Source organism: Medicago truncatula, chromosome 7, assembly GCF_003473485.1.
Source record: "Medicago truncatula cultivar Jemalong A17 chromosome 7, MtrunA17r5.0-ANR, whole genome shotgun sequence".
In the NCBI taxonomy this organism is placed as follows: Eukaryota; Viridiplantae; Streptophyta; class Magnoliopsida; order Fabales; family Fabaceae; genus Medicago; species Medicago truncatula.
Window position 1 is genome coordinate 25,184,471 of NC_053048.1, and position 72,089 is coordinate 25,256,559.

General features: G+C 32.9%; 4 protein-coding genes across 4 annotated transcripts; all 4 read right to left on the reverse strand.

Annotated features, from left to right (window-relative positions):
- Positions 1-9,146: 9,146 nt before the first annotated feature.
- On the reverse strand, positions 9,147-16,743 carry LOC25498181 (enoyl-[acyl-carrier-protein] reductase [NADH], chloroplastic). The gene is made up of 13 exons (XM_039828181.1): positions 16,535-16,743; positions 15,317-15,630; positions 14,503-14,612; positions 14,120-14,175; positions 13,942-14,026; positions 13,806-13,853; positions 11,992-12,066; positions 11,799-11,910; positions 11,663-11,714; positions 11,526-11,577; positions 11,345-11,402; positions 9,685-9,783; positions 9,147-9,587 (listed from the first exon to the last, which is right to left on the reverse strand). The coding sequence occupies exons 2-13, from the start codon at positions 15,591-15,593 to the stop codon at positions 9,433-9,435; spliced, it is 1,179 nt and encodes a 392-aa protein (XP_039684115.1). The 5' UTR covers positions 15,594-15,630; positions 16,535-16,743; the 3' UTR covers positions 9,147-9,432.
- Positions 16,744-22,655: 5,912 nt separating this feature from the next.
- Positions 22,656-23,525, reverse strand: LOC25498182 (uncharacterized). Its single transcript, XM_013593061.2, has one exon. It carries the CDS (start codon positions 23,523-23,525, stop codon positions 22,656-22,658), a length of 870 nt encoding a protein of 289 aa, XP_013448515.1.
- A 1,817-nt stretch (positions 23,526-25,342) lies between these two features.
- On the reverse strand, positions 25,343-31,426 carry LOC25498184 (probable mitochondrial-processing peptidase subunit beta, mitochondrial). Its single transcript, XM_013593063.3, has 9 exons — positions 30,628-31,426; positions 29,113-29,277; positions 28,815-28,952; positions 28,570-28,721; positions 28,373-28,481; positions 27,380-27,478; positions 26,150-26,215; positions 25,780-25,887; positions 25,343-25,690 (listed from the first exon to the last, which is right to left on the reverse strand). Exons 1-9 carry the CDS (start codon positions 31,300-31,302, stop codon positions 25,604-25,606), a joined length of 1,599 nt encoding a protein of 532 aa, XP_013448517.1. The 5' UTR covers positions 31,303-31,426; the 3' UTR covers positions 25,343-25,603.
- Positions 31,427-45,831: 14,405 nt separating this feature from the next.
- On the reverse strand, positions 45,832-51,432 carry LOC25498185 (pectinesterase). The gene is made up of 3 exons (XM_039828261.1): positions 50,869-51,432; positions 50,227-50,559; positions 45,832-46,526 (listed from the first exon to the last, which is right to left on the reverse strand). Exons 1-3 carry the CDS (start codon positions 51,404-51,406, stop codon positions 45,832-45,834), a joined length of 1,566 nt encoding a protein of 521 aa, XP_039684195.1. The 5' UTR covers positions 51,407-51,432.
- Between the last annotated feature and the right edge of the window lie 20,657 nt (positions 51,433-72,089).

Consider the following 72,089-nt stretch of genomic DNA (forward strand, 5'->3'; position numbering starts at 1 on the left):
ATGGAAAAGGAGCTTCGGGTGGAAGGAAATTGGAAGATATTGTGAAGTTTAAAACGAGTAAAAGTTTTTCTCCGACGAGCGGCGTAGGGTTGTCTCTTAACTAGAGACCAACTGCAAACTAGAGGAATTCAATGTCGAACATGTGCGTTCGTTGTGACAACTCTTATGAAAATGATTGACATTTTTATTCGAGTGTCCTAAAGTAGAAGAAGCTTGGCTCGAAGTGGGTTTATTGGAAGTAATAGATAATAATTTGAAAATAGTAGATGGTTTTGTGGCTTTGTGTTTTCAGCTGCTTGATTTTTTTGGGTAGAAAGATATTTGATTCTTTGTCACACCATAATCTCTGTTTGTTTGCGATGACGTTGTGGGGTATTTGGAAGCGTATGAATGCTAAATTGTGAAATGATGTCAAAACTCCATCACGTGAGGTTGTCTGTTTATAGGGCCCAATACGTTACTGAGATGGTAACATATAAGGCGAAGGTGTGAGCGATCAAAAGCAAGTAGGGATAAGCCAAGGCAAGGTCACGCGTGAATACCACCATGAGGCCGCGTTGGCATAAATAAAAAAAATATGATCTTTAAAAACCAATGTTGAGGCAACAATTTTTACGAAGAAAGAAAAATATGATATTGGGATGTGCTTGCGAGATGATGAGCGGAAATTTATAGTAGCGAAAACGTCTTAGTTTCAAGGAATACCACAATCTCGTAAGGCGGAAGCGCGAGGCTTTAAGGAGGCAATAAACATGTGTGGTAGCATGAGTTTGATAAGGATGTTAGTAGAACTTGATTATAAGCAAGTGGTTCACGACATCTCCAAATCAGATTTTGGTACCGTTCTAAATGCTTGTAGAGTTTCTCATCTAAATTTTAAAATAAATTTTATTAGGAAACAAACAAATAATATCGTTTATTTGTTAGCAAGGACGTCATTGTTATATGTTAGTTCACATATTTATGATCATAAGCTCATAAAGACACGACCTTCAAGCTTATATTCTGAATAGAGAATTGATATTTAAATAACAATTTTTAGACAACTTTTATTACAAATCTCTCTTATATTCTCGTTGTGCTTTTATTATTTTTTTTTCTCTCTCTTTTTTGTTATTGTCCAATAAAAAAGAGGAAAAGAGTTGTCACTAAAAATTGTTTAAAATTATTTATCAAAATATCATTTCTCATTTGAATATACTGATCTTTACTCTAATCCAAAAAAAAAAAAAAACTAACCATTAATTTTATTATTTTGTTTATTTGTCTGCATTGCCTGGGTCATGGTTCCCTACATCAGCTTCTATGATTAGCTTCTGATCTGCTGTCACACCTGGCAACATTATTTGATTTTGACACGTAGGCATACTAGTCTACGACACGTGGATTGTTCGTGTCATTCTCTGACAACATGATTCCTGAGAACAATAAACTTACGGGTCCCACTAAGAATTCAATGAATATTCAATGTAACGGAAAACTGGTCAAAGAAAAAAGGTAACGGAGAACGGTGGTTTATTTTATGCAGAACTGAACCGGACCGGTTCGACTTTGTTCAGTAGATGCCGCCGCAAATTGTAATCGGTTGCTTGCATTGCATGGGTATGTATGAATCCGTAATTTCCTCTTTTCTTCTTTTCCTTTATATTTTTTTAAATCTTTTTATTTTGTTTTTTCTGATTCAAATTTCTTTTGATAAAATTGTTAAATTATGCATGAGTCCGTATAATACGTGACTCGCGAGATTCTAGGGTTCATTCACAAATCAAAGTGTTTTGATATATTTATTCTATGAAAATAAATTAAAGATAATTTTTATGAATAGTGTAAAATTAAAAAATAATTAAATTTTATTTCGCTAATTTTTTTGATAAATAATATTTAATTATATCAATGATTGGAAAACAAACTTTGATAAAAAAGGTAGGAAATAATGATAGGAAATGTTTTTATTTTTATTTTTAAAAAAGGCTTAAATATTTTTTTTGTCATTTATCTTTTACCAAATTGTAATTCGATTTGGTCCTTTATGTTTTCTCAAAATCGTTATTATCCTTTATTATTTTTAAAAGGTAATGTTTTAATCCTTTATACACATCAAAATAGGACAAAAATATCATCTTTTAAAACGATAAAAGACTCGTGTAAAAAAAGAAAATAATAATTTAAAGATTAACAATAAAAGATAAAAATCAAAACGAATTTTAAACAAAAGATATAGGACAAAAAGTATATTAAAGCTCAAAAACACTTATTCAATTAATAATTTAAAGATTAAATTTACTGGTACATATCGAATTGATTCATGTACCTTAGGATTTCTCGTATAATATATACTTCATGTCTTGAATAAATGATCATATTTCATAATTTTTTCATCAAAACTTCTTTTTATTATTCCAATTTAAATCTTTATTATAATTTATATTAATGTATATTTATGTGAGAAACACGTTAGAGTGTCTAATACAAGACTACTGCCCAACCAATAACAAGGGTTAGGCCTAGCCAAAAAAAAAAAAAAAAAAAAAAAAATATATATATATATATATATATTCTTTTTTTGCACAAATTTAACACAACTCAATATAGTCCAACATTCTTTAAAAAAAAACATAATTTGATATTAATAAAAGTTTTCATCATCGTTTAACGGTGAATAATCTCCATCAAAGAAGATTTAGGGCATACGAAATGGATTCTATCATTTCAACTGTTTTTTTTTTCCGTACTTGAGTTAGAAATCGAATCTTTGATCACATGTTTAAGGAATCTAAATTCCTTACAACTTGAACCAATTCATTGTTGATAACATAATTCCAACTTAAAACACTAAATCACCACATTTACTTTTAAAAAAAAAATGTTTTAAATTACTAAAATAACCCTAATAAATGTTAGGATTATCTTAGTAATTTCAAAGGAAAATGCTTCTTATCGCGAGCACAATTGACGCGAATTATTCCGAACAGTTATATACACATGCACTGTTTATTGTAGTAGGTCCCTCTTTTGCATCCCACCATCTGTTTTTTGAGCCTTGGACTAATCTAACGGGAGAAACTCTTCTTGATAAATTCGCTTGGTTTAACTCTTGGGACATATAGCACTACTGAATTTCAAAACATAATAAGGTCATGAGTCACTAATTCAAACTTAGTTGCGTTAAATAACTCTTTATTTTAAGTGTTATCAAATGCGACAATAATTTTGTCTTTAATAAATATTATTATTTATTTTGAAAATGCATATCACTTCATTTTCAAAGCATATAACTCCGTTGATATGTATAATTACATAATGCTGGGGTAGACATTTAAATCTTAGATTTTCAACTTATTCACCTATAAAATTTCTCGTTAACATACTACTTGACTAAAAAACATGCATTTCACTTTCAAATTTTTCTTTAAATTTGAAAATATGTTGGGTAGTGTTGATGCATGCATGTTAACACCAACAAAATAGTTGGTCGAAATCATGTATTGGCCACTCAGCTGATGACAAAGTATTTGTCAATCGATTTGATCAGAATAGTTGGTCGAAATCTATATGGCCTTAAGTTTGTTGTTGAGTATTATTAACATATTCATGGAAATGTTGAATAAAAGCTTTATAAACAGTAATATAGAGCTAACCACATCAAAAATGCCCTGCTACAACTTTCCTAGACCCAGACATTTGCAAAGTAGTTTTTTTTAACAACAAATTTTTTTAAAAATCAGAAGTTGAAGGTGATTTTGGAGAAAATATAGAAATGGAAGTTGTGCAACTTAAATTAAGGGCAATTTGTGAGTTGACTAAATAAAAACTTGAACAAACATTTCCTGCTACATTAATTGGAATAGTAAATTTTAGCTCACAACTCAACTAATTAGGCAAGATACGTGTTGATCAAGTTAAGAACGTAGGGGAAGAATTTTTTTTTTTCCTTAAAAAAAATTAGGTTATAGTCAATTAATATGAAATTGCTACAAGAAATTTTACATATGGAAAATTTTAGTGACGGCAACTAAAACCTACCCACAATCAACAAGTTGATAAAGGGTATAGGTCTTGTGTACTCTGGATATACATTTATGTTCGTGGGTGTGCTTCTCTAAAAAATAGTTTGTGGGTGTGCTATTGTTAAAGATTCTTAGATATTATTGATAGATTTTATTTTGTGTATAATTAGATTATTGTTAAAAATTCTTAGATATTGTTCACAATTTTTTTTATATATTGTGTATAGCTGACTATTAGTAATTAATAAATTACTTCGTAATAAAAAGATTGAGTTCAAGTTCTCATATTAGGATGAATTGTTTGGAAGAATCTGAATTTGATTTTTGGATAAATAATATTTAATCTGAAATTACTTATTATTGGCGGAACTCTGGATCACCATAACCTCATTCATTTTTTTTTTTTGAGGGAATAACCTCATTCATCTTATAATCAAAGAATTAACACAAAAAGTACTATTAATTTACATATTTAACAACAAATTCGTAGAATTTCCCTCAAGAAGCTTTTGGTAGTTGCATAGTGGCGAATCTAACTTGTTGTAACAAAAAAAATAAAAAATACTCTAACTTGTCAAACTTTAATGCAAATGGTATTCACAACATGCAAGTTTTATAACTAGTTTCTACTGAGGCCCAACATGCTAAGGAACTTGTGAATGAATCCCGGGCGAACATGACTCAGAATGTAGAGACTGTTGATTTAGTTGAAAACACAAATCAGTAATTTCAGTTGGTGGTTCTAAGAAAAAAGAAGAACAATTTAAACCAACAACATGTTAAGGCTAGCAAAGGGTTTAAAGTAAGTGTTTCCAATCACTCGTCTTGTTAATACTTTGGTGTGTACTGTGTAGTTGTCCCTCGTGCATTCAGACATTTCTTTTTGTTTTCGTATTTCTTTTTCACATTTTGTTTTTCTAGAGGGTTTTGACTTTAGTCTTCCTCTTTCTTTGTTCTTTCTTTTAATATATGATCAGAGTGTTACAACAAACGACTCATTTGCATCTTATCTTTCGCTTAAAAAGAAGTTGAACTTCTCCTAAAAAAAATAGTAGAATACTTAGGATTATGTTTGAACAACATAATAATAAACATATCTAATAGTTTGAAAGAGAACTATATTTATTATTTACTTACTATTTAGAGTCATATTTTTATCTTTAAAGATAAAAACGGATTTCATGAGTATTATACTTAATTGGGAAGACGGTGAGTAGGGCCGGCAATGAACCGAACCAACTCGAAAATAGTTCGAGATTCGATTTGATAATTGACTCATTAAACTTGGTTCATGAACCAAATGAGTCGAACTTGAGTTGAAAATTAAGCTCGTTAAATAAATGAGTCGAACTTGAGTTGAGTATGGTTCGACTCGTTTAGTTCATGAACCAGCTCGATATATATAAAATATTATTTTGCATATTGTTATATAATATGTAATTTATTACAAGCTTCTTCTAATAATTATGTACTTTTTTCATAGGAATTATTACTAATTTGATTAATAATCAACAATAATTGTTATGATAGAGGAAAAAAGTTAATATCTTTTGAAGGCTTTTAAACAAACATTTGTACACAAAAAGTCCCACATCGGGTGTTTTGAAAATATTAGAGAGTAAGATTGTATATATAAGAGAGGTGGATGATAATGAGTACAATATAAAACATGGTATGGGCTACAGTAGTAAGTGCTACTACCTTTCTACCTTCATAGTTTTATTTAATTTATATTTTTGTTTTATTTTTAAGTCAAAGACATGTATTTTTGACAAAAAAAAATTTTGAAGAAAAAAAGCTACAAAGTATACAATTCGAGTAGACGAATTGAACCTAACGAGCCGAACCGAGTTGTTCGTGAACTTTAAACGAGTCGAACTCGAGTTTAAAAAAAGATTTGTTTCAAACTCGAGTCGAGTTATGAACCGAATCAATTCTTATCGAGTCGAGCTTAGAGAGGTTCGACTCGACTCGACTCATTTCCAGCCTTAAGGGTGAGTAAAGTTTCTGAGTTGGTATCCCAAACAAAGGACCACTGAATTGGACAGTTTTGAATTTAATATCCTACATAGAAGAAAGGGACCTGCCCAAGACCTTGGAGGGTGGGGTATATTGAAAGAGACAATCTGTCTCTCACCTATTTCTCTCAAAGTTGTATTAAATTTTGACAGAGAATTCAATATAGTCATGAAAAATATGTTGAAAGCCTTTGTTTTTGGCATGCAAAATATTCAAAAATAGACTTATCCTAGTGTTTAATTGATGTCAGTATTCCACCCACTTACATTTTTTTTAAGAAGCAAAAACAATTGTATTAGAAAGTTATTCAAGCAAGAGATGTGTCTAAACTCTAAAATGAAACTAACAAAATGCCATAGAAAGGACCAAACGAACAAAACAACAAAATCAATAACATTATTGTAAAAAAAAAAAAAAAAAACTCATTAATTAAGATGTGAAATAACAAAGACAAACAAACCAAGAAATCAACTCAAAAGACAAACAAACAAAGACTTTTACTTTAACAATTACATCAAAGGCAATTTCTTATGACAAAAAATGCGAGGGCTTAAATAGGCATAAATAGATAGATAACTCTCAAATTATTATACTTCATTATGCATTAAAGACATAAATAATCTATATAAATAAGCAAGGCTGGTCCAAAAACAAGTCGATCAAGGTATCAATCATCATAGACCTCCAAAATATTAGAAATTTACTTCTTAAAAAGTCCTTATATTCTACAATTTCCAAAACAAAAATTAATAAAACATATATAAAACCAATATTGTATATATCAACAAATATTAAATCAATTGAAAACGTCACATCGAACGAAATCGATTATACAATTTCATGAATGGTTTTGTTTATCAAAACGTATACAAACTAAAATTTTAACCAAAATTTTGTAAATTTACAAAAGGACATTGTTAATGGCTTAAAAATGGATCATATTAAAATTTGTCGTAATCCTTCATATATATGTATGATGCATGGACTTTCTTAAAAAAAAATATATATATGGACTGACCCTAAAAATAGTTCTAACATATACATTAGAAGAATGTAATTATCTCTATCAGCTCGTAGACCCAGTTCAGCTATTTTTTTCATTAAAAAAGTTATAATAATCTAACTAAAGTGACAAAATTATTTAGGGATAAAAGTGACAAAATTATTTAGGGATAAAAGTGACAGGGACATATTGATAGAATGTATAATTTTTGTTAATTTGTATAAAAATCTAAAGTAACACTGGCACGTAAGATTTCGTCTTTATATGATAATAATCACAAATCTAAGAAAGATTCCTAAACAAATTGTGCCCTTTTTGTTCTGTCGGCAGGGTTTATTACTAGTGAGTGATTAACAATTTTAGTTTAATTTATATGTATTATCAGTCTATTAAAAAAAATAAAAATATTACCTCTACAATAATTATTCATACTTTACATGTGTTTTTCTCTGTGGTGCCCTACCCAAACCCCAAATTTCTTCTTATACATCATATTCAAACTTTTTGGATTCGTCGTTCCAAGTTTTATTTTTTAGAATGAGTTTTGTTTCACCATGGCCCTTGGTGATAATGCTCTCCATTTATTTATAACAAGTGGGTTCAACAATATTGTGTAGCTTTATATGTACCTCTCTTCTTTGTAGAGTAGTGGTTGAGTTGAGTGAAAATTGGGAGCTAAACTCATAATATTATTTTTAACAGGTTACAAACATTGTTAACTTAAAAGGGAGGTATTCATCACATGGGAAATTAAATGGGAAGGTCAATGTCAAGTTAAAAAATAGAGGGGTGTGATGGAGAAGGTGAATGTAGAGTTTTTTGATAAAAAATAATACAAGTTACAAAATTTTATGTAGTAACTAAAAAAATCAATAGTTATTTCATCGAGTAAAAAGGATAATATTAAAGATAAATCTCCAAATTCACCCGTCGTCTTAGTTTTCATAAAGTGAACTGATTCAACGACAATTACTTAACCAACACCAAGAACCTTCGAAAGCACCTAATAAGTGGTGTGGGATTAGAAAATCACAATGGAGCCACCGTGATTTTGTGAAGCTATAAGGCATAGTTTTTGTCAAAAGTTATGGTGGTTTGCGGTGATTTTATCATCAATCTCGCTTCTCATCCAAACATACACTAATTAATATTACATGGAGAGATAAGACACCAATATTTCATAGGCTATGAATTATCACATTTGTCTGTAAGGGCAATATTTGTATTGTATAGTTTAGGGAGTCTAAAAAAACACATGTCTCCAGCCAAAGACAAAACCTCTAAGAAATATCTTATCCACAAAGGTACCCAAAACCTCTATCAGAAACCTAGACTTAGCCCATTTAGGACCTAGACATTAGGTCCCCTCCCTAAACCTGTTGAAAGCTATTTCATTGAGTTTTAAATGTGGTTATGTTCTTTCCACATCTCTAAAAGCTATATCTTGGGATTGTATGTCCTGATTTGTGTGAAAATCAAAGACAAAGAAGGGAATATCCAGGATTCTATCACTGTGAGTTGAAGTATGTTGAATTGCATGGTTGTGTTAGTCAAATGATTGAAATTGAGCTTGCTATTCATTATTTAAAGAATGTGATTTCACTAGAGCATATCACTTTCGATCATAATGAAAGCAGCTTAAAGCTAAGCCTATCATGAGCAGCGTCGCTGCTTGATCGGCAGTTCGATAACCTATTTAGGAGATGGAAGATGGTTAGATGTTTTTCACCATCTTTCCCATTGGACTGAGCCTGGGCGCAATTTGATTCGTGAAGAACTTCAAAATTACGTCAATGGAATTACCATACTCATAGATTCCTCAAGCACACTGCAAGTCATTTTAGGATTTTACTACTTTTACTTACAAAGGCAAAAATATAATTCTGCACAATATTTTGCTTTCTTCGCATACGATAGTTGAAAGTTTTCTCTTTTCATAATACATCACTTAAAATATTAAAACATAAATATTGCAGAATTTCTTAGAGCAATTTCTCTATTTGGTTCGTTCACTTGAATTCTATGGTTCTCATTATCCATTTTTTCCTATTATTTTGTAGACTAAATGTCTAAATTGGTATTAAGAAAAAACATAGACCTGTATGGTCCTTGAAAAATGACATCAAAAATCTTAAATGCTGATCAAATTAGTCTATAGGTGGCAGCGATACCATTCACACACCCATTCAAAAATTAGGACTCTCCAAATTATTTGATACATTATGTAGATGACAATTCAAAGTGGATCACACTTGATGAAAATCGATGATTATAAAGCTAAAACAACCACTTACTAATGTAAATACTAACTCTTACAGTTTGTTCGTCATCATAGACCGCATGTCTTAGTTGAATAGAATAATCCGGATTTGGTATTGAAAAAAAAACAGTTTAATTTCAATTTCAATGTTGGTCCCTTGGAATGTCGAGGTCTTTAAATACTGGACTGTCAACTCCAACTCCCATGGCGTTTAGTCCGTTATCCACGTATATGACAGCACCAGTGATAGCTGATGCTAAGGGTGATGCCAAGAAAGCAGCAGCGTTGCCTACCTCCTCTGTTACAAATACTCCAAAGTATAAGTAATTTGCATACTAAAAAGTAGAGAAATGTTCATTTCAGAAAAGGAAGAATCTCAAGGGTAATAATATTACCTGCATGTAGTTCTTTCTGTAGTGGTGCATTCGTAAATGAATAATCAATCATCATATCAATGAAACCAATGGCTTTCGCAGCACGGCTTCCAAGTGGACCTAGGCATTGAAAACATTTTGAATCAATATGCGACACAGAGACATTCACATTGCTATTTGCTCATTAATACATAAAATATATTAGTCAATATATGATTACAATTTAGAAAGAAAAAAAATTTGTAATCATGATAAGCATGCATAGCTACACACTTTTACCCCCACCTATATCAGTATAAGTTCTTATACTAACAGTCTGTCGCAAAACACATTTTTTTTGTCTTTAAGTAAGACATACCGAACATGTATCATATCCAGATGATAGTTGTGTGTGTCTTTAGTTGACAAATGTATATGAGAAGTATCGGTGAAAGTATTTTTTAAATTTAAATCCTTATCGAATACTTTTTGGGTACGTCTCAGGAATTATAAGACAGATATCTGTGTCAAATACGTTTTGGACACCGATACTCTTCCATTTTTTAAGTATCTAGGATTCATAGTTTGTCAACATCCACGGAGTTTACTGACAAGCAAAAATCCAACTTGGAGGAAAAAGTTAATAACAACATTAGGTGGGATTAGCGGAATTATTTGACGTTGTAAAGTCGTATCATATATCTGGTCTAAAAATGCTTTTAAATCCCTCTTAATAGTTTGTTCTACGGTTTTTTCAGTCTTACTTTAGCTCTAATTATTGGACTATCCCTCTGGGTCAAATCTCCCTACCAATGCTTCTACAAGTCTTCTCAATACATGCTCAAACCATATACGACAATATTCTAATTCAACCCGTTTCTGTATTTTGGAAGCTATCCTAATTTTCTCTATATGATTGTATTTCTATTCCTATCTTGTCCTGTGTAAACCACTCATACGTAGTAACTTTTCTCATATCTTGATACTAAGTTTACGATGATGAACCCTAAGTAGGTAAAATATGAGACTTGTCGTATCGTAATTTTCGCTTCTGCCTTAAAAATTGTTTGTTCATTGCTAAACTTGTGTAAGTTGCGTTCGATATAACCCAATTTACTTACTTACACTTAGGCAGAAACCTTGTATTTCTAAAACTTGCAACCAAATCTCTAACTTCTCATTTATCTCTCTCTTCTAGTCAATTCTCTCGTTCTCACGCAAATACATTTTTAAGCTCCATCACTCCACGGCTTAATTTTAATAATTTTGTCAATTATAGAGTTCTGATGATTAGCATAGCATTTTCTTTTTTATCAGTCATCACCACTTTTCAGGGAGTTAGAAAGCAAAAATGCTAGATGGTAACAAAATACAGCCAGAATATAAAAGATTTTACAAAAGTTCCTCTTTAACAGAAAACATTGGCATCAGTCAAATGCTCATATGGATGTATTGCAGGTGAAAAGGAAAACAGGCAAAATCTTAGACCTATAACCACCTCTAATACCACTAATGTAACACCACTTTTTATTTAACTTAAAATAATAAAAAGAACATAATTTTTGAAAAATTTCGAAGTTACTTTCCTTTTTTTAAAAAAAAAAATTGCATAATCTGTATATCGAATTGATTGCACTAGTGAGAAGCTTTATTTAGTCTTTGATTTTAAAATATAAAGCCAGTTGTGACAAGCCATCAATACCTGCAGATATAGTATTAACTCTGATTCTTTTCTTTCTACCAGCTTCAAAAGCAAGCACCTGATAAATGCAATTTCAAAAATGCAAAGGGGAAGAGGCGGAAGTTAGGAACACAAAAGTACCGAAACACACGTATTTATGCGTGTAATATCACAATTTTTATAAAGAAAACGGTAGACTCACTCTTGTATCACTTTCCAAAGCAGCTTTAGCAGAACTCATACCCCCACCATACCTGCATATCATTCAGTTCAAAACTTTGTCAATGATTTTTTTTAATTAAAATACAGAACTATGAGTCGTTAGCATATCAAACATACCCAGGAATAATCCTCTCTGAAGCAATATATGTTAGAGATAGCGAAGATCCACCTATAACCAAAACAGACCAGTGAGAACAAATATATTGAAGGATGAAGAATCAAAATGTCATCTCTTATAGGTAAATGAACTTGCCTTGGTTCATGATTGGAAGAAAGTGTTTTAGTAAAGAAATATAAGAGTAACTAGATGCGGACAAGGCAGCTAGATATCCTTTCCGAGACGTCTCGGACAATAGTTTACTGACCTACAATAGAGTTGATTTCTTTGTTAAAGCTCAAGGCATAAGTTAGAAGGAACCATCATCTCGTTATTGTAATAATAATACCTCTGGTCCATTAGCAAGTGAGTGCACAAGTATGTCAATAGTGCCGAAATCCTTCTTAACAGATTCAACAACTTCCTGCAAGGAAATATAAACGCAAAGCAGACTTATGAGAACCAGCGTTATTTAAACACAAGATGAAACATGAATAATAGAGTAATAAAAGAACAATAACAAGCAAGCCTTTAGCAATAGGTGGAGTAGGCTACAGAGATCGATCATCGTCAAAAGGCCTTATTGTGTATTAGGTCCGAAGATAGGCCATTTACCTCTAATCCCGCTTAATGATTTGATCAACAGTCTTCTTTGATTCCCTCTACCTCTAGGCTCTAACTATTGGAGTAACATTTGTACAAATTTTTTTTATAGGTCTTCTTCCAACATGCATGAACCATTTCTTTACCACGGAAACTACACCAATTTGATCTCTATGATTAAATTTTCCTTTCATGTGGAATCTGATAGGTTTGTTATTGTTAGTTAATGGGTGTGTTGAGAGTTAGATAGGCCAAATAAGGCATGCTGCCTACAAATGGAGCGGAGGATTAGAAAGAGAATCATCTTGTCATCTTGTCACGTGACTGAAAGGTCACGGGATCAAGTCTTGGAAACAGCCTTTTGTGTAAAAAAGCAGGGTAAGGCTGCGTATAATACACCAATTGGTGGGACCCCTTCCTGAACCCTGCGTATGCGGGAGCTTTAGTGCACCGGGCTGCCCTTGGGGCCTTTCGGCATTGGGAGACTCTAGAGTCTCTCGAATACTCTAGGAGTTCTACTGTAATTTGGGATCTTCACTATTACTTTTAGTAATACCAGTTGGTCTCTATCCGAATCACTCGTCCATCATAACCTTTTACCACGCGACATTAAATTACTTACAATATTTTTGGTCTTATAGTTTGTGTGATAAAATATTCCTTCAAAGCTTGAGGAATACATTTCAATTGCATATCAAACCAAAATCGTAGAGTAAATGCTTCTAATTAAATGATGTTCAGTGTGCTTAGGTTTTGCCTGCTAGCAGAAAAGAAGTACCTTATGTTTCAAAAAGCATTATCTAGGATTCATTTCACTTAGGAAAAAATACCAAATAAAAAACTTGAAGAAAATCAAGTAAGCTTATGAAATAATAGATGAATCAAAACTTTCATATTCAAGCTTGGTCAGAGAAAAGTGGAAGATGGATAAGTAATCCCTCTAGCTTGTGACTAAGGAAGTTATGTGATGAAGGGTCAACCTATTAATGTCTGATACTGATGAAATCAAGATTTTTATCCATTTCTTTAAAAGGAATTAATCATGATTTTTATCTCCAAATTAATGCTGATCACTTTAGTTCCAACAGTGCTGCCGTTTTAAAAATGTCTTTCAACATTCTTTTGACACCAATGTTGTCCATGAGGAACAGAACAATCTTTGAGAGATAAAATCACATGTAGAGCATGAATGTATTCTAAAGTGTACAAGAAAAGTGGAACATACTCCAATTGAACATTAATCTCATGTTAAAAGCCTTATTTTATTGGATTTTGAAGAAAAAAAATTGGTGACTTACAATGTAAATTTGGAATAACTTTTCTAGCTTATTTAGCAAGATGATATCCAGCAAGATGCTCTCCTCTATGAACAACTTATGTTCTTAACACATGAATGATTTCTTAATAATAGTTTCAGAAAAGACTAATGATATATATTCAAAATATATTATAAATTAGTTTAAAAATCTATTGGAACAAAATTGAAACTAACTTCGCAGCAGAGATCGAAAGAGTATTATAACTGTAGCGAAGTATAGATAACAGAACGATAATATATACCTGGACAGTCCAATTTGAAGCTCCAGCATAGCGCTTATTAGCTTTTACCTATACAATTTTCACAGAAAATAAATGATGATATATTTTGTGCATGGTTTTTGTATCTTTTAATAAAATATATGAACATCTCACTTACATCTTCTGGGACATCTTCGGGAGTGTCATAGACTGCATCCAAGGGATACACTTTAGTAATCTCCATCAATGATCCATCTTGAAGCCTGAAAAGTGGAGAGTTGCCTGTTAGCAACATACTTGAAATTTTACATTTATTGACAAAGGAACATCATTATAGCAAAGTTTAAACGTCCTACTTGCGTGATTCGTCAAATTTTCCACGTCGTAGACTAGACTCAAATATATTTAGAGCCTGCATGAAAATGTTAACAGTTAGTACCTGACAGACTGACTCTATAAACTATAAATCATCGCACTAATATAACTAGACTTCAGGCAGTGTTGTCAAACGCGAACCACAAAAAATAGCAGTTTGTTCAAATTATGTTACACAACAGTGCTATAGCGTGCTGCTATAGCCGCTGTTTGACAACATTCTGTACTAAATATCGTATAGCGGAACAATAGCATTTTGTCCAAATTCTGCTACACTATAACCACTATTTAACAACATTGCTTCAGGAACAAAATAAAATTTCAAACAGACAACATTAGAATTCTGTAATATTTATTTACTTACAGGTACCCATGTGCCAACAAGAATTTCAGCTCCTGCTTCTGCAAGAGATTTTGCTATTGCCCAGCCATATCCATTGTCATCAGCCACACCAGCAATAAATGCCCTTTTACCTGCACATAAAATTACTTTCAGTGAAGTGCTACGTTTTCTTATAATATGGTTACTATATATATGCCGTACCAATACAATTGTATAATGTCAAATCAAACATAACAATAGACACCGTTAAAAAGAAGAAAAGCATCAGAAATAACTGATTTATGAGGGGAAAACGTAAAAGTGAAGATATTATCTTGGCTTATATTATAACCAGCCTCAAATGCAAAAGACTCCTTTCAACAGCCTATGTACTGACATAAGCACTAATGAGATTTTCTGGAATATCTTATAGAAACAGCTTACGACATGTTCATAAGCAGTTTTCAGCTTATTTCCATAAGTTTTCCGTGATAGCTTATGAAAACAGCTTATATAAAAATAGTTTGACTTTACTTTATCTTTTGTTATAGAAATGGGTTTTACACAAGTACTTATATGATAAGAGCTTATGCTATAAGCATAATTACGCTGTGTATCCAAATTTTGATTGGTAAACTAACTTTAAGTAGATTTTGGAGTGAGTAAACTGTTAATAGGGATGTGGCCACAAAAAAGATACTTCCTTCTAACATTACTTCAGATGAGTATAGGAAGAGTGATAAAGGGAAGAAGTTTTTTAAATCACAAAGTAAAACACAGACACACATGACAAGTATAAAAACAAAAGCAAAATAGACACTATGATACGAAGGATTCACGGAAAAAGAAGTGAAACCTCTCAAATCAATTGGCAATCCTGTAGCTTGCTTGTTTGAACTGGACTCGGCCATTGCCTTTGTTACAATTTTGTCGAATTTTAAGGTATGTGATGTTGAGGACAGCTGGAAGGGTTTTGCCAAGGCAACATGACAAACACTTCCTAGTTTAGCACACGAGCCAACTTTAACCCTGCTTCCAACAATTGCCGGACCTAAATTTGAAAACTTTTGTGATGGGGTAATCCTAGGTCTTGACATTGCAATCGACATATTAGAAACTGTTGTTGTTGCCATTTCGAATTAATGTAATTTGAGGGTGGAATGCGTTAATCTGCACAGAAAACTAACATTAAAAACCAAAAATTATAATACAACAAAAATGAGCAGTTCTATTTTCACTAGTCCAAACTTAATATAAATTCCAAATAATAAATTAGGACTCCTTGATAAAATGTTTGAAATGGTCACCATTTGAAAATTTCCTTGCTTATCCCAAAAAAATTGATTACAGACTTTGACTCCAACATTACATCAAGCATTCTTGTAACTATAATTATCACAAAATAAACCTTGAATTTATAACTTACTCGTAAATTTATATCCTATGAAACACCGACACAAACACGAACACCAGGCACAACGACACTACGACACTGACACATCGACAACGGTAATAATTTAAGAAAATGACATAATTGAATGTAATCACATGTCTAGTGTTGTGCTGGCAGACACTGGGACACACCTTCGATCAGAAGTGTCGGTGTTGTCGTTGGTGCTACTGAGCTTATATCTAATATGAATTTCCAAAGGAGCAAAATGCATTTTTTTTAAAGGCATAAACCAAACCATATGCTATGATTACGCAAAAAGCACAATGAATTGACTGAAAAGGTAAAAATACAAAAGCCCTTTACTGCATTAGAGCCAGATTCCAACAAAAGCTTATTATTTTCATACTAACCTTCCAAATTATGAAAAACATGAAAACCCTCTTAGTTTTAATTATTAGATCCAAATAAATTTCCACCTTTGATCCAAAAACTTGTTAAAAAAATCCACTGGCAAATCATAATAAAACTGTTCGAATTTAAATCAACATAAACACAGAAACATTCTTCATACACAGAGATTTAAGCCATGTTTCACGATAGATTCAACATTTACATAATTGCACTATAGAAACCAAACAAATAAGAACAAGAAAAGGATCATAGGAAGTGAAGTGTTGTTACCTTTTTGATAAGAAAATGGATCAATGTGGAGAGAGAAATGCGAGAGTTTGAAGTGGTAATGTGTATGAATGAGATTAAGGGTAGAAAATGGAGAGAAAAAAAACTTAGCAATGTGTGTGTCGATGGAAACGATGTAGTTGTGTTTTTATGTGAAGTTGTTCGAAGTAGTTGAGCTTTGGAAGTGTCGAATGTTAAACAGTCCCTCGTACTTGTTTTTTGTTTGGAACTTGTTTTTGTTTTCTTTTTCGTCCATCGTAAATAAAATAAAATAAAAATAATATTATCTCCGTCACCAGTGTATAAGACTCTTTTGCTAAAATCACGTAAATTAAGAAAGTAGATATTTGTATTAAAGTTGTATTTAATCACTATTATTTTTACAATTTTATTCTTAAGAGATAGTTGGTTTATGTTTTCCATATGCTATTTATTGTTAATTGAAGAAAAAGATGTATAATAAATATGGGCATGTATGTAAAAAATAATTAATGTAGTTGAAAATAGCAGAGTGGTCTTATAAAAATGGACAAAAAATTCTCAAAAGAGTCTTATAATTAGGGACGGAGGTAGTACTAAAAGAATACTTATGTTTTTATTCTAGAATAAAATACAAATAAAAGTTTGTACAAAAAAAAATACAAATAAAAGTTTTTTTTAATGGAAATACAAAAATAAATATAAACAAAAGTGATAGTTGAAATGGTGTATATGGTTAAAAATTTAATTCAAACACAACAATTTTTTAACTATCAATTTTACAAGGAGAATATATTTTTTGTGTTGATTATTTCAATTGGATTCTATTATTTGACCAACTTTTGATTGGACTAAAAAAAATTGAATGACTTAGTGGTGGGTGATTGATTTGTAAGTACTTTCGTAAACGAATTTCTTTGAACTAGACTCTTGACCCCTATCGGCCAAATATTTTTAAGGCTATTATTTAATACAGTTAAAGGAGGTTGACCTAGTAGAACTAGGGACTTGATCTTGTATCTCTATCGAAATTGTGTTCCTTGAAGATGATCGAAGGCGCGTGTCTCCGTTCGATGGGTGAAAGGATTTCGAAAACGGTTATCTTCTGGATAAGGTCAAGTGCCAACGGATATGTTCGATATACGTTTGAAATTCAAATCGTATGGCTAAGATTAGTTAGTTTTCTGCAGTTATAGTTTTTCAAATCTAGACAGTTATTTCTATTTGTATAAATAGTAATTTTTTTTAGGAAAAAAGGGTCACAATTCAATCATACAAAACTTACGCTCAAATTATCCGTATGGAATCGAGAAATGAGTCACAAGTTGCAATGTATGAATCTGTGTACCAACTTACATTCAATCAATGCAATTTAAGTTCATTTCTTTAAATGTCTTTGCAATTTACTTGTTTCTTTTGAGTAATTCATTTACTTTTATTTGCATCATATTTCGATTGGATTCAACTGGGTTGAATTCGATTGCCTTTTACTTAATTTTATTTTCATCAAGTTCTTCAAGAACGAATATCACAATTTTCGAAAGATAAATAAGCACAAGCTCTTAAGATTTACTAGTTGATCTTGCAAGTAAATAATTTTTAAACCACCGATTGTTTACCAAATTTCGGTGTAAACAACCCCACGCTATCGCACGTGTCTCGCATAAATCAATCTATTTTGAACCTCAGATACCAATCCTCTATCTGTCTTGGGCATTTCTTTGTAATTATCAAGACTTTTGCCATGACATTGCAGCAAAGCCTCGATATCTGACAATGCATAACTCTTCAGCTAATCAGATGTCTGGACCAAATCTGCATTATAGATAACGCGTCAAATACAGATGAAAATATACAAAAATAAGTGGAATGAATTTAGCAACAACAACAATTAATATGGGTAAAATGTGTACTTTGACTTTTTAAAATATATTTCTTCATTAGTGATGCTCTTAACGTGTTTTTAGCATCACTTAATTGCTAGCTTAACCGAACAGAAAAGTCAAATCCCACCAAAACAAACTCAATAAAAAAAAACTTAGGGCTATAAAAACCAAACATAGTGTTTCATATAAAGTGAACATGCCTTTTCTTGATGACCATATTATTAACAGAAAAAAGTTTCAGTAAATCTGCACAGTTAGTTCCATTCCAATTAATTGATATCATGTATATGTATTCTTTATATTAAGTTCCAATTTGAACTAAACCAAATTGACATGATTTTAAAAAGCATCAGCATCGATTGCAAGTTGTTTCAAATCAATTACTTAGGAGAGTTGCTCATAATACATAAAAAATGCTGAAACGGTCAGGAGTAGTCCATAAGTTAATGACTCTTGCCTGGATCCCGAATTCAATCTTTCCGCCAACAATGTCTGCGAGTTTTGTGATCTTCGGTGCCTTTCCTATTTCGCAAAAGGACATAAAAAATTTAGAATAAATCAGAATGATGGGAAAAAACAACTTAAGGAAACTTCAAAGATTCAGCATCTATAAACTTTGTCAATCTCACAAACTAACTTGATGGTACGACCAAACAAACATTGGATATGTATTTAAATATAGTCATATGTGTAGACATTTGTACTTTGTCGTTTTATGCTATTAACATGAATGTTGTGAGTCTGTTCAATGATTCATCCTTTTTGTTTTTAGCGAATTTGCATTATATCGATGTACTCTTTCAATTTGAATGAATGAATATCTTTTATTTTGTCAAAAAAAAAAGGGGAGTGGCTTGCCTCTTAAGAATTTTTTGTGTAAAAGACAAACTGCAGACATTAAAAAACTTTGTAATAAATGATGTTTCATAGCTTATAGTCTTTTCTCTATATATTTAATTCGCATGCCTGTACCATCCTAGTACACTACCACATCGAGCAATTTTGGCCCCCTATTAAAAAAAATAGCAATTTTGACCCCTTTCATCCCAAAATTGATCAGAAGATACCACGTGTCCCAGAAAATGTGTCATAATCGCAACATTTTGTAAAGATAAGGGGTCAAAAAACATATTTCCCTTATGTTAGGGGGTCAAAAGAGCATATTTCCCTAAACATAGAGGATCACTTTTGCCATTTTTTTTAATAGGGGACCAAAATCGCAACATTTTGAAACTTAGGGGGCGAAAAGTGGAGTTTAACCTATTTTTAATGGAAAATTTATATTGTGATCTATTCGGCCTTAAAAAAATTTTAAATTATCAAAAAAAAATTATTTTATTTTTTGGTACAAAGAGAGGGTAAAGCCCAAAAGAGAAAAAGAAAAATTACGAAATTAAACGAATATTTCTAAACATGCAAACCCTAAAAATATCCACAAACATGATACTTTGTAGCTCCCTTGGAGGAGCGTCTAAAATAATAGATGAAAAAGAAACTTGTCTTAGACTAAACGTAGTTAACCAATATGCACTTCTGTTGCCTTCACACCAGGTGTGGTTGACAAGAACTTGTCAAGGAAGATCAACGAGATCACAGATATGACGAATCAAGACAGGGGTAGCTCCACTAAGCTTGCAGTTGCCTGTGACCATATCCACAAGTTGTTTGGAGTCACTTTCAACGATGAGTTGTAGAAATCCTTGTCTTCTAGCTACCTTTAACCCCTCATACATGCCCCACATCTCAGCATGAAAATCATCACAAGTACCAATCTTTCTAGCATAACCAGTTAGCCACTGACCATTGGAGTCTCGAATAAGGCCCCCACAACCTGCAAGGTCTAACGTCTCCTTATAAGCTCCATCACAATTCAGTTTGACCCAATCTTCATTTGGTTTCTTTAAGCCAATGTAGATAGTGTCAAGATGTCTCAACTCTCCTGCTAGGTGAGGACGCTCGCCCCTCTCAATGGCTCGAACCAACTCAAGAATCAAATGAATATGATTAATAGGTCGATGAAAATTCTCCTCAAAGATACTTTTATTTCTCCACCTCCAAATGTTCCAACATGTCGCCATGAAGGTAGTTCGTCAGTTCTCTGTGTGAACTCTGTAACCTTGATGAGCGAGGTTTTTGAAGATCCAATCCTTGCAATTCAAAGAAAAGAAATTAGTAACATGAATAGAAGCCACTAACCTAATCCAAACCTGGGTAGCATAAACACAATCTCTTAAGGCATGGATGAACGTCTCATCGCCATTCCTACACACATGACAAATGGGGGATATCCCAACTCTCCATCTATTGCAACGATAGTTAGTTAAGAGACGCTCATGAGCTGCAGTCCACATAAAGGTTTGGATTCTGTGAGGACCTTTCTAGTCCCATATCATATGCCAATCCCCTTCACTGTGGTGAGAGTTTCCATGTTGAAAGATCATAAGCACTTTTAATCGTGAAGTGGCGAGTACTAGTGCCTCCCCACCCAAAACATTAGGACCATCATGATTCATATGCACCGGAGGAGCCAATACCTGATTAGCCTTATTGGATGGAATTTTTTTATCATTAATTAATCAACCGAATAAAATTTTATAAGTGAATGATCAATTTTTGTTTGTCTTTTTGTCACCCACGTATTGTAATGCTTGATAATGGGCGTATTGTTACGCTTTTTTAGATTTTGTTTTTGCTTTCATAAATCTATTATATGTACCAAATAGTTATGAAAAAACTCATAAAAGATCATTTGCCCGAAAACAAGAGACTATAATAAACTTACGAAAGAAGAATGTTAGGTTCGACTTATAAGTTTTTCCTTGGGCATATAAAATAGAGATTCCCATGGCCTAATGTATTATAAAATAATCAATTAATACACCTTCCTTTTTGATATAAGAATCATATCTCGAATGAAAAAGTGATCGAGTCTTGTTTGTTCTTACTTCTTATGCTAATAAGTCACTAGCACTTCCAAAAAGAAGCCACTAGTTAAGAAATTGCACCTAGCTTTGCAAATACTTTTTCAAAAAGAAAGGTAAAGCTATATTTGTAGCCTAAGTGGATATCATTAGCTTGATTCCAAATAATTGAAAAAGTTCAACTTGTGTTGCATTCAGCTCAACTTAAGGATGATGGACCTAGAATGATGTCAAAGTCTATATCAAAAACAAAGAACAAATGATTCAAAACAATGCATGTGGACATCATGTTAAAAAAAAGTTCCAGTTGAGTGTTTGGGATTCACCCGAGTTAGTCGGACCTCATGGCACACTGAACGCCTAAAATATACTCCATCCGTTCCGTAATAGATGACCCATTTGAAAATATGCAATTTTGACCTATCTTACTTTGACTATATTTTTCTACTAATATATAAAGATAAATAAGATGTCGTTAGATTCGTCTTGATGAGTATTTTCAAAATATCAAATTTTCATAATTTTTTCTAATATATTATTCAAAATAGTTAAACTCAAAATTATGCATTGATATGCGTAATAGGTCAACTGTGTCATGTATTATGGGACGGAGGGAGTTATCTAATTAGAAGAATGTTAACCAATGTCCTAAACATCCAAAATAAGTAAGTTTTTAAGAAAATTACTTGATCAAAAGTAACACATTTTATTTGCAAGACAAAATTTCTATTTGTAGATTCCTTAATCAATGCCATGAGGGCACTGGTTAGCAAGACTCGTCTAATTATTTATATATCACTCTTCAATGAACCACCTACCAACATAGTTTTTATGCTAGTAGATGGAGTTGATCACCACAACTCTTATGGAATATGAGGCAACTTCTTATGTCTTACTCCTAAAACCAAGATGCATTTAGTTTCTTCAAAAAGGATTTATAGATAGAAGATAGTGTATTAAGAATTTTCCTTTGGAATATCTCCGGATTGTATTTCCGTCCGTGAGCATCTATATCAATAAACACTTTCTCAGACCCTGCAATCACTATAGAGAATTCAGTCTCGGATAAAAAATTGTTAAAAAGTCAATTAATATGACTGGAGAAAGTAATTTTTTTTTTTATGTTACACAATTAACCGATTGAAACTGGAAGGTGTTAATATAAACTCAAAAATCATATCCAAAAGGATTTAGCAAAATTCTACTAATTGATACAAAATTTTATTTTATTATTTTATGAAGTCAAAACAAAATCATAATCTATTTTTTAATATTATAATTCCATCACTTGTCAAAAAAAAATTATAATTCCATCAAACAAATAAAAAATTCCCATCATCATCTAGCACGAACAGTAACCCCTCCACCCCTTCTAATCTCCATAACCACATCATCAAAACCCAACAACCTACAACTAACACCGTTCACCCTCACCGGTTTTCCCTGAACCGGATTAACGGTTCGTTTACTCGGTCCAAACCACTTATTCTGCATGAACCGGTTCTTCCTCCACGGCGGAATCGAAGCCTCTTTACTCTTGAAACACCTCTTTACCGCATCACACACTATCGAAACGGTGCGTTTCAGCTCAATCTCACCACCGACGAACACTCCAGGAACTAAATTCAACACCTCCGAGTACCGCCGTGTCGGTTTCACAATTTCGAATTGAGCGCGAAAATCTAAATCCACGAAGTACCGCCACGTGGCAGTGGCAGATCGTGTTTGCACCACATCGATGAACTCATGACTACCGGCAGTTACAGCACCGTCGTAAGGCTCCCATTTAGTGACGCAAACCGCCGCGTCGTGGCCTTCCTCTCTTAAAAACTCCGCCACTTTTCGCCGAAAAATCGAAGCGTTTCGCTCTTTAAAAAATGCGAAGTTTTCTGAAGCTTCTGTAACGTGTTTGAGAAGCGTGGTTTTGTAACTGTGTGCATTGTTTGAAAACACATCGTTTAGCCTCTTCAGAGCTAAGAAATCGTTGAACGAGTCGACTCGATCTGAGTCGAACTCGTTAGCCACCGAGTCATCGTTGCCATTAGTGTGTTCTTCGAGGAATCCATGCACTAGAGCAGAAAGTGAAATACCTTCTTCTACGACGACGCCAGAGTTGAGTTTGTCTTGATCAGCTACGATGATGAGTCGAGCTCTGGCGTCGTTGTTGAAGAGGTTAGTGATTCGTTTGTTTCTAGAGAAAACTGCCATTGATTTTTTTGAGGTGAATTTGAAAAGAGAGGTAATTGTGATTGTTGAGAGAGAATGGTGGTGGTGATTGTGGTTTTGAAGGGTGAGAAATGGAATAGTGGGAATTTGGTGCAGAATATTCGTGGGAAAGTGATTACTGGTTTTTCGATTCATTCATTCAACGTGTGTTCATTTTTATCTTAATCAGTTATGTTACGTTGATGCTTGGCATATCCAGGATAAAAATGAATGGATAAACTGATTTAGATTCGGGTAGGGTATTAATTACTACCAGTAGTATATGAGCAGCATCAAGAGGGAATATGTAATTTAAAAGTAGTATTAATAAATAATTAAACATTTTTTTTTTGTCAAAAAAAATAAATTAAATATTTATCTATTTAATTCAAAATTTATAATTATAATTTTTTTTAATAATACATACATATTCCAAATTTTATTTAAAAAAAAGTTTAAAATTAAAGTTAATATAAGTGAGATGTTTGGTCAATTGGTATGGAGGTAAAGAAAAAGATCGGTAGAGATTTGAAACTCATTTATATTTTTAGAGATATAAAAATAGAGAAAGAGAAGTGATAAATATGATATATTGTTTATGTAATATAAAGTGTTAAAAGAATATATACAATTTAAATGTATTTAAATATAAGAATAGTGAAAGAAACCATGTGATTTGTTATATTGAAAGAACAAAAAACTTATGTTTAAAAGAGATACCTTTCCTTAAAAAAGAAGTACTTTAAGAAAGTAAGTAATTTATTTAATGTAAGATGATTTTCAAAATTCAAGTGCACGAACTACAAAGTAAAGCCTAAAAATTATTTTAGAAATAAATTTATTTCATTGCATTTATTTGTTATTTGCATGAATAAGCGTTTCTATCTTACTACTCAAGGAGTCCAAGAAGGCGAGTGGAAGCCTATGAAAGTTGGGAGGAATGGTCCTTTAATCTCACATTTGATGTTCGCTAATCACTTGTTTCTCTTTGCACATGCAATGGAGGAACATATTAGGTATGTTTTGAAACTTTTGAACCCTTTATGGACTGCAGGTTTCCAATGAAAAAAGTAGTTGTGTGTTCCTTTGTTGAGGAGAGCTCCAAGGAGGTCGGATATAACTATCTCATTGAGCAGGTTAAGTCTAAATTAGCTTAATGGAAAGCTTAACAATTGTCTTTTGCTAGGAGAATAATTACTTTGTCGAAGGCGGTTACTGAAGCGATTCCTACTCATTCTATGCTGACAACCGCCACTGCAAAATCTTCCTTGCAAGAAATTCAAAGCTCCTTTATTTGGGGTGATGATGATAATAGACATCACTTCCATTCCGTTAATAGACTTTGTGATAGAGGAAATATGCAAGGAATGATAGTGGCTTGCAAGTAGTTAACGCAAACTAGAAGTCCAAGATGACTCCTGATATTGCTCTCACGCGTCCAAAATTATCTTCAATACGCATGAAAGCAATTTCAGAAGCTTAGCAAATTTCACATATGAATTGCGATGATTAAAGTATATTGAGAGAGAGAAAAAATCAGTATTTGATCTTGATGGTAACAATACCACTCTAAACAAATTAACCACAAAACATTCAACTTCATATTAAACTTCGGTTAAGCTGAGTTTAGCAAAGTCAATCCTTTGGTTGGGTAAATGAAGGTCAGAGATCAGAGCGCAATAATCAAGTGAGTGGCCAGAAAGACTTTATTTGTGCCAACAAAAATAATGACAGATTGACCATAAATGCTGTGCACAGATTTCATCCAACTGCACCACTAAATCATGAGTTAAAACCTCAAAAGAGACCAGAAGCCAGGGTGGAGTTCGGGAGAAACCAAGCAACTTTAGGGCAATGCAATATTCATTCATACAAGAATTAGGGGAGTATGAAATGATGCCATTTACATCACTGACAACAGCATATTTATTATTGCATAAATATTACAAAAACAGGCCTATAACAAATAAATGAAAAATGATGGCCTAAACAGGCCATCCAAAGGCATATATGGAGTACATTTGAACAAAAACATGCCAGACATTCCATTATGTTTAAATTGAGCACAAAACTAAGATGAACTAATAGCGGTTCCAGTAGGTTCTGCGTCTGAACCAGTTGTAATCAGGTAAACGCTGAATAGGTCCCACGGCAGCAATAGCAACATCCTGAAAGACAGACATATGAAAAGACCATTAGTTCTGAATAAGATTGGTGTCAACTACCGAGTAAGATTATTTCAATTATTATTTATTACCTTGTCATAAATAAATCGGTTTGCAACACGTTTAATTGTACTGGCATCAACAGCGTCGATTCTTGCAAACAATTCAGCAAATGGGATTCTTCGACCATATGTGAGTAGCTGAATCAAGATGGACAAATAAGTAAAAAATATTAAATGGTAGCAGTGTGTACATTCACTAACAAGTAACAATGCTAGTATCGTATAAAAGTTTCATTGTTTAAGAGTGTCAGTTGCTAACTGGTAACTTTTTTCATTATTGTGATATCATTTATCAAAAATCAGCCGAAAGTCCTTGTAGAATAGTACAGAATGAAGTCACAACAAACTTTCTTTCATGTCATTATTTTCTTTAAAAGAGAGATGTAAGGTCATAAGGTACCTGACGACCAATATCTTCAGCTACAGGGCTTGTTCCATCAATGTGAAGTAGAAGCGATGATTTTAACTGTAAATAAAACATTTAAACATGAATGTATAGCACCAAGAGCATGATGAAAATTAATTGAAAGTAAAGCAACATCAAAATGTTTACAATAAAAAATATGTGATAAAGCAATATAGTTAAACAACAGCATAGATGTTTGAGGAGTATGAAGGCACATTGAACAATCAAATGAACTACCGGGCATACCAAAGGCTATATATTACATGGGTAAATGTTTGTGCTTTAGAGAATGTGAATGCAAACCTTCATATTCTGTAAATAATCTTTTGAAGGCATAAGTTAACCATCACAAATTTAGTTTGAATGCACTACAAATATAGAGCATTGAACCTCCAATTTAGTTGAATGCACTACAAATACAGAGCATTGAATGCTGTCATCAACTAAATTGGAAAACTATTTTCACTGTGCCAAAATCAAGAGCATGAAAACAATATTCAATTTAGTCGATGACAGCAACTATGACATGAAAAATGGAAGGCAATGATAACGAGATTAAAATACTGTTGCACATTCCCATTTTATACCTCCGGATTCAGTAACATATCAATAAGCTATGAATCAGGAAGGTCAACTCAAGCAATCTTTTAATACAGTATCTTGAACTGAAAGATGATAATAAAATTAACCAGCCAGGTCACAAACGTGATCACTAACCAATTGAATTATCAGCTCATGTGAGTTAAATGCTGTGATACATATCCCCCATAAATTAATTTAATTTGCACACAGATGTTTCATAAAGAAAGATCACAAAATATGGCATCATAAATGAAGACCAATGACAATAAATGTCAGTTGATTCCATTTATTTGTAATTTTTATCATTCAAACTTGGTGGCATTATGTCATGACTCAGTCTTTATGCGATCATCATGGGGAAAATTTGAATCATGTCTACGCATAAATTCCTATCTTAAAGAAACTAGTAACTAAGAATTAGATTGAGGAAGTATTGAATTTAGGTTATATATAAGTTCGTCAAAAAACAGCAGGTGTGGTGATTGTCCAGAGATGCAATATGCAAAACTATCACATGCCAAAACAAATTTTTTGTTTTGGCATGTGATAGTTTTGCATATTGCATCTCTTAATATAAAGCATAAGCCGAATTCCATTGTCATATTCAATTACAGGAAACTATTATGTCAAATAGAAGCCTACCTGATTGCGAGCACGCGTAACATCATCCTCTGAAACCTGATAAGCCAACTTGGTTGTCTCATACATTATTGAATATGACAAATCATCCAAGCAGTCCGGCTGAGAGCACAACAAATTAAGAGGAAAAGCGATTAAAAAGATGAATAAATAACTAAGCTAGTAGAGCTAGAGCATGCATACAACATTATTATCTTCAACACAACATAAGCATACTGCTTTCACAAACATCAAACTATTACTTCATCCACTACATATTGCATAGAGAGACATACGCATACTGCTTACAAAAACATCAAACTATTAATTCATCCACCACATATTGCATAGAAAGACACTACTAACCCTTATATTTTCAAAATTAATAACTATAAAAGGAAGCTGAGTAATTGGATAAAAGGAGGAAAGAAATTTAACAAAATGGTATTATATTTGGCTTAATTTTTTTTGCAAGTCCTTATAATTTCAATTAAAGTAGAAGTCCTTGGATAAAAAGAGAAAAGAAATTACGTCTGACTAAAATTGCATTGTCTTTATATTAATTTCATTGAATTTATGTTGAAGTCAGTATAGTCCAAAAGTTTTTAACCGATAAAAAAAATCAAGTTCCAATCACCAACTCTAACTAAAGTATACTGCACATATACATCTAAAAGTTGGATCATTAAAGGTTATTTAACAAATTCAGCGATCTTATATTCAATAGACCATTATAGGTTATAGTATTTAACAAAAATAAGGACTTGTTTAAAAACTATTAAGAATTTTATTAAAATATTAAAAATTTCTAATAAAGGACCAATTGAAAAGTTTAATACAACAGAGCTAGAGAATAAAATTTCGCTGTATATCTATGAAAAACTACAAGGATAGATTTGGCAGAAGCAGACATTCCATGTCTCGCTCTTGAGTTCGCATGCGAGCTTTAAAAAATAAAGTACCAATGTGCTACGTTGTTTAGAAAAACTCTCCTAAGAAAACCAAATTATGTCTTACCTTAGCAACAGCATAAATACCAAAAAGACCTGTGTCCTTGTAATTGGTGTTGAAAGCCATCATGCTTTCTGCAACTTCATTAATGCCAACTCGCTGTGCTAGCTCAGAACTGTTCACAGTTAAAATTCACGTATTAAAGAATGTATAGGGGTATTTTACTTTAAGGATGGGGGGTGGAGAGTGATCAAGTTGCATACCCCATATGTTTTCCACCTCCGGCCGTCTTGTTCCAAGAACCTAGCATTGCTTGCATGACCATCAGAGCAATTGAATCTGGATCCTTCCAAGAAGCCCCTTCAAAAGCTACTGCAAATTGTGCAAGGGGAATATCATCATCAAGCATTCGAACCTGTTTTCAGAACAATGAGATGAACATGGTCAATAAATTAACTATAATGACATGTTCAAATATGGTCAATATTATTAATATTAATATTCTTACCTCAGAACCAGTAAAAATTGCAGGTTCTTTTTCAACCAACTGAGTTGCTGTGGTGGGATTTGTTGACAACTTAGTGAACAATTTTTTCACTTGCTCAACAAAATCTTCATGCTTTACAGCTCCAGATGCAGCTATCACCTTGAAAAGCAGACCCACACAGAAAACAGACATCAGGCCAACTTCCATATAGATATTAAGAGTACAAGTTAGAAAAAGAATGAGCTTTCAGAATTATGGACACTATGCACGGATCAGTAACAACACACAAAAGACACAGATGCATCGTGTATCTACATACCATCCTAGGAGCAGTGTAATGTGTCTGAATGTAGTCCTGTAGATGAGCTTTGGTGATTGTCTTAATGTTCTGAGCAGGTCCCAAAATGGTTCTGCCAAGGGGAGTATACTGGAAAGCAGTTGCATGAAGGTGGTCAAAGATCACTTCCTCTGTTTGGCCCTCAACCTACAAAAAACAATACCATTTAACAAACCTTTCAGCAAAGGAATGAGAACCAAACATATGAAAATTAAGAGAAAATAGGCAGCTGCTAAAGAATAACAAAAGCAACAAAATTATCTTAATAATAATCTTTTAGAAATATAAATGATAAAATATCCTGAAACTCAATCTAATACAATCCTTTCTTCTGATTTCTAAATCCTTTTTGAAGGTTTTTCTTTGGTCTACTCCACCTTTATCTATTGGACTATACTTGTGAATTATGACCTATATTTTACCCCAGTGCTTCTACACACATTTTCCTGTGTCCACATTCAACCAAACTACAGAGGGCGATACTATACCATCTATTCAACAAGAGATTGTTCCCCGACATTGTCGATAAAAGTTCAATTCGAATTATTATTATTACAACAAATATCGGTGAGTCGGTTGTTAATGGGGGAGGAAGAGTATTAGACCCCTAACTTCCAACAAGACAACTTCTACACATCCAAATAAAAAATGTTTCAAAAAATAATGGTTTTGCACACTATTGTATGCAACAAACAACCGGTGAGAGGAACTTTACCCGCCCGCCATTTCCTAAAATCTGCACATGATTCTAGAAATACAAATCCTTAAAACAACAACAAAAAACTGTTTTTTACTCAGGTTGTGTAAAAAACTGATTTTTATACCCATCCTTAAAGAAAAATCTATCTTTTAACTCATTGGAAAAGAAAAAACTGTTCTTATTGATGTGCATTTCCATAGTGCTTTTGGAGTGAGAAAAATTCCTCCTTTAACACATAAAACATGATTTACCTGTCAGATATTCTCAGCAAAGGGTTGTTTGGATTGGCTTATTTTTTAGCTTATGAAAAATAACTTACGCAAATAAATAAACTTTTTATATTAATTTGCAAGTTCTCACTAACAAAAATTGTATCTTCATAAGTTAGTTTTTTCATAAACTACATTTGACATGCTATGTAAATAATACATATTTGCATAAGATCAAAAATAGGTCAATCCAAACCGGCCCAAAATCCCACAAAACACTCACAACAATTATCAAACATGTTAAACTGATCCATATCATCACAAAACTTAGGTCAATAAATAAGCTCAAATAAGGCATTAAGTTAGTAACTTATAAGTTGTTTCCATAAGCTAAAAACAGTTGATGAACAATGTCATAAGTTCTCCCAAACAGTCTCACAAAACTTATGTCAATAGATAAGCTCAAATAAAGCAATCCAAATCACTCACAAAAAACTAATCATCAAACATGTTAAATTAATTCACACAATCACATAACATATAATTTCAATTTCATGTATTAACACATTTCAAAAAACAAATGAATACCTCTTCCATTTCCCTAAGAATAACATCCCTTTCGCGACTAATCCGATTCTCATTAAACTTAGAATTCTGAAGAATATCAGCCAAAATATCCAACGCAACAGGCACATCTCCTTGCGAAACCTTAGCATAATAAGTAGTCTGTTCCCTGGAAGTATACGCATTCAAATGCCCACCCATATTCTCAATCTCCTCTTCCAAATCCCTCGCATTCCTCCTCTCCGTCCCTTTAAAAATCATATGCTCCAAAAAATGCGCCGTTCCATTACTCTCCTCCGTCTCGAATCTCGACCCAGCATCGATCCAAACCCCAACCGTAGCAGTCATTGCACTAAGGCTAGACTCCGTGGCGACACGTAGTCCGTTAGGGAGAGTTGTGATGCGAGTTTCAGGAGCGGCGAGGATTCGTGTGTGGTCACGGATTTCGGGTTTAGGTGAACCGAATTTGAGGAAACGTGGATCTGGATTTTCTAAGCGTTGGAGTTTTTGTTTGACGGATTCGGCTAAGCGATCGTAGATCATGACGTTGGGAGGTGGAGGGGAGGGTGGTGGTGAAGGGGGTGAGCGGGTGACAGGGGCGGCGGAGGAGGTGGAGAGAGTGGCGGATCGGATTGAGGTGAGGATGGGTGTCCGCCGGGTTGAACGGCGGACTAGGGTGAGGAGTTTGTTGATCGTCATGGTGGAGAGGGCTGCCCGTGTGTGGCTAGGGTTTGGTTTGGTGAATGAATGAGCTGAGTTGTGTGAAAAACGATGAAATAGAGAAAGGGAAAGAGAAAAAAAGAGTGATTCCGAATGTGCTATAGACTTTGTCAAAAAAAAAAAAAAAAACTAGAGATCGTGTAATTAGTGTATTTATTTATGTGTACTTCGCGTTAGATGGCAGATGTTTGATTTCTTTTTTTCCTTGTTAATTAAACCAACTATTTTTCTTTAAAAAATAAATGAGTTAAATATGTTTTTGGTCCCTATAAATATACCAACTTTTTGTTTTAGTCCCTCTAAAATTTTCCTTCAACTTTCAGTCTCTTAAAAAATTTTCATCTTCACTTTTGGTCCCTCTCTTAAAGTAAACTCATATGTAGAATACATATTTTTGAATAAAGTTGAGCAGAAAAATGCATAATATTATAAGAAACTCTCCAAAAAAAATTAGAATTTTTTAACAAAACATGAATTTAATATAAATTTTTATATGTTTGACGGTTAAATATTCATAATTAATTTATGTTTTGTTAAAAAATTCTAATTTTTTGGGTTAATATTTTTTACAATATTCTACACATTTTTGCACAATTTCATTAAAAAAATACAAAAATTAACTTTTTTTTTTTTTTTAAGAAATCAAAATGAAATTATATAACATACCAAACAGCAATATCCAAGCACAAGGTGTGCCTAGGATACTACTAAAAATACAAGAGTTTAAGGAACAACAAACAGAGGTTTACACTAGGTAGTCAACCCCAAACAAGCAAAAGGGTTGGACCACCATCTCTGCGTACCATAAACAAACACAGCCTTTTTAGCTTTCAGCCACCCCAAAGATAACAATTTAACCTTATCTAACAATTGAGGGACAATATTAACAAAATTATTGAAAAGACGGTTGTTACGCTCACTCCACAAAACCCAAGCACACAACAGCCAAATAAGCTGCAAGAATGATCTTTTTGCTTTACCAACACCTGCCAAATGAGTAAACTGCACCAGATGGTCTGTAATGATGTTAGGGTCCACTCCTGAAAAACCAATTCAATCACGCACCTGCTGCCACAAAGATGCAAATGTAGTATAAGATAAAAATAAATGACTGGCTGTCTCCACGTGACCACAACCAGAAACATATAAGATATCATCCGCGGGGACAACACCATGAATCGCCAGATTAGCTTTCGTTGGTAATCGATCTCGGATAAGCCACCACGCAAAAACTGAAACCTTCATAGGAACCTAAGGATGCCACACTAACTCAAAGGGTAATCCCATCTGAGAATCATCCCCAATCGTCAACAAATCATAGGCACCTCTCACAGAGTACCCCTCTGCAGTATCTGGAAGCCACTCCCAAAAATCTGAAACATTAGGAACCAAAGAGATATCAAATAGTAACGCCCTACACTCCTCTAGTAAAAGCTCCTCCCAAGCCCACAATCTACGCCTCCACCTCCACCCCTCCCCATCCTGCTCCGTACCCAAAGAGAACAAAGAGGCCACCGTAATGGTTTTATTCTCTGCTAAGTCAAACAAGCGGGGAAACCGCACACAAAGCAAAGTACCTCCAATCCACCTATGCGACCAGAACAACGTCGTTGTACCATCTCCCACCCTCCGTCTAACAATATCACCGAACCACCCTCCACCTATGTCACCAACGCCATCACGAATCCTACCTACCTCCCGCCACCACAAAGAAACACTCCGGCCCCCCACCTCCAACCTCCCACCTACTTTGCCATAACGGGAGACTAAAACCTGATACCACAACCCTTCTCTATCAACTAACATCCTCCAACACCATTTACCTAGTAAAGCAATATTAAACTCCTTCAATCTCCTAACCCCCAAACCTCCAAACTCCTTTTTAGAACACAAAGAATCCCAACCTATCCAAGTAATTTTTCTACAATCCTCACTCCCACCCCAGAAAAAATTATTCAATAAAGATTCAATGGAAGAGATTATACTTGTTGGAGCTTTGAAGAAAGAAAGAGCATAGACAGGCAGAGATGTAAGAATTGATTTTAGGAGAATCAAACGACCAACAAAAGAGAGAAACCTACTAATCCAACCCGACAGTCTAGATTTAATGCGATTAACGATCGGTTCTCAAAACTGAAGTCTCCGCGGATTACCACCTATAGGCTAGGTACAAAAAAGGAATTTTACCCACTTTACAACTCAACACCGACGCTGCCTCAAACAACCACGAATCAGAAATATTAATACCCACCAACAAGCTTTTATTAAAATTCACTTTCAATCCAGACAAAGATTTAAATAAAACAAGAACAGCTTGAAGTGCCCTCACATTAGCCCAACTTTTTTCTCCTAATAATAGAGTATTATCCGCAAATTGAAGATGTGTCACCTCGACCTGAATAATCGCACCAACCAAAAACCCCTTGAAAAAATTATTCTCGACCATAGCTTTCATCAAAATATTCAGTCCTTCAGCCGCTAGCAAAAACAAAAAAGGGGACAGAGGATCCCCCTGACGTAAACCTCTCTGAAAATGAAACTCATCAGTAGGGCTGCCATTAACAAGAACAGCAGCAGTGGCAGTACTCACACACTCACGAATCCACTTCCACCACAAAACCGGAAAAGACATGCCTTTCATAACCGAATCCAAATAGTCCCAGTCAACAGAATCATAGACTTTTTCAAAATCCACTTTAAATAACATAAGCTCCTTCTTAGACTTGGGTGCCTCATCAACAACCTCATTTGCAATAAGGATACCGTCCAGAATTTGGCGATTTTTAACAAAAGCAGACTGCGTCTCCGCCACCACACTACTCATCACCAACCTCAATCTGTTAGCTAACAATTTTGCTAAAATTTTATACATACTTCCCACCAAGGATATCGGTCGAAAATCATTTAACCTCTGAGGATTATCCACCTTCGTAATAAGAACGATGAAAGTAGCATTAATACCTTTAGCCAACTTACCATTTCTATGAAACTCAGAAACGAACCTCATCACATCAACTTTCAGCTCATTCCAGAAATCTTTTATAAAACCAAAACTGACTTCATCCGGACCTGGACTTTTAAAGCTATCACAATCCCAAATAGCCTCCTTAACTTCCCCCTCAGAAAAAGGTTTAATAAGACTACCTCCCTCCCCCACCGACAAAGTCCGAAACTGAAGATTAGAAATACTAGGTCTCTCCACATCCTGCGCCTTAAAATGTTGCGAAAAATGATTGAACACCGCCTGTCTAACTGGATGAACCCCTTCAATCCTCTCACCGTTAACCAGCACAGAGCAAATGGCGTTACGGCGTCGACGCGAAGACAATATAGAATGAAAATATTTAGTATTTGCATCGCCTTCACGAAGCCATTGATTCCTCGATTATTGCCAACATATACTAGTATTAAGCCTAGCCAAGGAATGCAGGTTAGCCGAAACATCATGCAACTCTTTACAGTCGTCATCAGACATCTCGTCAAATTCTCCTCTACCATCTAAAACCGCCAATCTCTCTTTCAAAGCTGCAATTTTCGCTGGTAAATTTTGCGCGTGAGACACATGCCAATTTTTCAAAGCCAGTTTGATTAATTTGAACTTTTCTTTTAACACATACCCGCCCCACCCCTCCACTTGAAAAGAACTCCACGTAATCCTCACAAATTCCTTATAACCGGGATTGTCGGACCAGCATTTAAGAAAGCGAGACGGACGCGGTCCCCAATTTTCTTCATCCACCGAAAGAATCAAAGGACAGTGGTCAGATAAACCTCTCAAATGAGCGACTTGAATACAATTCAGCCACACTAAGCACCAGTCTTCAGACAACATAAACCGGTCAATGCGACTCATTGACTTACCATCTCCTTTAAACCAGGTAAAATTACAGCCACACAACGGCAAGTCAACCAACGCATTTTCAACTATGAACTGGTTAAAAGCTTCAAAATCTCACACTCCTCCAGAAGCACTCACAGAACGTCTTTCTTCCCTGGTCCTAACCGCATTAAAGTCCCCACACACACACACCTTTTTACCCCGCAGCGCTTGAAGACGACTCGACAAAGAATCCCATAAAACTTGTCTGTCATTACTGAAACAGGGGGCGTAAACATTAAACAAGTGAAACTCCTCATTAGTAGAAATAAAACGGCCATGAATGCTAAGAACATGATCAAAACTGCTTGAGGACCACACCTCGACCTCTGTCGAATCTCATAAAGTCAACAACCCACCAGAAGCCCCTAGAGACGGACGAAACAAGAACGCAACCGACTGACCATCCCACACCGCTAAACGCAAACCATCATCACACCTACCTAATTTAGTTTCCTGAAGGCATAAAATCCAAGGACGCTTCTCCTTCACCAACGAGCGAACCTCCTTTTTCTTTTCAAGCCCTCCCAACCCCCTAACATTCCAAGACACCAACTTCATCTCCCACACTCTCCCCCTGAACCCCTTCGCCTACACCACCTACTAAGCATTCTTACCTGATCCCCTTGACTCTCCTTTCCCCTCAATCACATCTAACTTCTTCCCTTTTCCTTTCTTAGCCAAAACACCAAACATATTATGAGACCCATTAAAACGCACACCTATAGATTCACCTAAATTCCTAACATCCTCCCTCACCACCTTCTCGCTCCCATGCATAACCACCCAATTCTTCCAATCATCAGTCAGCGAGTTAGAAGAAGTACTACCATCGGACACCTCTTTAGAAATCATCGACACCGCTTTTTTCAGTTTAGACGATCCTTGAAACTTCCGTTCACTTTTCTTTAAGATTTGCATAATCGTAGAACGGTCTTTCACAGGAATCCTAGCCACTTTTTTCAAACTATGCACTGAATGCCTCAACACCCCATTCACTTTCTTACGTTTATGAGGAAAATCTTCTACCTGACGATTTCTTCCTAATGGCCTAACCCCACGCTTAACACATTTTCGAGATGACGATACGACCCCTGCCTCACTGTGATGTTGATCACTCAACCATTCCAAGCTCCACGGCCTAGACACAACTGATCGATCAGCCCTTGGAGGACAAGACACCGTCCTAGATCTTCTAAAATTCCTCTTAACCGTCACATCACAACCAGCACAAAGATTAACCGCCTGACCATCCCCAACCACCGAAATATCCACCCCATGATCATCACTACTCCCATCAAGACCCTGCTCAACAACAACATAATTTGACGACTCACATTCAATCGGTCGTAAAGCCACTAATTTGGATAGAGCCTTCTCGACCACATTAACAACAGGAGTCTCGCCACCGATTTTTTGTTTATTAAAACTGCCTTCACAACTTTTCAAAACCGAATCTGTACCGCTCAGTCTCCCCACCTTTTCACTCATTTTACGTTGCCCCTCTAAGCCCACCATGTCATTGACTAACTTTTCTACCAACAAGTCCGCATTCCCATCCAACTCGTGATCCACATGATCCTCCTCCTGTTCGGACTGGGCTTATTCAACTTCATCCTCTTCTTCGTATAGACACGCATCATCACCAATATGAAAACCCCACTCCTCGACAATCTTCACCGATACCAATTCCCCATTAATCAAAACCTCCTCACTACAATTAAGAATCTCAAACGAAGAAGTAGCTACCAAGACACACGCATAATCAAATCTTTCTTTCTCCACCGAGCAAGCGTCCGTACGAAGGTACCGTCCACAATCAAGAACACACATTTTAAAGAAACTTACATTCCACGCGTGAATCGGGACCCCATAAATCCTCAACCAAGCTCCCCTCTGGAACGGCAAAATTTTCTTTTCCCACCTCACAATATTCTTAAAAAAATGATCAGAAGAACTACGAATCAACACCCTATCCGCTCCCATCGGCGTAATCTCAATGTCTGAAAAACTCGCGTCCGCAATCCTATTCTGAACATCCGGAATGGACTCACCATTGACCACAGTCGCCACCACCCCTTTACATGCCCACTGGATATCCTCCTTGCAAGATTTATAATTACGAACCAATTTTTGGATTGAAGGTTGCCCCTTATAGTCCGTGGAATAACCACAAACTCCATAACGAGAACCTTTCTTAGCACTCACAAACTTCTTTTGGAAAGGCTTGCTCTTTTGCAAACTAACCCCCGCGTCTCCTACCTTAACACCCTCCACGTGCTCCATCCTTTCCACAACCTTCACCAACGTTCCTTTCCCCTCTAAACACACTTTCGCGCTAGGCTCGCCCTTACCAGCCCCCACTCCCTTCACACTCCCCTCCTTAACCACTTTACCTCCCTCGGCCTCAAACTTAGAACCATTAGAAACTTTCACAACTACCTCCCCCACATTCTTAGCTCCCCCAACATCCAGTCCCTTGTCCTTTCTCATCACAACCGCGCCTCCTCCATCTACATAACCCTTCGCAACCTCTAACGCCGCCGCTCTATCAAACCTAGCAACCTTAGCTACGATATTAAAATTACCAAAGCATACATAATTAACAGCTTTCAACAATTTACACACGTCCCGAACGTTCGAATATCTCACAAATCCATAAACGTCCCCATCCACATTATGCCTAGCCAGAACAACCACGTCTTCTAACATCCCACAAACTTCTAACCCTTTACGTAAATAGAAGTTCGATAAAAACGGCGGAAAGTTAGTAAAATAGAAAGTGACAAACTTACGTGATTGAATTGCGTTGCCATCACCGTTGTTATTCGCCTCCCCTCCCCGAACAGCCGCACCAACTGTGATTGCTGCATTCTTGTTTTCCGCTCCGCGCACCGCTGCAGAAGCTCCGAGGGCCTCCTTAAAACTCCTCCTTTCCCGCACCGCCACAGCCTGATCCTCCCTGCCAGTAGCGTTCCGAAACCTTCCCTTTGCTGCTGGCTGGCCGCGGGCGCCCATCCTGCTAACAAACCCACCCCTATCAGCTTTCGTACGGTGTCCCCCAAAACAAACTGAACCCTCCTTGCGCCGAACATCCTCCCTACCAAAGTAATACTCCGCGCTGCTTCCGCCGGAAACCTCGTGAGAATCCCTAAACCTAGACTGTCGGAAGCCTGAAGCTCTCCCCTTGCTGAATCGATTAATCTCCCTCTGCCAATCGTGCTGTCGATCCGCCTGTCGCCGTGCTTTCCTCCTCCTTGGACTCACAACAAGCCAATCATCCCCATCCCCCCAATTTTGTGGCACCCAGCCTGGCCCCATCCCCCCCTCTGTGAACGGACGAACGACGAAGCAGAGCGCCGGCGAGGCAGCTCGCGACGGAAGCGCCGCCGTCCCTTTCTCTCATCCTCGCTGTCGCTCTCTCTCATCCTCGCGTTTTTTTTAGTTTAATTTTTAATCTCACAAAAATTAACTTAAAAATAGGGATCAAAAGTAGTGATTGAAAATTTTATAGAGACTAAAAGTTGAAGGAAAAATTTAGAGGGACTAAAACGAAAAGTTGATATATTTATAGGGACCAAAAACATATTTAACCCAAAATAAATTAGACCCGGCTTGTTTTTTTTTTTTTGTGGTGGTCGGGGTTTGAACCCCGGACCTTACATATTTTATGCATTGTCCATATCAACTGAACTGTGCTCACGAGGACAGACCCGATTTGTTATTTAACAACTAGACAGACGACCTGTGTCTGATCTCTCCGGTGAGAAAGGTTGAATCACAACGGTTGTGGAGAATGCTCCGATGATCGATAACAGCTTCCGGTGCAGCGGCGAATCGTCTCCTGCGGTGGAACGAAAGGTGCATGCAGGCACGTTAGCACTTCGACGATCAAATCAGTAATGGAACTGAGAGAGAAAGTCAAAGAAGTGTAGTGAAAAGTGTTGTGTACCTTGAGGGTGAAACAAATTCACCCTTATATAGACGTGCTCTTGGCATAACCGTCTCCGAGTTATGCGGCGTATGATTAGGAGTGGGAGTGGACACGTGTAGTGTGATCCCGTCAAGGAGGCGTGCTCCAGTGTGGCACGACGCAGATGAGTTGGCGTGTTCCCTTGAGTATGACACATTGAGGCGGCGTAATATTGTACATGTGTAGCCGTGTGAGTGGTCAAGAACAGTTGCCCCCAAGTCGTTGATGCCTTTATGGCTCAATGGTTTAAGTAGAGAAAGGAGGCGATCGATCAAAGCTGCTCGTCGACGACTTAGTCCGGTGGCCCTCAATGCGTTGTGTCAGGAACTGAAGCCCGCCCGCAAAGAGTGTGGCATCTGCTGATGAGCTAAGTTGGACGATCCTTGAAATGTTTGTTGGAATGTTTTGATTCCACCCAGTGGCGGATCTGCTTGGAGACCTGCAGATGCCACTGCACCCCCAAACTTCTCTATAAATATGATATTAGTCATAGCATGACACATGAGTAATGGCTGGTGCAGTGGTTAGACAACCCCCTAATTATCTTGAGGGCGTGTGTTCGAATCTCCCATACCCTCTTTTTTATATTTCAACTGTATTTTTAATGTTTTATATTCAAAAAATCACTCCTAGAAAGACTTGAACCAGCATCCTCCAAGTATCATTCAAGCTAACGAACCACCATACCACATCATAATCCTTGAAAGTGTTTGAAACTGTTTATTATATATGCTATCGATATTTGGCACCCCCAACAAAATTACTCAAGATCCGCCACTGATTCCACCTGTGAGTGATGGCGCCCGTCTTGGAGTTTGCGGGAGTAGTTGGCACTTAAATGTTTTGAGCATAACGTTTTGGAGATGTGACAACTGTTCAGTTCTTCTCTTTATGTGCTTGGTTCGTGGATTGTACACGCTCCTGGAAAAACATTATGCGCGTGTGTGGCTTTGACTGCGTTATGTTTTCCCAAGACTACTATCGACCGTCGGATCATGGCTCTTCGTTGCTGCTTGATTTGGCGCATTGAAATGGACAGTTTTAAGACTATTTAAGGAGAATTTTTATATACAAAAGTCTTAATTAACGCTTTTAAGAAACCTAGGAAGTGTGACATACGTAGGAATCTTAATTGAACATAGAAACAGGGGATACAAACTGTGATCTTGAGGACATCTCATGTCCCTCTTTTCTGAATCTTGCATTATAAACTTTACTCTTTCCCCTTGGTAACGCAGACGACATAGGGCTGTTCGTTTGTAGAACTACTAAGGTAAGAAAGGGTATGCGATGTACTTATTAGATTCATAGATGAAGTTAAATTCTTTAGATGATAATTTAAGAAAACCAATTACTTTATGTTTCAATTGCATCTGAGAGAGTAATGACCCACTATAACAACCTTACGTAGGAATACAATCTTTATAGGATTGACGACCCTATACATGTAGAGCGTGTATAACCTTATTGTGATCAACATGTGCAACTTGACAACGTAGGGACATAACAATCTCACGAACTCATTACTTAAATAGAACCATTATCTCATAATTACTTGTCTTAAATTCAAAAAAGAAATAAAGGGGATTCAAAGAATCCTAACCACAACTAAGTTCTGCAATAAAAAAACGCTACTAAAACTCAACTGCTTTGTGCAATCAAATCAAACTTGCAAACCCACCCCCAAATTTACTCGCTTTTATTTACTTTATTCGCTTTTATATTTTGTTTTAATAAGTCTAGCTAGTTTCCTAGTTGAAACGACAATCTTTGTGGAGATGATCTTACTTATCACTATTACTTAACAATGGTTTGGTAAACTTGCCAAATTTAATCATCAATAATGTAGACTTTCTGAACATTTATCCCTTGGATCATTAAAGGAGAGTACATACTATGTTAAGATTTTGAGGATTTGGAGATATTAAATGAAAAGACAACATAAAAAGATATATGCATCTAAAATAATAGAAAACCATAGATGATAATTTATAGTTTTATTTCATATGTGTTCAAATTGGGAAATTATAGTACATAAATACAATTACGGAAGCATAACATATCACTCTCCCTAAGGATTTTGTATCCTTATGATGTGGTTTTTTTTATTTAATTCATGTAATTTTTTGAAAATGTTGACATTTAAGTGTCTTACTTAGTGTAATGATTTACTAGTCTATTCGAAAAATCAAAAGAATGGAGTGGACATGTTTTATATTGTACCTGATGAACTATATAAGTTCTCACATCAAATTCCTTCATATAAGATGAATAGTGACGAAAATGAATGAGTTCTAATATATTCTTTTGAACTTCATCCTATTGCCCCGCCAACTGCCATGTTTAAATCTTAACGATAAAAATGTGTGTTGTGAGGGTCTGATCTTAAGTTTACTAAGTTCAAGAGTAATTCAATTGATAGACTAAGGTAGTGCCTCACTTCACTACGAGTTAATTCAATTCTTAAGACATTAACACGGAAGCGTGAAAAAATCTTTCCTTGCACGGGATTCATCATTCTCTCTAACATACTTTGTCCAAGTTTTAACTCATTTTTCTTGTTTGTCACTAGTGGGGGATTGTGGGTATAATTACCAGGGCCGTCCCTGAGAATTCGGAGGCTCGGCTCTGGAAATGAAAAGAGGTCAGTGATAAAATCAAAATATAATTTTTTTTAAAAGAGCAATGTTCTATTTATATTTTTTAAAAGATAAATACAAGGTGCCGTATATATGCGGTACACCCAGATGTGAAAATGACTACCGTATACATGAGAAACCCCCACCTAACACCAAAACCAAGAGGAACTAATTCTAATAATCCTAAAAGAGGCCCATCCTTGTGAGGGAATGAAATAATCTTAGGGGGCCTAAGAGATATTAAGGGGGTCTAAAAAGAAACCACCATTATACTGGATATAAAAAAAAAAAATGAGGCCCATCCTTGAGGGAGGCCCAGCTCGTTTGAGCTGTTTGCACCTCCTCAGGGACGCCCCTGATAATTACAATCAAGTACTATTATTTCCCTCTTAAAGCCATAATATACTGCATATTCGTTATAAAAGCACACAACAATCTCTCCTGGATCAACATCTATCAACGCCTTGGCGGTTTCCATATAGGGTCTTACAAGTAATAACTCAGTCTCTTTCTCATTCTTCAATGTTAAAATTTAAACTTAAAGTGTCTCTGACTCATGCATCTTGTAATGAAGAACTATGACATATATATAGACATTGGTATGCTAGTCTTGCACTAACAACCTTGTGCCCTATAAGACTTGCCAAACAAGAAAGTAAAGAATTGAAGGAACCATATTGCTTGTCTTGAACTTCAAGAAACAACCCTATGGTCTATAAGACTTGTCAAATAAGAAAGTAAACAAGTGAAGGAACCACCATCTTGTCTCGCACTTCAAGAAACCACATTGCTTGTTGTCGCGTCATTTTTCGGAGATCAAGGCTATTTGATTAGCTTTTGACTCACTAATTATTTCACGACTGAACATTTTATTTTTTAAGAAAAAGGGGAAAAAAGTTCAAAACACCCCATATTGAGAGATTTAGGGTTCGGGGGTTGGTTATATTTAGGGAATGTATTAGCACCCTAAATATTCGTAGTACTCTACGAGAACCTCTTGATTTTATTTAATTAATGTGCTATAGCTTGCTTATTATTTTTGAAAAGAAGGAATTAAAGTGATAAAAATAAAGACCTAATTATCTACATTTTTTATTGATTTGAAAGGACGATTGTCCTCTGCCTACGTACCCGTGAGGGATCAAAACCTCGTAGTTCGGGGTAGAAAATGACGTTTGATTGGTTTTTATGTTTTTTATTAGTTTTGAAAAAGGTTTTAAAATGAAAAGCCAAGTGACAAATAAGTATTTGTTTGTGTTTTTTAATATTGAAAAAAGAGACTTAAAGTAAAGTTAAATTGATTGAAGTTTGATTAAGAAAAGAAAATAAAAATGCGGTCACTTGATTTGGATCAAGGTTTATTATGAAAATATTTTTGTGATTTTGATTATTTGCATGTTTTTTGGAATATTAAATAAAAATTAAACTAACGGAGCAATAAAAATAAAAGCGCGTGGATTTTTGTAGTGACGTTGGATCACCACAAAATCCCTAATCTAATTTTTTTGCATTTTTGGATATATATATATAAGGCGGTAAAGAAATAAAAGGACACACACACCCACACACTTTTCTCATTTATATTTACATTGGACCTAAATACATTGTTATTGCTGGAAAATAAATAACAATAATTAAAATGCTAAAAAGAAATAAAATGCAAGAAAATAAAAGAAATGGACAACCGAAGGGACAAAAATTACCGAAGGGACAAAATTCCGAAGGGACTTATTCCGAAGGAACAGAAAAAAGAGGGAGAAGAAAAGAATAGCTCGTCAACATAAGCTAAGAGGGAGAAGAGAGAAAAGTTCTTTGACAACTCAATAGAACTTTTGGTGTGTGAAATTGTGTGGAATGAGGGCTCTATTTATAGGTGAGGAGGTTGATGAAAAATGGAAAATTGGTTTAATGGAAATGATGGACAATTATGGTGAATTTTGAAAAAGGAATGTTAAAGTTGACACTTGACTTGAATTTTTTTTAGACCTTGGACATTTTATTTTTGGACCTATTGACACTTTTGTTTTTTTGGACACTAATTAATTAAAAAGAAATAAAATAAAAATAAAATAAATCTAATACGAAATAAAATAAAAACAAATTAAACTAAATTATGTAAAGAAAAATAAAATTAAAAGATGGAAAATAAAAATTATTAAATATAAAAAAAAGTAACTAATCTTAAAATTAAAATTAATAAAAGATGGAAAGAAAAAAGAGAAAAGAGGGTCCGACTCGGAATCAAAAAATGAGGTATTTAAAAATACCTCCCTGCCAAATTTTTTTACTGAAAAATCAGAGATCGATTAGAGTCGAGTGACATGTGTCAGCGGGGCCTTAGGTCAAAAATTGGGGTATGACACTTGTCTTGCACTACCTCTTACTTTATAATTCTAAGCAATGTGACACTCCTTCAACATGTATATTTTCAACACATACCAACAATCTCTACCTTGATTGAAAATAATAGACCCACTTTCATTGTCGTCATTGACAATCATAGTTCAAAAGAACTTTCATATTCCACCATAAAGAGTATACTCCCTTAAAGCTAAACTACTCCAAGAATTTTCACATCGTCTTAATTGACAATCATAGTTCAAAAATCTAGTGTACTCTATCATTAGGAGTATACCTCAATCAAAGATAAACCTCTCTAAGGATTTTCACATATCAAAAAACAAGTTGAAAACTTATGGTGCAACTTCCATGCTGCAATAATTTCTTCAACCGCCGACATTATTTCAGAGCATGTCTTGCATCAATGTAAATCAACTCTCATGTACTAATGAATACCATGTGTAATCTTGATTGTAACCCATCCATGACTTGAAATTTCCACAAGTCAAAATTCATTCTTCCATCAATTTTCTATAGCCCAAACTTCACGGTGAAACTAGTGATTGCAAAGCTTTCATATATAGCACAACCTTTTTTTTTTTTTTTTTTTCCTGATGAGGAAAATCAAACAATGTTGCAACCACATCATTTCATAATAATAATTTCTATCCATATCCTTGGACCAGGCCAAAAATTCTGACCCAGTTGTTAGGAAAAACAAGCATAGAGAAAATAAAATAACACAACAGAAACTCAAGAATATAACATAAAAACTTCAAAGCGGAGAAAAAACCACATTTGTTTTCAACATATATGAAGTTTTTTTTTTACAACATATAGATTATTCTCAAACACCTAACGGTCACAATACACACATCACCCAAAGAAAATATCTAACTACATCTCACAACACTCTAAGACAAGAATATAAGAAAAAAGAAACGAGAAAGATATAAACTAAAATGTTTCTGACTTAATGCATCTTGTAGCAAAGAGATAGAACCTATATATAGGAATTTCTATGTTTGTCTTGCAATTTAAGAAAAAACCTTGTGGCATGCAAGACTTGCCAAGCAAGAAACTAACCAAGTGATGGAACCACCATGCTTGTGTTGAACTTCAAGAAATAACCTTACTTGTCTTGCACTACCTCTTCCTTTACAATTCTAAGCATTTTGGGACTTTTTTCAACATGTATATTTTCAACCAAGACACATGTTAAGATTTTGAGGATTTGGAGAAATTGAATAACAAGAGCATTAAAAGGTTGAATGAGAATAATACTCGTAGAGAATCATTTTGATAAAAGGTCGTAAAATTAATACAAGTGATGCTCTTATATAGAGCTAGAAAGGGGATTAACAAACTAACTTCCTAATAATAAACTCTAACTAATTTTGTATTTCACACTTACCCAATAATTGAACTAATTACTTACACTACTAACTATCATTTTTCTTAATAGCTTCCCTCAAACTCAAGGTATGATTGTACAACGATAATGTTTATATGAATATGAATAATATTTTTTATGAGTATATGAATATGAAAAGAATATCTCTCGCAATGTACAAAAGAATATGGGTATGCTCTTACAAGAATTACAATGAATTTAATTACAAAGAATTAAGTACAATAATTGAAGCAATGAAGAAATAGCTATAGCACAACATAAAAGATCAAAGACCAGATGTAAATGGCACAGTAGTTGTAGCCAGCCATGTTGGTCCAGTAATGAGTCCAGCAACCGTAAACTTTGATGCTTCCTTAGGGTTTGTTATCGCATGATAACCAGGCCATTTTACTCTATTTGCTGTTGATGAACCAGGTCCATAATTCTCATACTCGCCATAATACAATGTGTCTTGAGCAAAATCAGTGTCACCCCATGGAGACCAACCTAGGGGGCTCACTAAAGTGTCCATAAAAGTTTTCATCACCATAACTCTTGAATATTGTTGCCAAGGCCTGCCCAAGAAGGTTTTGTACTTGTCAACAACAGGCTTTAGATCTGATGCAGCCTTAATTTGACAATTGTGGAATGAAATTCCAGTGTTTTGGAATGGGTCACCTCGACCTTGGGCCGTGATCATGTTTGCTTGGCCATCTAAAGGCTTTCTTGCGAAAATGTTACAATTTTGGAACACTACTGCGGCGTTGCCAAAGATAAAGTCGACGGTGCCATAGATGAAGCATTGTCTGTAAAATTGACGTTGCGCATGGGCCATAAGGGTGTCTTGGTAGCCCGATATAGCACACCGGTAGAAGACAGAGAGATCTGAGGCTGATCGGAGCGCCACAGCTTGACCTTTATGAGGACCAGCAGTATTTTGGAAGGTTATGTCGCGGGCAATGAAATGAAGTCCATCAATGCCTGAATTTAAAAGATTCAAGAGAAATATGTAAAAATTAGAAACTATAAATAACAATCTAAACTCTAAAGTGTCCGTGCTACTAGTGTAACGCCCCGTGCCAAGCACGGGATACATTTTATTTAAATTTTTTTAATATGATTTAAATTTTAACAGATTTTTTAAATATTATTGTTTTTGTTTCTTTTCATCTATAATTTTGGCATTATGTGGTATTTTATCTTCGTATTTAAAATTGAACGATAAATAATCATTTATTGAGATCAAAAAGTTAAATTTTATAGATGACTATTTTTGTGAGAGTGATAAAATAATCAACAAAAGTACAATTAAATCCAAAAGATAAAAACACTATAAATAATTAATATATTTCTAAAAAATTAACTAATTAGTAAGAGTTTGTATTAGCTTTGGTTTGTCAGTCATTCAATATATCAAATGGATATGATTACCTATGTTTTAATTTTTCACTCTTAATAAAATATTAATTTTTTACTTAATCACAATGATCTCTATGATCGCAATTATAAATAAAAAAAACCTAAATTTAAAATTTTAGTTACATCTATTATTTTTATTGGTTTCATAAATAATATTCATTAACATTATTTTTTTAATTTATCAAAATAAGCACATTTTTGAATAAAATTTACCTCATAAATATATGTATATTTTGTATTTCATTAAAAAAAAAATGAATTTTTATGTTAAATTTTGAATATAAAAAAAGCATTAACGTTTTATATTTGTGAACAAAAAATAAGTTTAAAACACAAAAACAATATTTTTAAAATAATAGGTTATCGCTAATTATTCACACTTAGGGAAACTTAATTTTTGTATTTACTTTAGAATTTGTGTAAAGTTTAAGACATAAGTAAATTGTAAATTGAAAATATGGAAACTGGTTTTTTTTTATTGAATTGTCAATACATGCAACAAAAACGATTTGTTCAATTGAAAATTGAAATTCCCAAGACAATAAAAGAGGTGCCGCATCACCATACAAAATAACATTATACCAAAAGGTGTACAAACTTTACCAAAATAGACCTGTAATAAAATAAAATAAAAAACTTTATTAACATTCTTCAACTCCTCAATAGTGGTCCTAGGAGTAAGTAAGAGAAACTCCTCATTTACAGGTATGCGAGATGAATTTGGTAACTGGATCAACCCCGATGCAGGAGAATTTGTATTTGCACTAAGAAAGCTATAATAAAAAGTATCAATCAATAATATTATAACTTAAGAAAAAAAAAAGTTATATTAAAAAAAATATATATACCTTTTCCTTATTTCCTTTGTTTCACCCATTTAAGGATTGAATGTGATTCTAGTGTAAGAAAATGCATTTCGCAATGCTGGTTTTCCTATCATTAAGATTCAAAAGTATATGAATCAAGTATATATATTCGTATAAACAAACAATCACAATTGCTAGTCATAAATTATTACCTTGAAACAATTTAACTTTTGTCAACATAATGGCTACAACAGCATTTTGAGATTCACCGGAAGATAGGAAAGAGTTCAGCTATTCAACATACTCTCCAAAAAGAGTACATTTAAAACGGTACGTACCTATTTGAAATTGTCAAAGATTATACAAATATTAATAAAAATACTATAATACAGGTCTTGAAAAATTACAATTACAAAAAAAATAAATTAAACCTACCCATTTGAATCCAATTCAATGACATTCATTTTAGTCTTTACACCATCTCTTTCGTACTCTCTTTCAACTCCAACTCCAATCATGACTCCTATTACATCTGCATATATAACACACATTAAAATATCGATGAAATTACTATTTATTATTAAAAGAATATAACGTACAATTGAATCATATTAAACAAAACATTTTATTAATTCAATATATAAATTATTGTGTTATTTTTGTAAGCAAAAATAATATTTAAAAAAATCTACATGAAGAAAATTATAGTCACGTACCAACTAAGTAGTTGTTGTCGTAAGATTCATTGAAAACATGAGGTGCAGGTGTAAACGAATACACGTTTGTTGGGACCAAAACAGTTTTAGATAGTTTGACTTTTGTGTTGATTGTGAAATCCAGTTTGTATTCGTTGCATGATGGTCGATACGAACCACTGTTGCTAGCAACATTAAATGAGGAAATCGTGAACACCATTCCCTCTTGGAGTTGTTCCTTGAACTTGTAGATCAATGTTCTTCGTATAGACGCACCAATTCGATCACCCTAGATAAAAAAGTTGAGAACACTATACTTTAAACAAAAAATACTAAAAAAAAACAAAAAAGAAAAACGATATGAAAAAGGTACCTTTCGATTCATTAGAACCAACTCCATGAAAAATGGTAGTTTTTTATTTTTGTAGTCTTGACCAAACCAAGCACGAACAACCCTCACAACCAATGTCCACGATTGTTTTCTTGGCGAAACATTAGAGATGAAGTTGTGTTTCGTTGACATTTTCCTTTGCAATAGAAAAATTACAGAAATAGTTTAGAATATAGATACCAGAGCACCAAAGAACAGAAAACGAATAACTACATTTTGTGATTGTTGTTTACTCATACCCAAAATCTCTACTATTTATATAGAAAAATAGTACCATAACGGTTAATATAAATTAATTATCAATTTGACCGTTTTAAAATTAATATTATCAACGTCTTTAATATTATAAAACATGCATTAAACGGTTAAATTATATTTCATGTAACGTACAAAAAATTAACTTCATAACATTTGAAATTTAATTTAATATTTAATAATATCTTATAAATAATTATGTAATATAGTTTTGTAACAAACAAAAATTAATTATATAACCTTAAAAACTAATTAATACAATTAATTTTTTAATTAGTAGGTTAATGCCTTAGTGTAACGTCCCAAAATTCAAAATAGAATTTATTCAGTTTATTTATTATAATTTTGTAACCAACCAAATTTTGAATGTTACATATAAATGTTAATTGAATACTAATTAGATTAGTAATTATTTGATTTGTAACGTTCAAATTTTTATTGTAAAATATAAATTTTAATCGAAACAGTAATTATATTAATCATTATCTGATTGTAACCAACTATTTACTTTATGTACAATTTAATGTTAAATAAAAAACGGTTTTTAATAATAATTAAAATTATTAAGCTTGTATTAAAAATTAGGAGGAATTTTGGGAACATATGCCAAGTAGGCTTTTGATGAGGTGGACATCCTTAGAGGAAAGGAATTTGAAATAGGCTATTTCTAAGAACTCTAAATTGTTAGTATAAAGATTGCAAGAAAGCCATTAGACCACTATGATTTAGTATTGGATTTTAAGGCTTTAAAATTAAGCTTCGAAAAATCACTTAATGATTGTAGATTTTCACTCAATTTTTTCTCTCTCACATCTTTTATGTTGCATGAAATTTACTTGTACACAAAGACACATCTTTTTTTTTTTTTTTTTGATGGCCGGGGTTTGAACCCAGTCCCTATCAACTGAGCTAAGCTCACGAGGACACAAAGACACATCTAGAAAAAACTAAATCAGTGAAGAAAATTTGGAGATCTAAAAACATTAAATTCATCGCTATTCCGTCACCGCCTACTAGAGTCACCAACTCTCGTTGTTAGTTAAACTTTTTCTAGCAGTGAATATTGTTTTTCTCTTATAACAAGAACACAAAACAGGAAATGAATTATAATTCACCTGCTGTTGCAGAGCTATAAGTGGTAAAACCACCTTGAACACTTCTAGAACTTGTTATTATGGTATTTTGCATCCCATCACCAACCAACATAATGTTATCATTGTGAACCGCAACCTCAATGTTCTCTTTATAAACACCTTTCTTCACATGTATCACAAACCTTGTCTTATATTTTCTCTTAGCAGCAGCATTTAGAGCAGCTTGCACAGTCTTGTACTGTCCAGAACCATCTTTTGCCACCACAATATTGTACTTTACTGGAGACTTAGACTGCAAAAGCTTCCTTTCATGCATAGAAAACCAATTTGGAAATGACCCTTCTTCTGTTTCTGCAAGTGATAGAACCATGACCATATAACTATACATATTTATATAATAAGTACAATAAGCAATTAAGTATGATGATATCAATATTATCATTAACTAACCAAGTTGCATGGGCTCCAGTGGCAAGAAGCTCCTTCCAAGGACGTACCCGGGGAATACCGGGTTCGATTCCTAGGGGGAACAACACTTGGCCAGTGCGCATGCCTCTACGCATGAACTGGATTAGTCGTTCACCTCTGGTGGGTCGGAAACCGGTGCGAAGGCCAAAAAAATAATATTATCATTAACTAAAAATTTGGAGAATACAAAATTGTTATTACCTTTGTTATGTTTTAGGAAATGCATATTGATGGCTAAGATGTTCCTTATCATCTCAATGACATTGGTTTGCATAATGAAATTGAAATCTTGAGCATTGAGTTCTAAAGCTCCACTTTTACATGTTTCAATATTTGTGAGAGAAGTTGTGAGCCATGTTTGTACATCATTCGGTGAACAATTTTTGCTTGCATTGTTTAAGCCTTCAAGTGTATGGTTGAGATGAAAAATTGTGTTTTCAAATAGCTTGAAACAATCAGCATGAACCGTTTTATGCACGGATGAGTTTTGTTGTTGTTGAGAATTTTCTTGTGCTTCTTTTTGCATGGTAAGAGCTTGGTTTAAGGCTAATTTAACAAGCATTTCCCTGAATTCAACTCTATGTTTGATTTTGAAGTGATTGTTCATTTGTGTTGTGTAGTGTTTGCATGGCTTAGGATGTGGTGTTAAATTGCACCACCAATCTATGTTGCTTGAGGAAGGTCCTTTTCTTGATGAGGCTATTGAGAAAATTGAAGATAAGAAAAAGAGCATAAACAATGTTTTTCCAATGATTGCCATAATTTCAGTTGTAGAATAATTGAAGATTTTAAAAAATAACAAGAGTTTATGTTGCATAAAACAAATGTGTGCATAGATGATGCTTTTGTTGACTTGGATTATATTTGGTTTTGACTTATAAGAAATAAGCTATATGTGCATATATTTATACGTGATATTTTGTAGGTGGAGTGTGAAGGTTGAAAACATGTGAAATGAACTGAAAGTGATAATGAAGAATGACACAGATACAAACTATGAATTCAATTGCAAGTGATAATTAATTAAATAGGATTAAAATCTTATCTAGTAGGAAAAAATAGTTTTACTTAATAATTCAGAAAGTTGGAGCCTAATTACTTGTTATTGCAAGAAAAACAAGTGTCCTCATGTAGCTTCACATATAATATTCTCAAGCTTACTTTTTAATGCATTAAGTGGGGCTATGGTTATATAAAAATAAAAATAAATTAATATTTTGATGAGAATGCCGAGTTTACTTTAGTTTTGTGCTTGATTCACATGCATGCATAATGTGGCTTGGTTATGTAATAGTACACATTGTGCGGCTGTTAATAGGTTATTAAACAAATTTTGATTATTAAGGGTAGTTGGTAATTCTTATTTTGATCAAGTACATGGTTACAAAATTGGCTTTTTCCTAAACAATTGGGAAGGAAGAACTTATTTTGTGTGCTCTACACGTTCTCCGACATATATTAATTACTATTAAAAGGCGTGGATATTTTGTACCAGTAATATGATAATTTTTTAGCTTAATTGATCTGTCGGTCCCTTAATTTATTTCTTTTGTTTAATTTGGTCCCATAAATCTTAACTTTTTCAAATATGTCCCTTAACTTATTTCTTTTATTCAATTTGGTCCAATTTTGATAATTTTAATCCCCTAAAAAAATAGACCGTTGGATTACGGAGGTTTATCAGATTTTATGGTGTATCACCAACACTTAATTTATTTACTTTCTTCTTCTTCTTCCCTCATATTCATCTACATCCATCCTTCATCATCTTCATAATTTTTTTTCTTCATCATCTTCATAAAACCCAAAAAAAAAAAAAAAAGTCTTCTCTCAATTTTTCTTTTCGGATCAAACAAACAAAAATAATCAAAATCGTCTGGTGTTCATCATATAACCTCAAGAACACACCAACAATTTCCAGAATTCATTCAAAAGGAAGCAAAACCGATTTGAATCCAAATATTACATTTTATTTTACCGTACTTCATCTTTATCATCTTCATAATCCAAACCTAGTAAAAAGAATTTTAGAAATTCATCACTTCAACTCAATTTTAAAACCCATAAATGTGAATAATCATCTATCATCTATCACTTCCACAATTTTGAAACCCATAAATGTGAAAAAGGATCTAGCATTTGGTACCGTTATTATCCTGTAAAGGATGGTATTCTCTGACATTTGGACGTTCTATATTGCTTTGCCCATTGTTTAGAGATCTCAAGTCCCTTTCCTTTTCCTACTGTTTTGTTTTTTGTTTCAACACAAACAACATTATGCAACATTCAACTAAACATATCACACATAAACACAATCAAACAGCCAAATCATCCATCAAACTGAACAGATCGGAAGAAAGAGGAACAATTCATCTTTTATTAAAAATGATTTTCGAATTTTAAAACCTAGATTTAGGATTATTTTGAACCTTCTTCGAATTTGTGAGACCGGATTTAGGTTTAGGAGAGAAAAGGATATTTAAAGCTGTAAAGATTTTTGAAAAAAAATGGAGTTTATGACTCCGGCACGGTGGTGCACCACCGGCCACCGTGCCGGAAGGTGTTTAGTTCGTCGGAGATGAAACAAAGAAGGGCGATTTTGATTTCCAGAACGAGAGAGAAGGTGAGCAATCTGTATTTTTAGAGAACTTTTTGTTTAAGTTAAAAATGAATTTTATGGAGGCCAATCTCTTTTATACTCTCTTTGTTTAAGGAAAGGAAAATTGAGAGGAAGATTTTTTTTCTTCTTCTGGGTTTTATGAAGAAGATGAAGAAAAAATTATTAAGATGATAAAGGATGAATGTAGATGAAGATGAGGGAAAGAGAAGAAGAAAGTAAATAAATTAGGTGTTGGTGATACATTATAAAATCTGATAGACCTTCGTAATCCAACGGTCTATTTTTTTAGAGGATTAAAATTATCAAAATTGGACCAAATTGAATAAAAGAAATAAGTTAAGGGACATGTTTGAGAAAGTTAAGATTTATAGGACCATATTGAATAAAAGAAATAAATTAAGGGACCGGCATATCAATTAAGCCTAATTTTTTTAAAAAAATTACAAGTTAGGAATTTTGTGTTTATCAACAATGCATTTATTGCAAGGTAAATTTTATTGGAAAAAAAAAATAAGGGCATTTTCTTAGGTTTTGTTTGAGAGTTTGGAAGGGAGGATTTTGAAAAAAAGAAAGGAGCAAGTGGAAGAAATAGAAAACATTGGAAGAAGATGACTTTGGTGGTTAATTTTAACTCATAATACAAAACCCTCATCTTCTAGAAAACTAAAAAATTGTATTGGAGGAGGAATTTGGGGGATTTTGTAGGGTTTATATAAGTTTTCAAATTCAATCTATATTATTATAATTTTCTTAAAATTAAAAATAAATCAATCATAAGAATTAGTTTATCTTTCTCTAAAAAATTGTTCTTTCAAAAAATATAAAAGATTTTTTCATTTTTCTATATATTTTCCACTCCATGAAACCCTCCGCTCCAAACTCTCCAAAAACTATACATTGAGTGTGTTTGGATCAGGTAATTGGGAAATTTTCCCATCATTTTGAAAATTCTTCAAATTATTATCCAAACAATGGAATTCACCTTAAAGTATTTGAATTCCCTCATAACATTATATTCTCTCAAAATATTCCTCCATCCAAACACACTCTATCCAGTTAATTAGTTTAAAAATGGAAGAAATTATAAGAAATAAAAATTTAGTCAAATAAAGGAATTCAATTACTTTGTCATCCAAACAATGAATTTTGAAAATGAAGGAATTCATTCACTTTACCCAAACAATGAATTTTGAAAATGAAAGGAATTCAATTGAAGCATTTAAATTCCTTAGAATTTCAAATTCCCTTGAATTTTCAAATGCTCTATCCAAACACACTCTAAGAGTTATGAGAGAATGTAATGTTACGAGGGAATTCAAATACTTTGAGGTGAATTCCATTGTTTAGATAATAATTTGAAGAATTTTTAAAATGATGGGAAAATTTTCCAAGTACCTGATCCAAACACACTCAAGGTATAATTTTTGTATGTTTCTTAATTAACTTAACTTTCAATAAATTTTCTCTAATCTATAATTTTTTGCAAGTTTTTTTTTTTATAAATAAAAAATGACACGAAACATATCTTAGAAAATGTTTCTAAGTTTTGTCAATTTTGTAGGGCCGAATCTTGTGTCATGGAGCTCAAAGGAAACAACCTCTAGTTCGTTCCTCTGTTGAGATTGAGCACAAAGGAATGGCTCATGCTATGTATGATATTTTATGTCTTTGATATCTTCTATTTTATTTTAACCTAAAAGACCCTTTATCCACACTCCTCTGTTGCTATGGGATATTTTTAGTACAATTTTACTCTCCCACAACCGCATTCTCCATGCGACCTATGCATCTTGAATTGGAAATTCTCTTTGTCTATGGTAAGGTTGTTTCCAAATCTCTTACCTTAAGACTAGATTAAATAATTTGTCATTCTAAACTTCCAGTAAATAAATGAAGAATTTATTGCATCGTTGAATTAAAAGTTATTGTGATAGTGACACCGACCGAAGTGGGGGTTGAAAATAGACAAGTTTAATTTGCAAGCGACAATATGTGAAAATAGGATTTTAGAATCCACCAGAAATTGAGAAAACTCTCTAAAATATTACTGAATGAAAAAACTCTCTAAAATATTACTGAATGAAAAAACTCTCAAACTACAAAGTGTTTAAATACTAAAGAAACCCTAATGAACCGAAAATCCAAAACAGAAAATAAAACAAAAATTATTAAAAGTGGACTGAAATAGTATAATCTAATTTTCGATCTTCAGATGAACTGGATGACTGAAAAATCCTATACTTCATGGCAAAGCATGAGTTCCACTCGTGGGCCAATTCCCTTTTTGAAAAGGTATATTAATAGTTATTCTCACATCGGATGTCAAACCTTTACTATTCCTGTCGAACATTTCTTACTCGCAACTTCATATTCGATTCGTGCTGCCAATCATCCTACATCAGATAGAGATGAAGAAGCAATCAATGATTTGCGGATTACATTTCAATATTTTCATGTGTTTTAATTTTTGTAAACATAAGGATGATAAATGACATCAATGTAATAGTACTGAAAATGCCACCACTATGATTTCATTTGCATCTCTAAATTAAAAAAAATCTTAAAGCATTTCCCTGTTCCTCTACAAGCTGTGATGGCTGGATTTTGTTTATGAACAGAAGTAAACCAGTTACAGACAAATCATATACATTCTTGTTGGAAAAGGAGAAGGTTGTAGTGAGAACTTTGTGAGAAATTTAGGAGGAGATAATACTTGAGAGAAGAACTATTTCTATTACTTGAGAGGATACTTTGATTCTTGTTTTCTTGCTTGGTTTACAAATGACAAGTTCTCCCCTTTTTATAGGCTCTAAGGGTGTGTTTGGTTGAGAGAAGAAATTAAGAAGAGAGAGAGGTGAGAAAGAGTATGAGAAGAGAGAAAGAGGTGAGAAATAGAGTAGATTTAATGTAGTGTTTGGTATAAGAGAAAGAGAAGAGAGAAATGTTGATTGTTAGTAAAAGTACAAAAGTACCCTTGATTTAAAAAACTTTTCTATAAAATCAATTTTTATTAACTTAATTAATTTTAATATTAATTTATTATAATTAATTTAATTATTTAAACAGATTAATAACATATCGTAAAAAATAGTCAACTTAAAATTTTTTAAAATTTAATTAGTCAATTAAATAATCTAACATACCTTTAGTTTAAGAAAAAAAATGAAATATACAATTTTTTTGAGAGAGAGACATGTGATGGGTGGTTGTGTAAATAATGGAGTTTCTTTCAATTTCTTCGCATCAGGGGAGAGAAACAAAAAGTGGGTGGGTCCTACCATATTTAATCTCTCTGCTGTCTTTCTTTCGTGCACCAAACAATAGAAATTGTGTATTTCTCCCGTATCTCTCTCTTTGGTTTCTCTTTCTCTTGTATTTTTCTCGTACCAAACACACTGTAAAAGAGAGTTCTAGACACATCATATGATAACTTTCTACACACTTCAAGAGAAAGTTCTATACACTTCTCTCAACTACATGCATTTAATATAGTTTCTACATACTACCAATCTAGTTCCACACCTAACACCTCTCTATGGGCTACACCACTTATTATTTAATTGGGCCTAACACTTAATAAGTCCAATGGACCAAATCAAGTCTATTATCCAATCCCCCCCCCCCCCAAGCTTGATTTGTCATTCTTTAACCTGCGAGCTGCCAAATCTTTTTGAAAATTGTTTTTTTGACATTGAATACTTCCTAAAAACACAAGTAAAATACTTAAATACCATCAACAGTAGTTAACTACCATTGAAGACCCGACAGCAGTTAACTACCGCTGAAAAATTGCTTTTCTGTTCTCTCTCAACAACCTCTTCATCATCTTCTTCTGTTTCAACTGCTGCACCACATATATCCAGATGGAATCCGGTGATCAAATTGTATAATCAAATTGCATCACAATTTGGTCATATTGCAAGCACACAATCAAATTGCGTTATTTGTTTTTTACAAATTGCAAGCACATAGTCAAATTGCATCACACTTTGTTTTTTTTTTTTTACAATCAAATTGCATCACAAATTGTTAATTAAATATGAAAAGAAAAATACTGTAAAAAAGAATGAAAAAATCATATTTTTTTAGCAATGAAAAAATCATATTGCTACAAAAAATTAATTAATAATCAAACAAACTCATTGTCTTTATTGGTAGTTTGAAATTTGTTTTTAAACAAGAGTTTGGTAGAATCCAAATCTCAAACAGAAGGAGAAGAGGTTAGAGAGAACACAGAGAACAGAGATGGAAGGGATGAGAGACAATAGAGAGAACAGAAAAGCAATTTTCCAGCGATAGTTAACTACTGTTGAGTCCAGCGATAGTTAACTACTGTTGAGTCCAGCGATAGTTAACTATAGATGGTTCCTGAACGGTAGTTAATTACTGCTGGAGACATTTAAGTATTTTACTTGTGTCTTTATGAAGTTTTTTATGTCAAAAAAGCAATTGTCAATCTTTTTTCTTTTCACCTTGTGTCCCAATAGTTGCTTGGTGTACGCCTATCCTTTTTGTTGTAACCATTTGTAACGAGTCTTGCCTTGTGTCCTTCACTTTTTCTTTTGATGTTCTTCTTTGTCTTGCAAATCCTTTTTCCATTGATAGCCTTACGATGTTTTGGAATTGATACATGGTTTCACATATTTGTCATTGTAATATTGTTGCTTATATTTCATTATATACATAATTTTGTTAGAGTTGAGATAATCTTCATTTCTATTGAAAAATGAATAGCAATTTCATTTATGACAGATAAGTAAAAATGATTAAAATAATAATTAATTAAAACAAAAATTGATACATCGATCTCTTTCAAATATCAATTCATATCTTTTATATGATGTCCTTAATTCGTTTAGAGATAGTTTACTGGTTAAATCACTGGGTCATCGGTCAAACTCTATTACTGAACTTGATTAAACTAGATTACTCAATTATGACTCAATTTTTATAAAAAACAAAAAACAAAATTGTATTAAATTTGACCGAATCAAGTGATTTTGATCTCTATTTTTTTTTTTGTCACTAAATAAAATCACATTTTTATAATAGAAATATAAACATCTTGATAGATATTCCTTGAATTTAGTTGCATATATTCTTTATACAATATATTATATATTTAAATATTTATTAAAAATATATTTCACTTCGCATCTACAACACAAATAAAAACAAATGTGCTAAAAAAAGTTATAATCAAGTAGAATGTTTATAGCAATATTTTTTTTTGGGGAAACAAAATTTTGTGTCGTATAGTTTTTTTTTATTCAAGTATAATTCTTGCCTAACAATTTTTTACGGTTTAAGTCTGACATGTGATCTGTCATAGACTTACTTTTTAGGTTTGAGATTGGTCTTCTGAAAGCCTGATATGGTATGTTAATCTATTTAAAAGCTTATTGCATATGAACATATTTAAATAATTATTGTTAACTAATAGATCAATGCGATTAAACTCTCTTTTGATATTTAACATGAATTTTTAGAGAATTTGACTATATATTATATCATATTTCAATTCTAGTGTATAATAATACATTTAAATATGCAAAAAAAAATTAGTTTATACTAATAAGTTTAAATGATTGAAAAGGTTAATAAATGTATAATTTAATTCAAAATATAAAATATAATATAATAATAAATAATATTATTCATATTAGCTTAACCATGCCGACCTAATAGGCCTAAGGGGTTTTTCTAATGACATGTAGGCCTTTTAAACTATACAGGCTTCTAAAAAAGTCTAGACCCTCTCTATTTAAGAAATAAGTCTGCTCTAACCTGTCGTAAGCTAGAATGCAGGTCCTTGCAGAGCGGTCTGACCTATTCCCATTCCTACACATGGACGAGGGAAACCATTGGAGTTTCATCCTAGAAACATGCTTAAAATATTTATTGTTGAAAAGATGGATGACCTGTTAGATTCTAAAATAACAATATTTTAAGCTTAATCCATATTTTGAATTATTTTACAAACAACAATACTTTTAGTCTCTGGATGTACTAAAAAATATATATTAAAATTGAATAAATTCTATGTAATTGGGAGCAACATGAAAGGTCGATCGTTACATTTGAACAAATGAATTTGAAAAATATTTGTATATGATAATTCAATTAACATTTGTGTAGTGGTTCATAAAAAACAAGTTGTGCAGTGATAGTTTCACTATTTTAGAAATAAATTTCAAGAGTAATATACTGGTAGGTGTATAATGTGCTCATCCCGATTTACTCCAGTAGTATTAACATGACTAAACTCTTGAATCTGGATTTTATCTTGACAATATATGCCTCAATACCTTAAAAAGAAACAACAGAATCATCAACATAACTATATGCAAAATATTGTATGCTAAAACAACAGAATCATCATCATGCATTACATATAATTGTTTTTAACATATACGTAAGATTGTTACATAGAATTGTCACATGTAGAGAAACCAAGAACATGATAGAAAGTGATAGAAAATAAGAGAAAATGAGAGAAAATATTGAATTATCAAAGTAAAGCTGTTACAAGAATTTATAGTAGTTCTATAGTGGTGTACTATAAGCTACTATATATGTGTTACATCATATAGGATAGTAACTAACTTCATAACCGACTACGAAGTTAGTTACAACTGATTTATTAACTAGAAACTACTTAGAACTTTTGATAGCTTGCTCTGCAAGTAACTGGGATGTATCGTGTTCGTCTTTTTTATCCAGTAGCAATCTTGATTCCACGTCTTTTATGTTGTGCTTCAATACCATATAAAAATATAATAGAAGACATAGAAGAAGTCAAGTGGAAAGTGGTGCTCACAACTTGTTAGACACATACAGTATGTTATGGTTGATAATTGATATTAGTTTAAATCTTAGAATATACTTCCTCCGTCACTCAATAGATCACTTATTTGACAATATATATTATTGACTTAACATACTTTGACCATATTTTTCTACTAATTCACAAAGATAAATAATATCATGTAAGATGTTGTTGGATTCGTCTCGATGAATATTTTTAAAATATTAAATTTTCATAATTTTTTTTAGTAGAGAATTTAAGATATCAAAGATAAAACATATACATTAGTACGTGTGTCGGAATAGGTCATCTAATATGGAACGGAGGGAGTATAACAATGCTTACGTCGTCTCTTATTTTAAATCATTGTAGATATTCGAAGTAAAAGCCCAGTACACAAAGCTACCACATAATTTTGGAAAAAATCCCACCATTTTAATGTATTGTACGCAATTTTACCTTACTTTTACACAAGAGTACGTAGTTCTGATGGAAGAGATTCGGATCAAAAAAGTAGGGAAAGACCTAAAAAACTATAAGGGTGTATGTTTGGATAGAGGGTTTGGGAGGAGAGTGTTTACATTTATTTTTTAAATTACAAGCACTATAAAATATTTTAAAATAAAATGAAATAACAACATAATAAATGATCGTACAATAATTCAATAACACTTGATTTGTTTTAAAAAAACATTTTATATTGTTCGTAATTTAAAAAAGAAAATCAAGCCTTCCCCTCCTTCCCCTTCTAAACTCTCAATCCAAACACACTCTAAGAGAAACTATTCGAAAAGATTTAGAGGTTAATGAGTTGAATTCAAATATGATTCATAATCAATTATTATGTAATTTGATCCATTTAGCTGGTTCCACTTAGTTGGATATATCTTTGTTGTTGTTAGAATAAATTTTCAAAGTAGCATTGATAAAACTATTATTACGTTTGTACTGTTGAAAATGTACTTCAATTTCTTTTATACTTAGTTAGTTGCTAACTCTCACAATGACATTTAGAACATCTTGTATAAATGTGTGATGCAAGTAATAAAATTTAGTAGTGTGTTGTGATCATTGTTATCTTGGCAATCATCTCATACCATAACATTCAAATCACTCTAAAAGTGTGCCATCATCAATTGTAACTAGTGAGTTTTGGTTCGATCTTGAGCAAAACACAAGTGATAGTGATGAGTGTGCAAGATGAGTTCAATGACTTTTCTATGCAAGTGTCAAATTTAAATGACAAGTTTTGGGTTCGATGGGCGTACAGGTTCAGAAGTGTTGTTCGATTTAAATGACTATTCTGATAAGGATTTTTACCGCATTCAAAGCACAAATCCTCCATGCTTGTAATTCCTCACCTCTCCTGCATGCTATCCATGGTCTATTTTATTGTATAAATTTCTTTTGTAAATTTTGGTGGGGCCTAATTTCATCTATATGATTCATGTCTAAATATATGTTTGAACTGTCATGATCTCTGTTCCAATAATGAAAAGGAAAAACGAATATTTATCATGCACTTGGCCTTCTAGACATTAAGGTCCCACCCATTAAACATTCAAGCATGCAGAGAATTGAAAATTGCAAAAACAAAACCTGCCTGAGTTAACTCACGTAATATTTATCCATATCTCTTGCCATTTTATCAATCACATGGATGGGGTCTTCATATATTCGAAAGGATTCATTAAAAATTTATTTGTTTCGCCAGTTCTACAGGTATCAACAATCCACCATGAAAATGGTATTCCATCTTTGTAGATATTATGTGACAATTTCACATCTATTTGTCGGAATTTGAACTTTATACCTTAAAGTTATGAGTTTGGACTTTTACGACTGAGCTAACAACTCAAATGTAGTTTAAACGAATCTCAATATCACCTTGAGAAATTAATATCCCCACACCTACACATAAGAATGCATTGATTTAAAAAGGCAAAATTACACATGTGCTCCCTTCACTTAATATTTTTTTTTGGTAACATCCTTCACTTAATTTAAGGTAACAATATTTAGTCTTTTATCTTTTTTCACGTCATTTTTGTCCTTTAGACTATTTTACATATAAATTTTTAAGCTTCAAATCTCTGATTTTATTTTCTTACGACCTCTCGGCCTTTAAATCTATGATCTCACCCATGTTAGCATGGGAATATTAGATTAAAAACTTGAAAATTCTTATACAAATAGACTAAAAGGCAAAAAAATGATGTGAAAGAAGATAAAAGATTAAGGAAAATTCTATGGTGAAGTCATGAGAATGACTTTTTTGGTGAAGTTAACACTAACATAAAAAATGTAATGAGTAACACCCCACTGTTTGTACAATGACATCAAAAGTTCAATCCTCATAGTATCATCAACTCATCAGATTAACAAGACTACACTTAATCTAATTTTATCCTACCTTGTTATAAGTGTAACACCTCACAAAGTGTAACACTTAAGACTATCACATAATATCATCAACTCTGTTTGCATGTTAAAGATTCCGACAATAAAATAGTACCTGTAAGTCCAAGATGTTGCAAGCATTACTAGATGAATTACTATTGATCATTAATCAGTAATCAACAATTTAAAAATGAATCAAACATTAAGATCAAAATTAACTTTTTTAAAAAAGTCAGTTTTCTGACTGCATCATAAAAGCTCCCTTAAATTAATACCTGAAGTTAAATTTGTTTTTAAGAATAGGGTTATGCTAACGAGTGCTCTTACGACACTAGTTAAGGATTCAAAAAAGAAAATGATTTATAAATTTTATGTAATAAATGTTCTTTTTTTAAGTTTCAATACGTTGAATACACAATTTCCAAAAAAAAAAAAACTTTCTTCTTTTGACTTAGCATTTCCCTTTAGAATATTACCTGAAGTTTTTTTTTTTTTTAGACGTTAAGAATATTACCTGAAGTTAAATTAAAAGGCCACGAGCACAAATTTTGCAATATAAAAATAAGATTTAATTGCACTTTTGGACCCCTATCTTTCTAAAAGTTGCGGTTATGACCCCCTAACTAATTTAAATACAAAACAGTCCCAAATATTTTGATTTTTTGGCAGTTTTGGACCCCTAGTCCATTAGTGAGGTGCCACGTGCCCCCTAAATAATACACGTGGCCCCTCACTAATGAACTGGGGGTCTAAAACTGCCAAAAAATCAAAACATAGGGGGCTGTTTTGTATTTAAATTAGTTAGGGGGCTATAACCGCAACTTTTGGAAAGATAGGGATCCAAAAGTGCAATTAAACCTAAAAATAATGCAAGACACCTTTTGTAACTATATTAATAATGGTTAAAAAAATACAAAAATTAACTTAAAAATAGGGACCAAAAGTAGTGATTGAAAATTTTATAAGGACTAAAAGTTGAAGGAAAATTTTAGAGGGACTAAAACAAAAAGTTGGTATATTTATAGGAACTAAAAACATATTTAACCCTATTTTTTTTTATATAGCAGTTTTTTCTTCTTCTTTTTTTAGGTTTTCATATAGCAGCGTTTTTTCATAATTTATATAGCATCGTTTAGAAGCATTATTTTAAGAGTTGATTATGTTTAAGGTCCCTGCAAATAAGCAAGCTTCCAACATTGGTCTCTATTTAAATTTTATTAAATTTTTCATCCCCAACATTTTTTTTTTCATTTGTAAGTTTGGTCCTTGCCGTTAAACTGTGTTGATTAGGCTAACAGAATGCGGACCCATACATGCCACATGAACATTTCAAGTGACATGACCGTCATGTGGTAAATGACATCATATGTTTTTGGTCCCTATAAAATTGAGACCTTATAAGTTTAATCCTTACTTAATTTTAATAGTGTTTTTATTCCATATAAAAAAATTATGCACTTAGTTTTAATCCCTACTAAATCTAAATTTGTTTAATTATGTTTAAACTTTTAAGATTTTGAACAATTTTTTGCACAAGAGAATCATAAGTATGAGTAGGAAAAACCTCCTGCGTGATAAATGTCAACGTTGAAAATCTAACTCGCAAATGATATCTCTATAACCATAATTTCAAGTGATCTGCAATCCACATAAAATAGCACGAAGCTCAGTGTTAAAAGATTAGTGGTATAACCACAACTCCCTGCACAACCACAACCGGTGATCCAACCACCTAATGAATTCCTAATGCCGGTAGTAAAGTGACATCACTAGATGTTACCAAAGGTGCCAAATTTTTTAAAAATATTATTATGATGACATTTTGGTGTTGAAATTTTCTTAGGGTGAGTCGCCATTTTAACTTTGTCAAATGTCGCCAATAATAGTGTCCAAAATACCTTTTGTTATTTTGGGGCAAAATTTGGCTGCCAAAACAACCAGAGATTCCAAAATAACATTTTATTTTTTTGTGTGTGATTGGACAATAAGAAACTTGGAAATGCAAATATGAGACTGATATCTACGTGACAAAAGCATAATTTTTAAGTAACAAATTACAAGTACTTTTCAACCACCGTGGTGAATTTATTTCCCCTCCTTCTATTTCTTTTTTCCCGGTTAGATTATATTTTCAAGTTTTTTCTTTTGCTTTTCCTTTGATTGTTTACACTTGACTAAAAGAAAGGCAAATATTTAAAAGAGAAGTGGATCAAATTGCTTGGTAGTTGCTATATCTTGCCCCCAATGGAATCATGAATTGAACCAACTAGTAAGAAGGACAAAAGGAACATACCTTAGGAACTAGGACCAATCATGATTAGCGTAATTGTTAGACCAAGTTGATTTTGCAACCACTTTATGTTTACCAGCTAGTCATTCTCTTGTGTGATTAGTTTAGATTACTTCTTTTATTGATTATTTGAGTTAAAAAATAATTAAAAAAATTAAGCTAATAATAATTAAATAATACGAACATGTACTTTTGTATTGGTTGTTTGTGGGGTTATTACAAAATACAATTATTCTTCCTGAGTCTGAAAAAAATAATGGGATTAAGAAATAAATTTCACAAAACTCGAGGTCAAATAGTAGTACCTTATTATATGGAGTATAGCATAAAGAATAAAGAAGTTGTTACCTACTAAAGGCTAATTATTTTAGGGAAAATGTTAAAAGAATACTCTTAGATATTGATTAACAAGATAAAAATAGAAATATTGTATTAAAAATAATAAAGAGTGATAAATTTAACTTTTTAAAAATTACAATATTGTTGAATCCATTACAAACTTACTACTTTTGATTTTCTTAACAAATATCCTTATGATTTTATGAGTGTTGTTAGCATAACTCTTATTTTAAATATTTTCTTTTTACTCGAGATGATAGTTTCAATAGTCTTGGTTGTTACAGTAGTCTTGAAATCAAATCAAAAAATTACCGCCTACTAAAGATGTTTATTACTCTCTTGGTTGTTACAATCTAGGGATTTGACTGTGAATGCATTTTAGTGTATGTTTATTTGAGTATGGGTTGCTCAGTATGTCAATAACAAAAAAAAATGATGTTAAATATTATTATTATTTTAAGAAGTTAAATTAGTCCATTGAAATTGATATCAGGAAAAATCAAAACTAAGACCTTGAAATGAACACGCTCCAAAGTTTCAAGCGACCATCATCAGACAAGTTCAAGTGGGTTTATTTATACTATATACTTCATCCGTCCCAATTTATAAGCAAAAAATACAAATTCACACTTATTAAGAAAATAAAAATATAGTAGTTTGAGACATAATATTTTGTATTTTTCTTAGAATAAATTTCATGGAAAGATGTAAAAACAATTCTTATTGGTTAATGATTAATGATTATGGAGGGAATAGAAATAAGAGCAAATTGAATGCAATTTACATTTAATTTTACTTTGAAAAAGATGATTTTCTTGAAATAACATAAAAGTATGTCTTTTTTGCTTATATTTTGGGACAAAGAAAATGAGATTTTTTTTCTTATAATTTGGAACGGAGGGAGTACAAAGAAAATGATCTTGTTAATGAGTGCCCTCGGAGAACTCTTTAAGGATTCAAATTTAGCAATTACTCTTTTCAAAAGTCAACTATTACAATTTTCAATACAATGAATACACAACTTTTCATAAGGAAAAAAAAAAAAAAAAAACTTATCATTTAAAGTGCTTAAGAAGTGTCTAGGGGACACTTGTTAACATTTCCCCATAATTTATAGGCTTAATACATGCTTTGGTCCCTTAACTTATTTTTGAATTTCATTTTGGTCCCCTAACTATAAAGTGTCTCAATTTGGTCCCATAAATATACCTCTGTTTACCAAAATGATCCTTTCTGTTAATTTTTAACAGCAAATCTCTAAGGTGAACCATATTTCAAGGTGATCCACCATGGACCTTAGTAAAAAATTTAATTGTAACCCTTTAATTTTTTGTTTAAAAGAGGATTGTTGGATCATGTAGAGTCTATTGTATTTTATTGTGTGCCTATAACACCTAATATTTTTCTCACTTGTGTCCATCTTCTTCATCATCTTAATCCATCTTCCATGAATCCAGAAAAAAACTTAAGAACCAGAATCATGTCCATGTATGATTAAATAGGTCCACGCTTCTGAACATGAATCAAATAGTCATGTTGTTAGGTCCACAATTCATGAATCAAATAAAATAAAAAAGTAACACTTCACCAAGCTAATTAAAAAAACTTCCACTAATCCCACCACGGCGGTGACGAAGGCGATTGTATTGCATAGGTTTGTCCCCTCACTTTACCAATACGAGCAAGACTTCCATGGAGTTTTCCCATGGTGAAGACGAAATTGTCCGATTTTCTTTCTCGCTTCGATTCAATTTGCAGCAGCAGCTCACAGATTTAACCCTCTTCTTTCATCAGCATCATCATCACCACCATGAAATAAAATAAAAACAGGGAAAAGAAGAAGGAAGGAGCAACATATCAATATTCGATTTCGATTTTCATCATCATCATCACTTTTCAATTTCGGTTATGGGTTGCGTTTGATTTATGGGTCGTGTTCATTTTGATTTGAATTTTTTTTGGGTTGTATATGCTTCGTTATGTGTTTGATTTCTGGGTTGTGTTATGTTTCATTTTGTGTTCAATGAGGGTGATGTTGAAGAAGGAGGAAAAAGATGAAGAAAAGGAAGAAAATAATTATTATGTGTTTATGGTGATTTATTTGTATTAATTGTGTGTTGTTGGTGGCTTTAATAGAGGAAGAGATTGATATGGGTTTCAAATTTGATAATCAGAACAAGAAAGGGGGAGAAGAAGAATAGGAAAAAGATTAGATATGATGGTTCACTAGAATATACTATGGACCAGGAATCGAATGGTTATAATCATATTAAAAATACTAGACATCAAAAAACTGACGGCGATAACTAAAATAGTGAACGATAGAAAATTTATGGGACTAAATTGAGACACTTTATAGTTAGGGGATCAAAATGAAAACAAAAAATAAGTTAAGGGACCAAATGATGTATTAAGTCTAATTTATATTATACTTGTTGTATTGTTGGTACCATTGAAAAAGATATATATAATATGTTATGATATGGAAGTTGAAAATATCTATTATTTGTGTCTATAATTTTAATTAAAATTTCATAAAAACTATTGTTCGTAGTTTATATGTATTATCAGAATAAGATTCGTATTCGTCTAAACGCTAGTTATTAATAATAGTAGTAGTACTACTATTATTCTTTTGTTCCTATAGGACTCTCATATGAGACTATTTTCTCCCTTTTAGTGTAAATTGCGATAAATACTATGATGGACAAATAAATAAATTAGAGGAAGGCTAGCAACACATATTTTAACACATTTTTCAATATACTCTAGTTGATTTGTTAAAATTCACATAGGTCCCACCAAATAATGTTGGTTCCATATAAATTTCGCGGATCCCATATGAATTTTAACCAATTAAAAAATATGTTAAAATGTGTGTTGCTAACATTTTTCAAACTAATTATTTTCCTTGAAGGATAGTCCTATAAAAGAATATTAATTTCAACAAATTTATTGCTCCTACCAACTTTCTTAATTTTCTTTATTTACTACATTTGACTCAATGGTAAGAGCTTAACCTTATAACATTGAGGTACATAGTTCAAATCCATTTGTGGATGATTGTAAATCGATCATTGATATCACTTTAATTGCCACAAATTTCTCTCTTCCCTTTTTATAAAAATATATCTTTAATTAGTAAATATGTCGTATATTTAGGATGGATGTAGTTCTAACTTAGTATTTAAAGAAAAATCCCATATCTTCCATTTATTTTTATAAATGGAGAGGATCTTTACCCTTAATTAATACACTTGTAAAATAATTTATAAGTAAGGGTACAAATAGAATTTAATACACCTGAATAAAGAAATATGTTTTTTGTCCTTACAAATATGTCAATTTTTTGTTTTAGTCCCACTAAAGTTATTCTTCAACTTTTAGTCCCTCAAAAGTTTTTCATCTTTACTTTTGGTCCCTCCTTTAAAGTAAACTCATAAGTAAAATTCACAATTTTGCAGAAAAATATATAATTTTATAAGAATTTTTAACAAAACATGAATTAAATATGAATTTTTATATTTTTGGAAGTTAAAAATTCATATTTAATTTATGTTTTGTTAAAAAAAAATCTAATTTTTTGGAGTGATTTTTACAATATTGTACACATTTCTGCTCAATTTTATTAAAAAAAAAAAATACAAAAATTTATTTACAAATAGGGATCAAAAGTAGTGATTGAAAATTTTATAGGGACTAAAAGTTGAAGGAAAATTTTAAAAAAACTAAAACGAAAAGTTGATATATTTATAAGGATCAAAAACATATTTAACCCAATTTTAATATTAATAAAATGACTAATCATATTTATCTTTTAAATTTATTTTACACAAGTTTCTAAATAGTTTCGTTATCAAACAAATATTCAATTATATCATTAATTGTTCACTGTCTCTTTCACATTTTATTACACCACTAAATTAATACACTTGTAAAATAATTTAATAGTAAGGGTATAAATAGAATTTTAATAAAAACATTCAAAAATAAAAAGTTATTAAGAATTAACAAAGGGAAAAAAATAAAATTGACAAAGGGGGGAATTCTTTTATGAGAAAAAAAAGGGAGAAGCGTGTACAATTTCGATATTCAGAAAATTCACACCGATGAGTTTGGAAAGATCATCTAAAGGTAATGTTAGCCCAATTTCGATGGGAAGAAAATGAAAATAAGCGGAAAATTATGGGCTCTGTTTGATAACACAAATAAGTTAGCTTATAGTTTATAAGTTTGTTTTGATAAAATGAGATGTGTTTGAGAAAAAACTTTTCTCACTAACTTATAGCGTTTTTTAAGAAGTTAATCCATGTAGCTTTTTAGCTTATAGTTTGTAGCTTTTTATACTTTCTTCCAATTTTAACCTTTTCTTAATTTTAATTTATTTTATTATAATAAAAAAATTACCCACTATCTTATTAAACTAACCACGTTTACCATGTTGTCAAATACTAAGGTATGGCTTTTTAAATTTTCTTGTCTATTTTTTTGTTTTTTTTTTACTTTGCTCATAATTTATATAATATATAATTTTATATAAAATTTATAATAAATAGTGAAGCAAGTTTAGTTAAATAAAATTCATAAAAATAAAATAAAAATTTTTAAATAAAAAAAGTTGATTGAATTCATAAATACATTTATTATTTTGGAGATGAAAATAATTTGAAATATATTTAAATATTTAAAAATAAATGTGTTAAGTAATAAAAATTATATATATGATATTAAAAAAAAAATAAACAAGCATGTCCTCTTATGTCAGTTTATATTTATAGTCATCTCAACAGTTAATTTTATCAAACACTTTTAATTTTAATAAGCTAACTTTTCAGCTATAAACTAGTTTTTCAGCTATCGGCTAACTTATCAGCTATCAGCTAACTTATACCTTTTTTTTTTACCAAACACACCCAAGATCAACTGGGACAAATTAGGGTGAGAAAAAAAAACCAAAAGAGGATTGTGATCCATATGTTTCAACGAGTTTAATAAGCCAAACATTATTAGCAAACAAATGTTGGAGGTTTATCACAAATGTGACGTCGCTTATGGCTAGTGTTTAAGGTCATGTTTCCAATATCAAGCTTTCTGAAGGCTAATGCGACATACCAACCAAATTATGCACGGATGAGTATGATATGTGCTAAGGATGTGATGGAATTAGGAGCTAGATGGATAATTGTTGGCGAAAAGCATGTCAAAATCTAGTCAGAGAACTACCTCTCTGAACAATCAAAATTCAAGATATGGAGTCCCTCCCTTGAATTTTGAGGCAAATACAAAGGTATGCTCCTTAATTGACACAAATTTAAGAATGTAGAAAAATGCTTTGATGACTATGAAGCCCAAAAGATTCTAAATATTGCAATTTCGTAAAGACTAGTTAATCTGGCATTGTTAAAGGAGGAGGGAAGAATTGGGATACTTGGAGCATTTTTTTAGAGGTAAGAAACTGTGAAAGCCTATTTGGACGTTCCAGGCCTCTAATGGTGTTCGAATTTTCTTTTGGAAACTAATAAAAACCATCCATCTTACCAACAAGAGAGAGAGACTAAATAGGAAATGAATGAAAATAGACCCTCAATTTCCTTTCTCTTGTGCGAAAAAACAAAGTCATGAACATATTTTCATGCATTTCCCTATAACTTAACTATTTTGGTTTGCTTCTCCTCTTGGTATCCATATTCCAAATGACTTAAACATGCCATCCACAACCAATACAGACAAAATCGGTCTCTGATGATTAAAATTGACAAGTGCACCAAATCGTACGCAAGTAATAAAATAGTAAGTTTTCGTCTTCACTTGGATTATCGTTCAACTTAGCAAGTTGCATAATTTATTAGAAGTAAAAGAAAATAAAGAGATAAAGTAGTTGCAGGGTTTTATTGTCCTGCCTAATGCGAGATTAGATTGTTGTGATTCAAAATGATAACAACAATAAGGAAATCTTTGAATCTCATCTCAAAATTATACGCTTGGGATAAATTATCTATGCACAAAAAAAATGGAGGCATGGGATTCAAGAGCTTAGGGACTTTTAATCTTGTTATGCTTGGTAAGCAGGGGTGGAGAATTATGACCAATCCTCTGACGCTTATAGCTAGAATGTACAAAGTAAGATATTTTCCGCATAGTAATTTTTTTAAGCTCCCTTGGGGCATAAGCCAAGCTTTAATTTGTCTGGAGAATTATTTGTAATGTCAAGTTCATCCTTAAGGCGGGAAGCAAGTGGAAGATAGGTGATGGGTCCTCAATTCCAATTTGGAATAATAACTGGATTGTTGGCAATGGATACCTTACCCTTCAAAATCACGGTTCAACACCTTTTGATAATCTCAAAGTTTCGGATTGTATCATTCTTGAAGCTAAAGTTTGGAATGTTCCTTTCTTACTTTCAATTTTTGATCAACATATAGTGAATTAAGTGGTGAATACGCCTTTGTATCCCTCGGTTCATGATGATAGGCTTGTTTGGACGAAGGAAAACAATGGTGAGTATTCTTTTAAAAGTGCATATAGAATGTGTATACAAGAATTACTTGATGTCAATCATTTTAAGGAACAAGGACCCTGAGATCTGATTAGGAAGCTTAAAATTCCTTCCAAGGCAAGGAACTTCATATTGTCTGCCGAAACACTTTACCAACACATTTACGCCTTAAAGACAAAGGGGTTAATTGTGAATCGACTTGTGCTTTATGAAATATGGCAGAGGAAGATAGTTTCCACCTTTTCTTTCATTGTCATGGTAGTTGCAATATATGGAGTATGTGTGATTTCTTAACAACTGTGAATAGTGTGATAAATTAGGGTCAGGAAAGGGCAAGTGTTATTTTTTCAGTTACTGCAGGTGTTAAATGGTGATGATGCAGCGCTGTTATGCTGCATTCTTTGGAGCATCTGGAAGCAACAGAACAACAAGGTTTGGAATGATATCACTGAAGCGCATGTTG

Excerpts from the sequence above, each read along its gene's own strand:
- LOC25498181 (XM_039828181.1), bottom strand. The coding sequence starts at position 15,593 with ATGGCAACAACAACAGTTTCTAATATGTCGATTGCAATGTCAAGACCT. Across the intron at positions 11,715-11,798 it reads TCTTCCAATCATGAACCAAG|GTGGATCTTCGCTATCTCTA; the intron begins GCAAGTTCATTT and ends TTTTGGTTATAG. Across the intron at positions 11,578-11,662 it reads TCAGAGAGGATTATTCCTGG|GTATGGTGGGGGTATGAGTT; the intron begins GTATGTTTGATA and ends AATGATATGCAG.
- LOC25498182 (XM_013593061.2), bottom strand. The coding sequence starts at position 23,525 with ATGGCAGTTTTCTCTAGAAACAAACGAATCACTAACCTCTTCAACAAC.
- LOC25498184 (XM_013593063.3), bottom strand. The coding sequence starts at position 31,302 with ATGACGATCAACAAACTCCTCACCCTAGTCCGCCGTTCAACCCGGCGG. Across the intron at positions 29,278-30,627 it reads TTCTTAGGGAAATGGAAGAG|GTTGAGGGCCAAACAGAGGA; the intron begins GTATTCATTTGT and ends TGTTTTTTGTAG. Across the intron at positions 28,722-28,814 it reads CAATTTTTACTGGTTCTGAG|GTTCGAATGCTTGATGATGA; the intron begins GTAAGAATATTA and ends TTCTGAAAACAG.
- LOC25498185 (XM_039828261.1), bottom strand. The coding sequence starts at position 51,406 with ATGCTCTTTTTCTTATCTTCAATTTTCTCAATAGCCTCATCAAGAAAA. Across the intron at positions 50,560-50,868 it reads AAAACATAACAAAGGTAATA|CAGAAACAGAAGAAGGGTCA; the intron begins ACAATTTTGTAT and ends TTCTATCACTTG. Across the intron at positions 46,527-50,226 it reads TTATAGCTCTGCAACAGCAG|GCATTGATGGACTTCATTTC; the intron begins GTGAATTATAAT and ends TTTTAAATTCAG.